This window comes from Gastrolobium bilobum, unplaced genomic scaffold, assembly GCF_033153095.1.
Source record: "Gastrolobium bilobum isolate Gb01-03AN ecotype WA unplaced genomic scaffold, APGP_CSIRO_Gbil_v1 utg2911, whole genome shotgun sequence".
NCBI classification, from domain to species: Eukaryota; Viridiplantae; Streptophyta; class Magnoliopsida; order Fabales; family Fabaceae; genus Gastrolobium; species Gastrolobium bilobum.
In genome coordinates, this window is record NW_026897397.1 from 683 (window position 1) to 72,771 (window position 72,089).

At 36.3% G+C, this 72,089-nt stretch overlaps 4 protein-coding genes and 1 non-coding gene across 5 annotated transcripts; 3 read left to right on the plus strand and 2 right to left on the minus strand.

Annotated features, from left to right (window-relative positions):
- Positions 1–1,855: 1,855 nt before the first annotated feature.
- Positions 1,856–2,278, plus strand: LOC133306591 (putative calcium-binding protein CML19). The gene has a single exon (XM_061506911.1). The coding sequence runs from the start codon at positions 1,856–1,858 to the stop codon at positions 2,276–2,278; it is 423 nt and encodes a 140-aa protein (XP_061362895.1).
- An 18,662-nt stretch (positions 2,279–20,940) lies between these two features.
- LOC133306574 (uncharacterized) lies at positions 20,941–21,564 on the minus strand. Its single transcript, XM_061506895.1, has 2 exons — positions 21,196–21,564; positions 20,941–21,084 (listed from the first exon to the last, which is right to left on the minus strand). The coding sequence occupies exons 1-2, from the start codon at positions 21,562–21,564 to the stop codon at positions 20,941–20,943; spliced, it is 513 nt and encodes a 170-aa protein (XP_061362879.1).
- Positions 21,565–24,033: 2,469 nt separating this feature from the next.
- Positions 24,034–24,492, minus strand: LOC133306579 (uncharacterized). The gene has a single exon (XM_061506899.1). It carries the CDS (start codon positions 24,490–24,492, stop codon positions 24,034–24,036), a length of 459 nt encoding a protein of 152 aa, XP_061362883.1.
- Positions 24,493–34,398: 9,906 nt separating this feature from the next.
- Positions 34,399–36,796, plus strand: LOC133306590 (putative disease resistance RPP13-like protein 1). Its single transcript, XM_061506910.1, has one exon. The coding sequence runs from the start codon at positions 34,480–34,482 to the stop codon at positions 35,488–35,490; it is 1,011 nt and encodes a 336-aa protein (XP_061362894.1). The 5' UTR covers positions 34,399–34,479; the 3' UTR covers positions 35,491–36,796.
- Positions 36,797–54,819: 18,023 nt separating this feature from the next.
- Positions 54,820–54,926, plus strand: LOC133306594 (small nucleolar RNA R71). The gene has a single exon (XR_009750925.1). It is a non-coding gene; the product is annotated as a small nucleolar RNA R71 (small nucleolar RNA).
- The last annotated feature ends 17,163 nt before the right edge of the window (positions 54,927–72,089 follow it).

The window sequence follows — 72,089 nt, forward strand, 5'->3', positions numbered from 1 at the left end:
ATCATATTTAGCTGTCAAATGAGTTGTGAATACGTCACACAACTAAATTTGTATGAATTTTTTAATATAAAGTATACATTTAACACTTGTTATATAAAATATACTATGATTTTCTTAACTAGGCCTAACCCCACTACTAGAATTATGCTTAAGGGAACCTCTATAGAGAGTCTAAGAGCCTGTTTGAATTATGTTTTGAAAAATGATTTTCAGAATAAAATAATAAAAAAATCCGTTTGATAAAACTTGTTTTTGTAAAAATAGTTATAAAAATTATAATTATTTTTTAATTTTTAGAATCAAATTTAAAGAATATATATTAGTTGTTTTTATTTTGTGTTTTGACTTTTAACTTTCAAAACAAAAAGAACACATAAAACACCTATTTCATTAACTAATCTACAAAACAGTTTTTTAAAAAAAGAAAATATAAACAATCAAACAAACCCTGAATTTCTCTCATAATCTGTTTAATCTCGTACGGAAATTTGTAAGCAAATATTTAAAGAACTATGTTACCATTACCCAAAACTTAACTAAAACAATTGCTACTTGCTTAAAAAAAAACCTCAATCTTAATATGGATAAATATTAGAGGATTATTTAGGAACTCATAGTTTTTTTTTGGGTGCTAGTGTCATTAATTTTGATAAATTATTAAACATCCATCGATTGTTGAGTTTTTTAATATTTACTCATTCCACCATCTAAAGAATTAAAATATCATCATATTATTAAACTTTTTAATTATAAATACATTAAAAGGGTTGTTGAATATCAACTTTTGACAACAAATTAGTCTTTTAATGTTGGATTAAATTTATAGGAGATAAAATTATTTCCTATGACTCCAAAATGATGATATTCTAGAGCTTGGGAATTTTTGTTTCGTTTTGATAATTTTGATTTATGTTGAAATTATATTAAATTTTATAATAATAAAATATTATACCAACCCCAAAATGAGTATCTCCCTTAACATGAAAAATGCTATACCATTTATTTTTTTGTGTGGATATTAATACCAGTCCTTCATAGATATTAAATGAATATTTTTATATATTTATTATCAAATAATGAAATTGATAATATTTAATTTTTTATGATAAAATCGAATTTCAGTTTAAATTAAGAGAAAGAGAACACTCTAATTAATATTATTGAACAAGTGCCAATTTAATATAGTAGACGAATTCTTTTTTCCAGCAGATAGAAATTCTTATATACACTTAATATGGATAAAATATTTTCACACGTCTATCCTTCTAATACCTAATATATATTAAAAATTATTCTTTTTACACGTCTGAAGCCTTTCACATCATTTATATTGAATACATCCATTAATCATGATAAAAGGAAAACTAGTAAATGTTTAAGAATTTATTAGGTAACCAGTCTATAAAAAAAATGTAGTTACGAAGCAATTCAATTCACCAAGTAAATTTGACTTCTTTATTTATATACGGTAAAGCGGTATCAACGCGCCTTTGATTTTATTGGTTACCAAGCATTCATTTATTTCATTATTCTCATTTCTGTCTTTTGATCCTTCGTAGCGCGTTTTGCCCTTTTCTTTTCACTTTCCTCTCTTGAATTTTCCGATGCCACTAACATAACGGAAATGGAATACTCCAACCCATTTACGCAGCTACCATATTGGGGACAACCTTAACGCGAAAACAATACCAACTTGACTTCACAACACAACATATATAATCACCATATCCCTCACAAGATGTTGCATACAATTAGCCCAATACTATTATTACACATATAAGTAATCTTGTGCTTAAAAACTTTACTAGTGTTAATTTTGTAGCAAGTTTATTACAATTATCTGTGTTGTGATAAAATGAGGAATGCAGGGTTTGAGCGTGTTATTAAGTATTTTGATGAAGATGGTGATGGTAAGATTTCTCCCTCTGAGCTTAGGAACCGGGTAGGCATGATGGGTGGTGAGTTATTGTTTAAAGAAGCTGAAATGGCTATTGAAGAATTGGATTCTGATTGTGATGGGTTACTGAGTTTGGATGATTTTGTTGTGTTGATGGAAGCAGCAGGGGAAGAGGAGAAGTTGAAGGACTTGAGAGAAGCTTTTGAGATGTATAATGATATTGAGATGTGTGGGTTTATAACACCCAAAAGCTTGAAAAGGATGCTTGGCAAGTTAGGAGAATCAAAATCCGTGGAGGAATGCAGAGTGATGATTGGTCACTTTGATTTGAATGGAGATGGGGTGCTTAGCTTTGAAGAATTCAGAATCATGATGCAGTGATGTTGTCTACATTTATAGTTCAAGGCTTCATTTATTTGTACATATTTTTAGTCTATAGATTCGTTGTTATGCTTTTGTAAAGATTCACACTGCATTGCTTAGCTTCATGTATTACTTTGCTCTGTGACTACGTTTTGTGATGCTGTTTCACTTTTTTTCCCATTCTCTTCACCTTCAAAATAAATAGCATTAGACGTCACTAGTAGTGGAATAATGAAAATCTGAAGATAAAAGCTCACCGTATTAAAAAAAAAAAATTATACATTACTTATTTTAAGAGGATTTTTTTTAAAGTGAAAACTATTTTGCATTTCAATGGAATATATAAAAAGAATTTTTTTAGTTAAAAAAATGTTTGAATATTAAAATTAACAAATATATTTTATTTATAAATTTACTATGAAAGATATGTATTGGTAATCATGATGGTGTAGTTGGGGCAAAATTGAATTTTGAAAAAAAAAATTAATTTTTCGCTTCAAACTTTTTCGTAAATAAGAAATCTTGGTTGTAACTGTGGAACCAATGCACTCAAAATGAAGATTTCAATAATGCAAGAGTTTTGATGATAACAAACCAGCTTGGTAGAAGACCTCAAGTGTGATACATCTTATAACAATAAAAAAAGAAGTCCAAGGAAGCAATTCAACAAGTTAACAAGGACAAAACCACCAAGTCCAAAGAGAGATCAAGAATCAAGCTTCAGTGGAAAAACCTAAGCCCAGGAACCTATAAGTAGTACATATATAAGACTTAGACTTAAATGTAAAGGTAATTGATCAATATTGCATGAATGAACTCAAAGAACACTTATTTTTATACATGCATTATCAATGTCTTTAAACACTTAAAAGAAATATGAAAATCTCATGAAAAACATCCTTGACATGCTTTATAACTTCAAAATATTTTCATTAAGTCAAGGATTTACATAAAAAGTGGTTGAAGGCAAGTTAGAATGCATTTGAACTCAAAAATGCTATATTAGTACTTGTTGTCGAGAAAGTAATACTTTCTTGACAAGTAATCAAATACTTTGCTGGAAACAAAGTAATTGATTACTTGATGCAAAGTAATCCAGTAATCGATTACCTTGCTTCTAATGTGAGAAAGATATTTATGATGTCTTTCATATTCATTTGAAGGTAACATGGTTTGTTGGTTCCTTGTTTTTTAGATGGAGCTAATATCTAAAGTTCAAAATCGATTTATTCCGCTTGCTGCAACGTTTTTCCCATATCCCAATCAGTAATCAAATTTCACAATTGAACGTTATGCTCTTCGTGTGTTTTTTTTCGCCTTTCTTTTCTCAATAGATGATGGCTTATATTATATAGTATGAGCAAAATTTATTGCAGCATCTCTTAATGAATGGTGTGGAATTTGAATGTGAAATACACACACAAACAAAAATAAATAAAAAACCTTTGGGAATTTGGATTTTTGTTGTTGTTGTTGATTTTCTGGCTTGGCTTCCATTGAGTTTAACTAAGATGAGTCCTCTTGGTTGCACAATACCAGAGAAATGAAAGAAATGCTCTATAAATTTTTATTTTATTTTTAAGCTTTCTCCTATAAGTTTAAGCATTTGTTGCACTTTTCCGTACACATATTTGTCTAGTCAGTGGAGCACTGGATTGTATTATGTGACGTTCTAACCAATTTGTGTTTAATACTGCTTGCAATAGAAGAAAAAAAAAGCAAAGGCCAACGATACAGAGGATAATAGTGCATATTTGAATTTAAAAAAGAAAGTACATATTTGAGTAATGGCTGTAAATGGAAGAGATAGTAGTATAACCCAGAAGAGGCATAATAAGAACTAGTAGCCAAACAATAGTAGCAACTCCGCGTGATACTTTTGTGTTCTTATGTATGCCCCATAGAATATTAGTCAACTCTGTCGTAAGAGGTTCTTCCGAATGGGACTGCTTGGATTCCTCATCTAGTCCAAACAATCACATAAATAGCAGTAAACAAAAGTGAGTCTATTTATGTTCACAAGAATTTGGGCCAAATCCAAATTAGAGAGGAAAATTATGGATTCCTCTTATATTTGCTTTCCAAGTAAGCTTGCGAACTTTAGGAAAACTATGTTTTTTTTTGTCTTATCATTAAGCTAATATTTTATATTTTCTATTTTCAATGCAGGTGTGATGGGGTAAATAACGCTTCAAAGGATTACGATTCATACAAAAACAAATTTAGGAAGGATGATATGGAAAAATTGTATTGTCATATTTTTTCAGTGGAACTAAGAAAATAATTTGTGTGTGGTTACGTGAAAGACGATATTTTGTATAGGAATTTTATTTAGCAATTATTTCCCTTATGCAATATTGGTAGAAAACTTGATTAGCTCATATGAATTGAAATCTTGATGTGTTGTGTAAATTCTTCAATGTATCAATAAAAAAAACTTACATATCCAAAATCAAATATAGGGTTTGGAGTTTGGTTCATATTTTACTGTGTTCACCATTTTGCTCTTGAGTTATTTTTAATATTATTTTCTTTATTATTGTAAGATTTATGAAATTTGAAATATTTTTAATTAAAAAAATTTCTTATATTTAGCCACATTCATTAATGTGGCTAAAAAATGTTTTCAGACATGATTAGCCACATTTTTTTATTGTGGCAGACTATACAGTTTAACCACATTTATAAAATAGCTAATTAACAATAATTGTGGCTAAATAAGTGCTACCACACTCAGTCAAAATGTGGCTAAATGAATAAAATAATGTGGCTAAATTATTGCAACGCCACTTTTAATCATATTTAATCAAAATGTGGTAAAGATTGTTAGCCACATTTTTTTATCAATGTTTGCCACATTTTTAAATTTGGCTAAATAACACTTTTTTGTAGTGGGTAAATTTAGGGACGACATTACACACCATTATGTATAATCTCCAAAACATGCCGACACAATCAAATTGCGCCACATAGCCCACATACACTAAACTAAAAGGCACTTGGTTATCCACTTAACATCGCCCAAAAGAAAATGTCAACTTTTTAAAAAAAGGCTTGGTACACATAAAAAGTCAGTTGCAATAAATATTATCAAAATCGAGTTGCTACATAAAAATGAAAGTTGGGTAGAAACGTAAATCGTAGAAACGTCACAAAACGTAAAATTTCTACTACTTAGGTCAAGATACAAAATTATATATATATATATATATATATATATATATATATATATATATATACAAATGTTAAAAAAATCATATAAATCACTACTTAAAATTTAATGAACATCTTCATATTTAAAAGTCACGTGATTATATAAGACATAAGTCTAAAAACACAAAAAAAAAAATTGAGTTTAAAAAAATAAAAATAGGGTTTAAAAAAAATAGAGTTTAAGTAAAAAACGAAAAAACTTACATTTATACCTTTTTTACGTTTTTATGCTGTATTTCTACCTTTTTTATTAAGAACCTTTTTACTTGTGTTTTAACACATTTTTACACTGCGTTTCTACAGTTTCTACGTTTTTAGACTAATTTTTGACAACAAAAATGAAGCGATATAACAAAATAAATTTAATTCCTCTCACACATAGGCTAGGGAATTAACTCTTATCTTTGAAGTCCAACTTCGTGTAGTACTAAGCTGAGGGAAAATCTATTACGGATTAGTCCATGAGCCCCGTTAAAGTCCATGGCACATTAAAACTAGAGAAAATAGTAACTCAAGTGTTACCTAGCATTATCCAATCCGCAAAATCCTCTCCCCGTCACCAATAATGGCATGGCCTAACTTGTCGCTGCCTCACCACACACAAGACCACCAATATAAGATAACTTACACACACAGAAAACATCAAAACCTATTCATAACACCTTCCTTAACTAAGAACACTTCTTTAATCACCAATTGTATCATGTACAAGGTACTGATCTTACCTTATCGGAATCCTTAAGCTGATTATACTTAGTGAGAGTCAACTAAATTACTAGTTGTACATGCCACTTATTGTAACGCCCGGCCGCTTCAAGAATCAATGATTATCCCCACATACTAACACGAGACTTTTCCATGTGCTTTTTCCTCACTCGCACATTTCCTGGGAAAACTTTCCAGGAGGTCACCCTTCCCAGAATTGCCCCAAGTCAAGCACGCTTAACTATGGAGTTCCCGTTCTAGGCTACCGAAAAGCAGATACATCTTGTCAGTATAGGTAGTACCAATTAATTCTTATAAGCTATCCCAAATTGTGCAGTCTCATACCTGCACAGTCTTTGGAATCTCTCTCTTTCGGGTGTCGATTCAATTCATTCATGCATGTAACCCCCCGCTGGAAGCTTGTCAGGAGCCGCTCCTTGTCCGTGCCTGTTTGCACCGGCGATCACTCCCCGCCCTTGTCAGCGCTCAGGATGTTACACTTATCATCTTACTCAAGGTCACTACTAAAATTAATAGCTTCCTATGTTCAGAACGACTATGTTTTTTTTACCTTATATCGAACGATTTGGACAATTTAGGAGCTTTCCTAAAAATTTATTTGAGGGTGATTGACCAAATAATTTAGTTTTAAATAAAAAAATTGAAATAATTAATTTTAAAATTATTTATCAATATGAAAGTATTTAATTTAACTATATTTTATCATGTTGACCTCATAAATGAGACTTGTCAGTCAAAAATAAGGGAAGAGAGTAATCTTATTAAGACCATCAAAAGGGCACATGTCCTCAACAATCTCTCAGCAACTGAACCCTAGCCTTCATCCTCATGCGTTCACAGTGATATTGACACAAAATCACAACCAAATCCACACGCTGCATCTAACCATCATCACATCTGACCTTGATCTCATTAAATTCCTTTGCCACTATGCCATCTTTCATACTTTTTTCTCCCAATCATTTTTCCTAACCCATAACTTAACCCAAACCGTTCACAAATTAGCAAAGCGCAAAATTCTATCTGCTACGTTGGGGTGAGGTTGTTACAAAAAGTGGTGCGCTAACGTTTTTTGACTGCAAACTGTGGGGGTGCTTGCGTAAAGAAGGATCACATGATTTGTAAAAAAGGAGCACACGAGGACGCTGCTGATAGAGTAGCCCAAGCCCATACATGTGTAAGAGAGCCGATATGAATAGGAGCTTGTGCAAAAATGTAGGCTCTCTCTGCTTCATCTTCAGCTTCTTCGTTTTCTGATTTTTTTTTTTTTTGCTTTTGCTGGACAATAATACTATTTTTATTTTGTTTTGTTCTGTAAATGTAGCATAGTGTAGAGGCTATCTTGGTGGATAGTACTTGAATTGTGGTTTTAGCTTTCTATTTATTTTATTTTTCTTTGTATTCCTTTCATTATTGTTGTTAAGCTCAATCCCTATGGATTTAAGCTAGATTTTCTAGGGGTTGGGTGACTGAGACCCCAACCACAGTGACTAGTGTTGATTGTTTTTCTGAAATGAATGTTTAATTTCTTTAGTTCAACTCTAGTTTACCTATTCATATTTTATTTCATTTCGGCCGTGTGAAATAGGTTTGTTTAGGGGGAATTTATTGGGAAATAAATTTCTCTGGAAAATGAGTTGAGCTCTTGGGCTCAAATAAGGGATTATTTGAGGGAGTAGTTCATATATGATTTTTACTCCTCCATGTGGCTAAAAGGAACTGAGCTTCAAACTTTTATTCTCACCTACCTAGGGATAATTGTGTGGGAACAAAAGGGACAAGGATTTTTAAGGGGTTAAAAATTCATAATAGTTTGCCAATTGAAAAAGGATTGTGAAAGAATTTTGTTAAGTAATCAAACACTAAGAGCTGTGGGGAAGGAATCATTCAACCCATTTTTTTATTAGACTTTTTAACACTTTGTAAATTCTAATTGTTTTTTAATTCACTTAAATTCTTAGTAATTCTTGCAAAATATAACCAATTTGAAAAATCCAAAAATAATATTCTCAGTTTGTTTTATTTCTTTAATTTTGCACATTAAGAAATTGATTCCAAATTTAAATCAGAAAACTCTAAGTGAACTTTTAATCTTCAGTTTGTTTATTTTCTATTTATGAACCTTAATTGTAATACCCCGTGTGAATCCAATGTATTAAACATACATGGCAGTAGCGCAGCTATATAAAGGCGAAAACTAACTTTTTCTTTCCAATTATGATGTCATTATTATTACCAAGTTGATTACTTAATTCTTTTACAAAATAATGCCTGTATGTAAATTGCAATAAATAACTAACTGAAATACCTCATAACATATATAGAACTAAGTCGACTACAACACGTGGACCGGACCAAATCCAACTACATTATTTCAACTCAAAATAACCAACAAGTCTGAAATCAATATGGTATGGACAATCCCATACTCACCAAATAAACAACATAATCATCAAGTCTCAATATAAAAGTCATAACAGGAAAATCAGGCATAATCATATAAAATAGCTAAATCATCAAGCATGCATAAGTCAGCTCAGCTCCGGTCTCCTGCCGCTCGAGGTATCAACCCCAAAGGTACCTGAACCTGAAAATGTGCCCCAACGTGGGGTGAGATCTCTAAAACAAAATCTCAGTAAGACAAGGGGTCCTCAAGAATCTTTCCACCCCAAGCTCACTTACATGTGCAATATAAGTTCTAAAACAGTAAGACAATACAAGTTCCAAAATTTGTGCAATGCAACATATAATCATGTCATGTGTGTCAGAATCCTACTGACCAGAGAATAAACATGTAGGAATTACATACGTCTGCAACCTACAGTACAAGGAACACCGCTTGTACCTCACCCACAGAATCACCATCTTGTATGACGCTACATACTCAGGCTTACCGTCTAAGTGGAACACCACATACATATCATAAGGCACTTGCACTTAACAGCTCAATAGCATTTCAATAAACATCATTTCATGAAAACACATCATGCATATAAACTATCCCTCCATGAGGTACGGTGGAACCAACAATGGGCAAAATCGAGGATGTAACACCTCGTTACCAGACCGGTGTGTTATTGTCAATTATGATAATAAGCACAGTCACAATCATAGCAGTTATTTGAATTTACAGAAAAAAAAAATTTATTTTTAATAGCGTTTGCACTTTTAAATAATCGTATCAAACAATATACGAACTGTGATCACAACTCAAAACTTATAGCGAAATTATGAATACACTAGCTTAATACCATATAGTTTACATTTGAAGGTGGCTAAGTGGTTCCCATAAACCAACAAAGCTAATAACTTATCCTATCCATGTTTAACACTAAATATCTTTTCCTTTTTATTTACTCTAACAATTTTTTTTATACCTCTCAGATTCTTCTCATTCATTAATATGTTATAGTTTTCTTCGTTAGCTACGCGTGGGTTCAAACCACGCTCAATTTGGAGCATCGTAGCTCAAGTTATGAATTTTCTAAGAATGTGATGCTGAACCCGCACATTCCGGTGCGAACAGCGCCAAACTGGCGCGAATAGCGCTACGAAACAGACAGTTTCCAGAATTCCAGTGCGATCAGCGCCAATCTAGAGCTAATAGCGCCAGGATTATGTCTCTTCTCTGTATTTTGGCACGATTAGCGCCACCACGGAGCTAATAGCGCCAGGGGTCTGGAGATAGACACCAAAATAGGACAGTTCAACCTACTTTCGTATTTTATCCATAACTTGAATTATACTAATCCAATTTACACAATCTTAGTATTGTTGGAAAGCTAAAAGGAAGATCTATAACTTCTAAGAAGGTCAACGGGTCCAATTCTATCATATATGAGGTGAAAATTGGGCAGCACTCTATTTATATTTTCAACAATTACCAATTCTCCAACTACGTACCTAATTAATTATCAACCCAATATTCACATGACTAATTTCACAGCTCAACACATTCATTATGTCATTGGTCCTTCCATCAATTATAAACCTCCATACAATATTCTTTACAACAACTAAATCTTTAAGCATAATCTAAGTGGCAATTACCATGATTCCCAATATCATAGCCATTTTAAACATCAAATGGTCTATTTACAACATAAGACTCCAAATGCCTCAAAACATAACATATTTGGCCATGGACACCAAAATACAAATATAAACCATATGAGGCATATACAATTTCATATACCAAAATACAACACCATGATCAAATGACTTAGAACCACATATGGACAACCAAAGCATGGCAACTATAATCTCATGCAATCCAATGTTCATACTCTAAGTCCAAGATACAAAATAAATGCTAGTATGTGCATCCTATGTAATCCTCCAAAATGATATGCTCTCCATATGCACATCATGATCCAACTCCTCAATGCTCGCTATAGCCTGAAATGATGTCCCTAAATGCAGGGTGATATATACAAATATATCTCAGTAAACCAAGGGTACTAGAGGATAACTACACCTCATGGCTCACTCAATGTGCAACAAATAACATCATGTAAAATGCATAACATACAAAATCACAAACAACTGGGCACAAATCCAAGAACATCCACATAAGGATTCCGTTCAAGGACCCCATCATATAACTCCCGGGAATTTTCCCGGTGCCTCTCCCATGGATGAGACGACGCCATGGCAAAACCCAACTGGAACTCCTCATAAGCCCTATCCAGCGGAAGTCCCTCGTTTGGATCATCCTATGACACCCTCCTCTGTATGCATCCAAGGGAGTTGTCTGCTAAGCGGATTAGAGTCGTAATATTAGCGGATAAGTTTGGAAAAAAAAATTTCGTCTCATTAAAATTTTGTTTTCAAATCTGGTCAAAGGGGATTAAACAGTGTGAAAACTTAGTGAAATATATGGCTTGCTGAAATAATCATTTTCCTGAAAAACCTGTCTTTGTGCAAAAATCATAATAAATCGTGCTTTCAGAATTTCATTGTAAAATTTATATAATCAGAAACTAGACACGTGGGGCTTCGCGCGCATATAAATTATAAGTAATTCGGAGGGCTGTAGCCCCACTAAATATAACTCGCAAAGTGCTCGCAAAACAGATTATAAAGCTGCATTCAAAACCTTAAGAAATAGTTTTCGCAAAACGTTTCTAGAATTTTTCTAAAGTGCAAACCGACTAAAAAAAATCTTAAAACAGAAGCTAAATCATGCTTCCAACAGTAATCCAAACTTCCCAAAATATTACGATAATACAGTCATCCAACAGACAAACAGGCAACAGCAGAAAAGTCCAAACAGCAGCAGTAAACAGCAAATATCCAATTTTTTTATCAACGTCATCATATAATTTTTCGTCCTCCTGCAATTTATAAAAATTGATCCCCAAAGAGGTGAGAAAAATCCCAGTAGTGTGATAGCAAAACCAATAATGCAACAATATTAAACTAGGCGCAGAATTCCAAAACAGTCGCATCATCAGTAAAATTCCGTACAGCTGTTAATCATCATCTTATTGCGTACATAACACCATGGTCATGTATGTTCATAATAGTCATAATAGTGCGTATATAACGCCATTTCCTTGTACGTTCATAGCACCGTCGTGCACGTACTAACATACACAGTGGATATTCCATGATGGCTCCCTTAAAGGTGAATTCCAACTGTGGCCTATGCGGACGGAAGCCAAGTGTCCCATACCCTGGTACCGAAGGGATGCTTATATGATGCGTGCTCAAACATATGCATATTTATATGACTATTCTAGTCCATGAGCAGCATGAAATTCGTGCATGTATACCATGATATGCTTTACATACAAACAAGAAACAAATGAATTATGAGGTGTATATGCATGACTAGATCATCATCATAATAGCATATATTTCATGTACTTTCCGTACCAAGCTGCCACATAACAATTACTTCTCATACAAAATTTTCCATCTTGTCACATTCATAGACAGCATACATATAGCATATGACAGCACATTAATCCAAGGCATGTGTGAGCAACAATTCACAATTCTATACACTAGCTAATAGTCACATTAGGTAATGCCACCAGACACTTACCTCACGTGCCACAATATTTACCAAACAGCAGGGAAATCAGTCCACACTCAAGGTTTAAGCGCACCTAAGCCAAAAATATATAAGTCAGAAACGTTCATCACATTATTCCCTTTACGCAGCATACATTTTCACTCTTCTCACCCTTAATTCCCAATCAGTTTTTAGGATTCCTTTCCTAATTTTTTTCTGACCTTAAATTAACTATCACAACTCGTTAACAGTGGACAAATCCAAGGTTTCTAAACCCAAATAGAATCGATTATTAAGCATTCATAGGGTGCTCATGATATTCATTCACATACATTTTCTACACGGCATAAGGCGATAATAAGGCTTTAACATGTTGTCCATAGGTTCTTAACATATGCAAGGCTTGTCAATTTTATTAGTCCAAAGAAACAGTCCCAAACTCTAAAATTATCCTCCGAGCTCCAAAATCGTTTTGTGATTGCATGCGTCATAAAGGTTATAAGGTTCTCAAACTAGGCAGCATAAAATAGGAGATGTAAAATATGTTCTCCTATCATACCTTAAAACCGAAACAGTGAGGGTGAGTAAGAGAGTTGATTTTTTTCAATTCACAACCTCTATTATGTACCCAACGATTCACTAATCGCTTAAAGAGAACAGCCGCCAAGGATCGAACAAGTAGCCTCTCTCTTACTATCAAGAACTTGAGCTACAATCTGCATGCAATGGGAGAGTTCTCAAAAAACCGAATGGATTACTAAGGAATGAGGACATGGAAAAAGGCACCTCACCTTCTCCTTCTTGATTGGGTTGTGCGCACAAAGGAAGAGGATAGGGGACTTTCTTGAGTCAAAACCTACATGCAATCAGACATCTCCATCAAACACACATGGTAGGAGATGACAAGGAAGAGGAACGTTTACTATACCTCCTTGAATGATGAGCCTCGGCTGAACAGGGAATATCATGTAACTCCTTACCTTCCTAAGGGTGAACTTCGGCTGAACAGTGGAAGAGAGGAAGGAATGTAAACTTATGTTTTGAATCTCCTTGCTTGTTGGTGCACGGTCGGACAGGGAAGAGAAGAAGAATGTGATTATGAGTTTTGTTGCCTTCCTATGAGGTTAACGGGTTCAAGGAAGAGAGGAAAGAAAGATGATGCAGTCTAGGTTCTTGATGTTCTTCTAGGGTGATTCACGGATGAGAGGGAGGTGAGGGCTGTGTTTGGTTCTGAATTGAGGACAAATGGTTCTGCCTTGTTGCTCCACTAATCAGCACCTAGGGAGAGGAAGGAAGACTGAAGTGTTGCTGAGTTATGCTCTTTCTTGTACCCTATCATGCGCACAAGGAGAGATAAGGTGATTGAGAGTTGAGCTTGGCCAATAGGGGGACATGCAAACGGATTCCCTTCTCCTCATTGGTTGCATGGGGCGGCTGGCTGGTGGAGTTTGGGCACACATACAAGCATTCAGCTTGCTTTCTCCTAATCTTAAGCGCACATGTAGTGAGGGAATGGGCTGATTCTGGACAAGGGATGAGTGGTCAATTCTGCCCACTACAATTGCATGCATTCTGACTTGTAGAGGCTAAAAAATCAGATCCCTTTATTCCATCATGCGCACAAGCAAGTAGTGAGGATAAGGAAGGGTGGTGATTTTCAACCAATAAGGTTACATGCATGCTGAATCTTTTCTCTTCATTAGTTGTGTACTTAACAAGGCTGACTTGAGGTTGTATAGTAATACAAGCAATCAGAATTTTGTACAACCTATGCGCATAGCAAGGTATAAGGATGACATGTAGTTGATTCTTGGTCAATGCAACTAACATGAAGATTTTCTAAGGACAACTTAAGGAAGGACTTTTGGGCTGAAATTAAGTCCCACAACAGCTCATGGGCCATCGACCATTGAAGGGGATTGGGTCCAAAATATAAACCCAATGGTTCTACTAAGTTATGAGTTTGCCCACTAATTTGCTAACTCCCTCATCCCTTAGGTATAAGTAGGCTCTCTATAGGTTACATTTAAATTGTTCCTATATATTAAACAAGAGTCTCGATGTCTGATTACATGCTCACTCCAATCGTAATTCAAATAATTCCTCAAATTAAATTAATTCCACTCTAGGGAAAATAGCTATGTACTTTCGGAGACAATCCATGTATTATCATATAGTTCGATTATAACACACGTTATCATATTTCTCATAGCAATATATGTATATTTCCAAATTATATGGGATGTTACAGCTCCCAGAGTCGACCCCACGGCAAAATCCGACCGGAATTCCCAAAGGATATCTCCAGCGGAAGTCCAAACCAACACACATCTACTAGCCAGAAATCAAACAATTCACACACAATATGCTCCAAGCATGTCACACAATCAAGCAATAATGCATGAACATACATATTCACACAATGTCCAAAGGCACAAAATCCAACCACAACCTTCCACTAGGTGTGGTGGAGCACACAAGGGATTACAACCCAAGTTCCAAAGGTTTGCCTCTAATCCGAGAGCAATGCTCCACACGTAAGCTCCAAGTTCAATCCTCCACTATTGCGTTCGTGAGAAGCAACCTATATGATCAACAACCATGACCATCAATCAATTGCAAACAATCCATCAATTTCACAATAATTATAACTAATTATAATCACTAAGTCCCAAAGACTATTTTTCATTTCTTCAACTATCTCAATTATTTCCATCATCAAACTAACTCACCCTTTATGCACCAAGGTATTAACCATTGATTATAAAACATTCATCACCTCATTTTTCCTTAAACCAACCTATAGGTCGAATTCTACATGGAATCATGCTTCAAGGTTTTCAATCCAATCTACCACTTCTACACATCATACAATCTTATAATTCATTCATACAATTACTCCACAACTCAATTACTCAATCCTATCATCATGCCATTTCACAAAGCATTGGAATTCAACTCCAATTTTCACTAAGTTACAACTTTACAAATAACCATAAATTTTATTGCATCAATCATCATCATTTGTCATTCTAAGCATTTAATTCCAAAGGAGAAACATTATTAAAAGCCCTTAACCACATCAACCAGTCAACACATAATCAAACACTCATCCACTTTATGATTTCAATAAAAACTCCATGAGAGTGTGAAAACTTACCACCAATCAACTCCTAGGCAACCCAAGAACAAGATTCAACACTTGAACGGTCCAAAACCGCCATCAACCACCACCAAAAAGCTCAAAACCGTCACCCACCATAGGAAAATGATCTCCTTGAACACTCAATTTCGTGGCTCACACAAGGAAGGTAAGATGTTCACAAGATGATTTGGAACAACTTTGATGTTTTACACTTTTGGATTTGAGATGATTTTGAGGGAGTTTTTGTGGTTTGAAAGTTGAAGCAAAGCTTCCCTTTCCCTTCCATGGAGGACGCGTGAGAGAGGAGGGAGGAGGAGAGAGAAATTTCAAAAATTGTGTTTCACTTTGTCCATTGGTCACTTAAGTGACTTGAAGTGGGTCCCACATGTCACTTAACTTTTTGAATCACCTAATTTAACCCACAAATTCATGACCTATGTATTTTTCTCGTCCATGTCATATTTTTGTTTCTTAAAAATACTGATAATATTTTTGCGCTTATCGGTACAATTATACCGCGGTATTTTACACTGGTAAAATCATTATTCATCAAATTTTTCGAAACTTGCCTGTCCACTCGATTTTTCGTTCTGAATCCATTTCCGGCATTATTTTTACCATTTGAGACCTTCTACTCAATTTTTCATGCTTAGAGATACGTGTTTTGGTAAATTACCGTTTTAGCCTTTTCACATATTTTGGCCTTAATTTCAGGATTTTCACTAATCCCACCCCTTTAATCAACATTATCACATATAAAAACAAATTTAAAAATATGAGGTGTTATAGAGGATACGAAAGCTTACCTCGCAAGCTAACAACCTCAAGTCAAAGGTCCACACCAGCCCAAGGTCCACAAATAGCGAAATCATAATCTGTTTAGACCAGCAATCATATCAACATTCATGATCTAAAAGTTCATGACACAACGATGTTTTCTTTTTCGTTTCAAGCCATTAGACTTCTCCCAAAGCCATAAACCCTTAATCCAATTGATTCTGACTTAGTTAAATTATTACAGAGGTTCAACTTAACCAATCATGGGTCCACAAACCCAATATACCATTCTGTATGAACAGAGCAGTCACCAACTTGACATTCCCAAAATATCCGGATACCTCACGGGGCCTTGTCCGGATATCCATACCGGGATATCATATCCGGATATTCATATCCGGATATCTCCAAACTAATATCCGGATATCATATTAGGATATTTCGTGACAGACTGCAGAATCTGCATTTCGCGAAGATATCCTCTAAGCCTCGATTTTTAACACTTATACATGTTAAAGCATGCATCTCTAAACCCATTTAGACCAGTGATCATGTTAGCTACTTAATCATCTCGTTATACATGCCAAGACTTGGCCTTTACATAGAAAACTCATGATCAGAGGTGAGGAACATACCTCAAAGGCTCAAAATAGAAACCACAAGTGCTCTTGGAGCTCTCAAACCAGCCACAAGGTTCTGACTTCAAAGGTCCACAAAAATGGCTATCAAGCAAGGTCCTTTCTCTCCAAAAATGGCTTCTTGCCACTGTAAGAACCCGCACTATTAATTTAGAAAATTAATTAATTAATTATGTGATTAATGAGATAATTCCATAATTGACCCTAATAATCATGAGGAGGCTTAAATAATTATGGTAAGTGATTAAGAATGTTGAAAGTCGCTTTTCTGACGAAAAGTGCAGATACTGGTTATGCCTCACAGTATAATTTTGTAAGATGACATGTTGTATTATATGTTATGTATCTGACCTTTCATGAAGGACGTGAACTCTTAGGTGGAGAATGCTCTATAAACTCAGAGCTTACTGAGATTATGAATCTCACCCCGTTTGGTGATATATATGTTTTACGTACTCTAGTAGTAAGAGAGACCTCTTAGGGCAAGAGGCATGTGCAGAGTGGTTAGATGATCCAGCTGGAGTAGATACTTAGATTGGTATTTCGAGGATGATTGTATATCATGTTTTGTGAAGCATGAGATGTTATGATCATGCATATTTACAGTTATTATCCATTTTGAGAGGCACGTGTTGCCTATGTGTATTTGTAAATTATGGAGACATGAGTTTTGTATTTATGTATTGTATTATGTTAGATGCTATCTGAAATGGCACAGAGCCGTATTTCAGTGTATGTGTATTTGGACAAGAGTTTTTTGGATTTCAAGTATCAAGTTTAATGTGGGATTTTATCCCTGGTTGTCCGAATTATAGCCGTCATGCAATCTGTAAGACTACATCAGAAGTGGTACATGTTATCATATTCAGATAGTTATTTGATCATTAGTTCTGAGCACGAGTTGTCAAGTTGTGATTCTGTGCAGTTATGGGATTGTACTGTAGCGCCCCTCTTGTATGCATCCAAGAGATGCGTTATTGCTAACTTGTATTAGAGTCGCAGCGGAAAAAAAAAGATTGGTTTAACGTTTGCAAAAGCTAAACATAAAGAATCTTTACTGAACCACTCAAGATTAGAAAACCTTGTACTTAAAATTGTTTCGTCATGAAAACAGCGAAAGTTTCAAAATAAGCGCTTGCTGAAATTTTCTCTTTTTACCAGAAAAACGTACTGTTCTCTAAAATTCATATAAAATCAATCTGATGTCGGGTAAAAATGATTCTTCACTACGGTGAAACTAGATACACGGGGCTTCGCGTCCATATAAAATATGTGCGATTCCGAGATGAATAGCCCCTTGAACTTGAACTCGCAAGTTGCTCGCGAATTCTGCGAATTTTCTTAAAAACCTGCTGTCTTGCGTTATTTTTCAGAATTCGTATAGTTACCATAAAATTTTGACTTCTGCAGATTCTTAAAGGTACTTTCAGGGGCTTCGCGTGCATATAAGTTATGCCGCATTTGGAGGTTCTTAGCCCCGGGACGCCAACTTTTAAGTTGCTCGCAAAATAACAGTTTTCAGAAAACAATCCATACTTCCAAAAACATAGTCATTAATCCAAAACAGCAATTAACCAAAAGTTCAAGATCAGTAACTGGACCAGAATTTTCCCAAACAAAATAAACAACTTTTGTAAAATCCAAAATAACAGAATAATGAAACTTCAAGTTATCCTTCTTGCAAACACAATCATCCAACTCAACAAACAGCCATGAGTCCAGTTACGGGTACACAAAACAGCCAAGCATCGCATAACAAAACATCAAATACTTTTGCGTCCTCCTGCCATTGTACATCAGAAAACAGCAGCCCCAAAGGGGTGAGAAACATTTCCCAGTAGTGTGAGACAATACCAAAATGCAAAGAGCATAAGCTAGAACCCGAAATAGTTGAAATAACAAGATTTATCATATATATATATACATGCTGCCATATGCTAAACAAGATGCGTAAAACACCAAGAGTACGTTATAGCACTAATGTGCCCGTACTATCAAGCACAGTGGATTACCCTTGATGGCTTCTCAAGAAGGGATCCAACCGTGGCCTAAGCGGACTGAAGCCAATTGTCCCAAGACCTTGGTACCGAAGGTAATGCCTATATGGTGCATGCTCATCCATATGCTTAGTTTTTAAAAATGATTGTTTTGTCGCAATAGGAAATTGATGCTCGAATGCTATGCTTTGTGACGCACACAGCATACAAAATAAAATGTCATGATGAACATGTATGTCAAGATCATATAATTTGTATCATAACAAGACTTTGCAGCATATATATATGTAGCAAGATTAACAAGATGTCAAAACGAGCAACATTAATACGTATAGATATATCAAGACATGGAGCCACGATCTCATCTCGTGCTCCTTCTAGCAAGTAGGAAGAGTAGTGCCTTCACACAATTACCTAAAACGTCACTGTACCGAATCCAAACAGCAGCGAAAATGTCCAATTCACGAATTAACAGCACCTAATTTTAAACAGAAAAAATCAGCATAGTGTTCAAGCTTCTCTAAACATTAAACCAAAGCTTCCCAAGCCTAAAATGTCCCTACATCCCGCGGCCAAGAAGGGTCCTATCCTAGGGATTTTGTGACTTCCAAATGGGATTTTTAACAACAAAAACAGAGGGAAATCCTAAGAGTTCTCGTCAGGCAGATTCAGAGAAGACATAACCGTACTGTTTTAAATTTAATTAATTTAAACCAGTAGCACTTTATTCACAACCGGTAAAAGTATTTTTAAATTTTAACAAAATACATTTTCTTCAAATCATCAGAGATTCGGTTTTTACAGCAAGGGGCAGATCAAAACAGAATAGAAAGTTAGAAGGTTCAGCCCTTGTTTTACCTTCAAGACCGAACAGAAAGGAAGAAAGAGATGGATTCAGATTTCTGCTTGTTGCTACACCAAGTCGCTCGCACGTTTGACCACTAGGCAGCCACCAACGCCTTAGCTGGACAAACCGAGAGGAGTCTTTAATAATTTTAACGAAGTCAGGGACAAAAATATATAGCAAGAAGATACCTTACCTTCTTGAGGAGGAAGGCACGGCTGAACAGAGGGAAAAGGTATAAAGACGTTGAATCTTTGTTTCTGCTTCAAAAGGGGTTACACGGTTTCTGCAACAGAAACCCAAGAAGAGGTGAAATCGTTCTTCCGTTTGAACTCCAATGATGTTGTGGTTTAGGTAAAATACAAGAAAACAGAATCAGAAGATAACTTTACAAGTTTATCTTGGTTGAGGAGAGGAAAAGAGGGAGGTTGGCTGTGAGTTGATCCACACAACCAGAGATCAAAATTTATGCCCATCACTCTGCTGATGAACGCGTGAGGGAAGAAGGAAGGGAGATAAAATTTTTATCCAATTAGAAAGCATGCATCCTGCTCTCTGTCAACCGATTGGCTACTCCTAGAGGTGGGCAGATTTTAGGGGTTTACGAAAAGAGTTAGGCAAGGTAGGCTGAAACCCTATTTCTGATCTTTCTCCACTGCACAAGGCAGAGACTTGACTCACTAGGTGATAAGGTTGCTTTGGCCAAGAGGATTTTCATCCAATCACGTTGAGAGGAGAGGGATTTCACGCTGATTAGGTAGGAGTGGAAGGCTGGATCAGATTGGGAAGTGAATTGGGTTGGGTTGCTGCTCCAAGGCTCTTGGGCCGCAGGTCAAAACAATTGTTGTGGCCCAACATACTAACTTATGAAATCAATTTGAGATTAGCCCATCAGCAATAAGCCCCAATGCTTTTAAATTAGGCTGACTAATACTCATCATCCTATGGGCCAGCGACCTTCTCCCCCAAACAAGGCCCAACATGCTAATTCCTCTTATATTATAATTCAGCCCATCACTAATTAAATTCATTTAATTAATTTATTGCCTCTTACTTTATTTTTAATAACTTATGGCTGCAATTGTAAATTAGCTTTCTCATGCCTAACATAATTTCTGTGACTAATTAATTTGTTTCAAGAAACTTCCTAACTCAAATTAATTTTCTCCTAATAATTATATACTCGAATCAAAGCACAAAGCACATACAAGAACATAATACCCAAAATTCTCATAGCAACATAATATATTTCCTATTTACGTGGAATGTTACACTCTCCCCACCAAAATGGAATTTTGTCTGCAAAATTCGAACTTACCTATTCATTAAATAATTCAGGATAGCGTTTCCGTATTTCATCTTCACGTTCCCATGTAGCTTCGGCTGCGGATTTGTTGTTCCACAACACCTTCACCAACGGAACCTCCTTAGAACGGAGTTGCTTAACAGATCTTTCCATAATCTGAAATGGCTGAACATGGTATGTCAGATTTTCTCTTAATTCGACCTCCTCCGGTTACAACACGTGCGACGGATCAGAGAGGTATCTCCTCAGTTGTGATACATGAAATACATCATGAATTCCTGACAGATTAGGTGGCAAAGCCAAACGATATGCTGACTCGCCAATCCGATCCAAGATAAGATACGGCCCCAAATATCGCGGACTTAATTTCTTGACTCTCATTCTCCTACCGAGACCCGATGTGGGCGTGATTCGCAAAAATACATGATCTCCCACTTCGAAAGATAAAGGCTTATGGCGCTTGTCATAGTAATTTTTCTGTCTGGCCTGCGCTCGCTGCATGTTTTCTCTTATCTTCTTTACTTGCTCATAAGTTTCCTGAATTACGTCAGGCCCCAAAATACTTCGCTCTCCTACTTCAGTCCAACACAGAGGTGATCTGCACTTTCTTCCATACAAAGCTTCATAAGGAGCCATCTAAATACTGGAATGATAACTGTTATTATACGCGAATTCGATCAAAGGAATATACTGATCCCAACTTCCTCCATGCTCTAAGAAACACGCTCGTAACATGTCCTCTAAAACCTGGATAGTTCGTTCAGATCGCCCATCGGTTTGCGGGTGGTAAGCAGTGCTCAACCTCAATTGCGTACCGAGAGCTCGCTGAAAGGACTCCCAGAATTTAGAGGTGAACTTAGGATCACGATCACTGACTATACTGGTAGGAACTCCATGCAGCTTCACGATCTCTTGCAGATAAATCCTTGCCAGTTTCTCTGTATTATACGTGGTTCGAACACACAGGAAATGAGCTGATTTCGTCAATCGATCAATAATTATCCAAATAGCATCATAACCATCTTTCAAACGAGGAAGTCCTACTACAAAATCCATAGCAATACTGTCCCATTTCCACTCGGGAATCTCCAGAGGTTGAAGTAATCCCGAAGGTCTCTGATGTTCGTACTTCACTTTCTGGCACGTCAGACACCGAGATACATACTCAGCAATGTCACACTTCATTCCCGGCCACCCGAACGAAGTCTTCAGGTCATGGTACATCTTCGTAGATCCAGGATGAACGACATAATTTCCTTTATGAGCTTCCTGCAAAACTTCTGACTTCAATTCAGCACTCGGCACAACTAACCGACCTTGGAATCTTAACATTTCGTTCTCATCCCATAACACATCTCGCATGCCGGCCAGATCATGGACTAACTCTTCATTTCTTTAGGCCTCCTTGATCCTACGGAGTAGCTCGTTTTCTATCTTAATATTGCCCAATCTTATACTACGCCTTCGCCTGACAACCGACAAGTTCATATCTCGAAAAGCTTCAAACAACTTCAGTTCTTCTATCATCAAGGTTGCGGCATGGAGAGTCTTCTGACTCAGGGCGTCCGCTACTACATTCGCTTTACCTGGGTGATACTTCTGATCGAACAGATATTTGAGACTCTTGTGATCGCTGAACACATCGAACTGAGAACCATACAAGTAATGTCTCCAGATTTTCAGCGCGAACACTATGGCTGCTAACTCCAGATCGTGCGTATGATAATTTTCTTCATGAGATTTCAGTTGCCGAGAGGCATAAGCCACTACCATCCGATCCTGCATCAGTACGCAGCCAAGTCCTTTCAAGGACGCATCACAATATACTTCGAACTTCCTTGTTGGGTCAGGAATAGTAAGTATCGGAGCACTTGTCAATCTATTCTTCAGCTCCAGGAAACATTCTTCACAATCTTCAGTCCAATCAAAAGGTACATCCTTTCGAGTTAGACGAGTAAGAGGCTGCACCAGACGTGAGAAATTCTGGATAAATCTTCGGTAATAACCTGCTAGACCTAAGAAACTACGTACTTCAGTGACGGTTCCGGGCCGATCCCAATTCATGACAGCTTCCACTTTGCTGGGGTCAACTGCAATACCTTCTGCTGAAATCACGTGTCCCAAGAACTGAACTTCACCGAGCCAGAATTCACACTTTGACCATTTTGCATACAGTTGCTTCTCTTTCAGAATTTGCAAAACTATCCTTAGATGTTCTGCATGTAGCTCTTCATTCGGAGAGTAAATCAGAATGTCATCAATGAATACGATAACAAACTGATCCAGAAATGGACGGAAGATGCGGTTCATGTAATCCATGAATACCGCCGGAGCATTTGTCAATCCAAACAGAATTACTTGATACTCGTAATGACCATAACGAGTACGGATATCTGTTTTCGGAATATCCTCCGGTCTGACCCGGATTTGGTGATATCCCGATCTCAGATCTATCTTAGAAAAGACTCTGGCACCTCTTAGCTGGTCCATCAAATCATCGATCCTTGGAAGTGGATACTTATTCTTCACAGTCACTTTATTCAGCTGACGATAATCTACACACAGACGTAGACTACCATCTTTCTTCTTAATCAAGATTGCTGGAGCACCCCATGGTGAGGTACTAGGTCGAATGAACTCCTTTGCCAGCAGCTCTTCTATCTGCTTCTTCAATTCTCTGAGTTCCAATGGTGCCATACGATACGGAGCAATGGATATAGGACCAATTCCGGGAATAAGTTCAATGGGGAATTCAATTTCCCGATGAGGGGGTAATCGAGGAATTTCATCAGGAAACACCTCCTCGAATTCATTAACAACAGGTACATCCAGAATTGATTTGCCGACTGAAGTCTCGGACTCAATTAACAGCAAATATCTGGCAGCTCCCCGAAGGAGCTCCTTCCTAACTTGTAATAATGAAATAGTAGAGAAGGAAGAAGAATTACCATCTCTCGGAGGAACAATGACCTTCCCTGTCTGACAATCTAGCGTCATTCCATTCTCCGACAACCAGTCCATTCCGATAATCACATCAAAGTTGAATACCGGTAGGACCACCAAACTCACGGTGTACGTGTTTCCTTCAAATTGTAGAATAACACCTCAGCAGATCTCTGAGGCTGTACAAGACCCTCCAGTAGGAGTACTGATGCTCAACTCGTAGGGCAATGGAGCCGGGGTAATGCCTATTCTTAGAGCGGTGTGCTTTGCAATAAAAGAGCCTGATGCTCCCGAATCAAAAATAACAGACATAGGATAACCATTTAAAATCACGTTACCTTTGATCAGGTTCAGATATTTCTGAGCTTCATTGGCGTCAAGGGTGAATACCCGAGCTTGAGTAGGGTTCTTGTTAGGATTCTGCGGGCAATCGAAAACAAAATGCCCTGACTGTCCACAAGCATTGCACAAGTTATTTGCTCGACGACACACTCCAGTGTGGTTCTTCCCGCAAGAAGGGCAAGCATAATTCTGTCTTCCAGTAGATGTCTGACCAGGAGCATTGTTCTTCTTGAAATTTCCGGCTCGAGCTTGCATCTGAGGATTCTTGCCTCTTCCCATTCCGGTAATCTTCTAGAGCTTGTGAAAAAATTTTGAGGCAATGATTTTTGTGTCTATATCGCAATATCTTGAAAATTGTTAGGTCTGTGGTCCATGATGGACCCGACTCATTTGATGGGGCCCCTGATCTCTTGTTTATATGAGATGCTTAGATGTTCGATCCCCATTACTAGTAGAGAGAAAAAAAAGGTAGATGCGAAGAAATAGATTCGCGCAAGAGAAAGTGCTAGTTAGAGATAAAGATCCTCTAAGGAAAAAATCCAGTGCCATTGCTGAATAAGAACAATACCCTGTAGAGTAGGATTCCTATCCCTTTTACAAAGAGAGACACTTGTTTGAGACATTTGTCAAATCCATTAGTTTAGGGGGTGAAGTCCTTTGGTTATTGAGCCATAGTGAATCTTTCGTAAATCTCATTATTCATAGTGAAAATTTTCTAAACTTGATCCCATAGTTTTTACTCTTCACATCAAAGAGGTTTTCCATGTTAAAATTTTTGGTGTTCTCTGATTTCTTTATCTCTATTTTTATTTTTGATTTACTGTTCATCAATACTTCTACAAGCTAACCTAGTGAAGGCCATGTTATTTGACATAGAGGTCAGGCTGGAAAGTGCCAGGCTTTGAGGTACAATAGTGGTATTATAGTTCTTTGATCAAAGACTTGATGAGGTAGAGATGGAGGGCGCCATAGGACATGATGGTGTTATGTTCAAACTCACTATAGAAAGCTACTCATACTGGAAACCCATGATAGAGGACTAGCTTTATTGCAAAGATCTATATGAGCTCATTTTGAGCGTGGACAAGGCAGAAGGGAAGAATGATAAAGAGTGAGATCTCCTCGATCGAAAGACGGTCGCTATGATCCGCAAGTACATTGACAAAAGCTTATTCAAGCATGTATCAATCTACACAAACGCTAATGAGCTGTGGATGAAGCTAGAATCCCTGATTCATAAAAAGAAGCCACGAAACAAAGCACACCTAGTGCGCTGACTTGCAAACCTGGACTACAAGGACAGACAAAGCATGATTGAACATCTGTATATATACAAAGGGATCGTCAATCAGCTGACAAAGATTGATATGAAGATTGATTATGAGTTATAAGCACTTTTGCTACTCAGCTCATTGCCTAAGAGCTGTGATACTTTGATGGTGACGCTCGGTAACTTAGCCCAAGAAGGAAAGATGACCTTGAACTCGGTTACAGACAACCTGCTAAATGAATAGGCTAGGAGGAAAGAATGGGCATAACCCAACAATATGAAGCGGATGTCATCGAAAGCCATGAAAGAACAGCATATCGAGGCAAAAGTAAAAGTTGAGGTCGAGGCAAGTCTAGAGGTCGGTCAAAGCTGAGGCTAGATCTCATATGCTTCTACTATGAAAAACCGGGTCACTGGAAGTCTGAATGCCAGACTCTGGAGAAGGATTAGAGGACGAGCAATGTTACACCAAAAGTGATAGATTAGAAGATAAAAGACGAGCAGATCACCATGGCCATAGGAGCCAGTGCCAATGACAACTATTTTACCATGTGTCATGCGTACAATAAACCACTTTCAGGAATGAAGAGTCCTGGATCCGCTTAGAGTGGGTCCTAAAATGAAACATTTTGACATTTTATTTCTGAACCATAATATTACAATAATTAATTTCAAAAATCGTGACTTATCCCAAATATATTTGTGTACCGTTATTGAATACAATGCATGCATTTGGATGTGGACAAATCAATAATGGGTGCTTTATGTTTACTTTGATAGAATTGTTAGTGTCTGTGAACACTCAATTTTGTCTCAAATATTTAAAAATGACCAAAAAATACAAAAACATAAAAAAGAAAAAGAAAAGAAAATATTTAAGTTATGAACACATATTTTTGTCCTTCAATAAGGAAAAAACGAAGAGAGCAACCAAAAAGATGGAAAAGGGAAGGAGGGCCATTTCATAAAAAATAACAGCTTTGAGTAGGATCTGTTCCAGCCACGATATATCCTTCATCCACTGTCCGATCGAGCTGAAATTTTTTTGGCAAGATCTTAACTCATCGTCCTTTATATAGACTAGTGGATTTCTTGATTGTATTTCTATATCATTTCCAGAAAATTAAAATCTGCAACAGTTTTTCTGGACATTTCTGCAGCGAGCAGCGATTTTGTTAGGGTTATTTCTCCTAAATGAACCGTTAGATTGTCCTCAAATTTTGTCAGCATGTTCCCCTCATGTAATACTACAATATGACTAGACGGAATTTCGAACTGAGCCTCCTAGCATCAGATATAAATTTCGAAAGATGGGCTGTTAGTTTTGTTAGAATAGATGCAATTTCGGGCAGCCATATTGCGAGGATCATTTCTCTCAAATAAACCGTCGATCTTCCTCAAATTTGGTCTGTATGTTCCTCGCATATGATACTTCAATATGGCCGGACCGATTTTCAAGCTAAGGCCTCTGGTGTGAGATATGGTTGTCGGAAAAAGGCTGTCCACATTGAAAAAAATTAATTTTCCTAAGAAGTCCCACATTTCCATTTCTCATTCCTTCCTCCTCCCTTCCCTCTATATAAAGAGCCTCTTCCCCTTCTTTCAAAAACACACAATTGGAGAAAACCAAACAAAAAACACAAAAAGACTCTTTCAAGAGTTAAAAAAAAAGACACTTGGGCTTTATATTAAAGCTAGAGTCATAGTAAAAAATTTGTTTTTGAGTAGAATTAGGAGGGTTTGTTAATTTGGCTGTGACGGCTTGTTAACTTATCTGTGAGGATTAATTTGGCAGTGATGGCTTGTTAACCTCATAGTACATTTTGGGGGCATCAAGCTTGTTGAGTTGAGGCAATTCTCTACAACATGGCTCCGTACACCAAGTTTTATCGTCTCTGAGGTAAGTCTGCTTACCTTTACCTTTAGTTAATAATCGTCTATTTTTGTATGCTTTTTCATGTTCTTTATTTGCTTTATTAGTTTATAATTGTCTATAATTTATGCTCTTTATTTGTTTTTTGTTTAATTTATAATTGCCTATTTTTTGCATGCTTTTTTATGCTCTTTATCTATTTTATTATAAATTTTCTTATAATTGTTTATTACTTTTATATGTTTTTAATCTCTTTATTGGTTTATTAGAATTTTTCTTATATAATTTAGAAACTTAATTAGGGATTAATTTGGCCGTGATGACTTGTTAATCTCATAGTTTCTTGGGTCATTTTGGCTGTGACAGCTTGATGAACCAAGCTAGTTTTATATTTATTTATTTATTTTTCCTAATTAAGGATTAATTTGGCCGCGACGGCTTGTTAATCTCGTAGTATTTTTCGGGTTATTTTAGTTGCGACAGCTTGATAATTCGAAGCATTTAAAATGAATTTCTTTAAAATTATTTTCAAAAATTAAAACCAACTAGTATACATATTTTTTAAGAACGACATAGCTTTGAATTCCTCACTGCACCTGAGGATACGTCGGAGCGGAACTCTTTCTGTAAAGCTAAAACAAAGTTTAATAAATTATTTCTCTCCTTAATCATATTTATATTTTATGGGAAAAAGAAAATATTTTTAAAAAGCTATTAATAATTCGCACAATTAATTTAAGGTAACCATTTTAAAACAGATGTGTCAGGGGTGCAGTGGGATTAAGTTTCCACCCTTCCCTGCGCATAATTAGACTCTCGAACCTTTGATCTTAATTTTAAAGACCAGTTTGCAATGAAAGATTTTCCAATTTTTCCAAAATAAATAAAATTGGTGGCGACTCTATTGTTTTTTTTTTTTTAATTTCGGGTCGTTACAGTGTCGATGAAACTTTATCGTTTAGTTCACCAATACTAGTAAAATTCAACGGCTAAATTGAATAAATTAAGCATAAAAATTGGGAAAAGTTCAAATATCTCCATGTGATTTGCCTTTGAATCTCTTACTCCTCTATGTTTCATTTTTTTGTCACTTCTATGCTTTTTTCCATCCAAGTCCCTCCTTAACAGTGTTAGAATTTCTAATTAATATGATTATGATATCATTCTTATAAAAATACACTTTAGTTACCATGTGTCATCTTCTTCCCCAAGCTTTGCAAGGGTATTTTACCAAACAAAATTTCTTTGTTTTAGACAAAAGTTATGAAATTCTTATAACAAGGTAATGAGAACAAAAAGCCAAACAAACCATTAAAAGTTAAACCTATATTGTTGAGTCATTATAAGTGTAGTTGAGCCATTATTTTTTGACACAAAATTTCACTTCAATAGCTTAGATTGACTTATAGTTTATAAATTCATTAACTGATAGTTTACTCTATAAAATACTTACCAATCACATAAAGAAATAATTGGCCGTATAACTCCTGCTAGGGGTGTAAATGGGCCAGGCTGGGCCGGACTTTGGCCTTCCTGGCCTAAGCCTACGTAAAAAAATATTCAGCCTATCTGACCTATTGGCCTACTAAAGGCTTATTTAAAGGCCAAGTCTGGCCTATTTTTAAAAAACTAGAGAGCCTTATATGGCCTACAGGCCTTGTAGGCCTTCCTAGTGATATATTTTTAAATACTTTTAAAAAAAATTAAGAATATTTTTAACAATTTTTAAAATATTCGCTTGACATTACAAGTCATAAACGTGTTCATAAATTGCTGCATTTTTTTACACGAGATATAAATTTCACTAGTGAGCATTAAAAATTTTACAATAGTAAAAAAAAATAACTAATCCAAAATATACTGAGCAAAGTTCCATTCAAGCATGCACTAGTACTGATTGCCACCTAAAATAAATATATTATATTATTTTATTTTAAAAAATTAAATAGGCCAGCCTACAAAGTTTTAAGCCAGGCTTGATGAAATTGGCCTATGGCCTACTTGTTAAAAAAGCTTTCTTATTAGCCTAAGCCTACTCTACTTTTCAACGTAGGTCAGGCTCAACGTAAACCGGGTTGTAGGTTAGGCCAGACCAGCCTGACCCATTTACACCCCTAACTCCTGCACTCTACAACATGTAACTATAAATTTTATTTTATTTTTTGGATAATGCAACTATAAATTTCTAATTTTTTAAGATACAGTACATATTTAAATTTCTTTATTCCTTCTTATTCGATGATTAAAAATATTTCTTTTCACTTTTTAATTTTTTTATTCCGCACGTATTCGCTTTTCTTGGAAATATTAAAATCTATGGCAGATTTTTCTTTTGGCAAAATCTTTCATAAGCTCTAATGAATAAAATCAAATCCATCAATCTGAAAGCTTCAATCTTTACCTTGAACCATTATAGGTGCAGTTGAGCCATTATTTTTTGGGACAAAATTTTTCTTTAATAGCTTGAAATTTTATGTATGAAATATTTGCATCAAAAGGGAAAAGAAAATTTATTACCTTATTAATGGAACTTCACAAATTCTATTTGAAATTGGAGAAATTTTGTATGGTAATACTTTCTTGCAAAGCTTAGGGAAGAAGATGACACAAGTTACTTGAAATGTATTATTGTAAGAAGGGTAAAATAATTATATTAATTAGAAAAGCTAACACTATTAAAAGAGCTTGGATGAAAAATCCACACAAAGATAAATAATAAAAATAAGGGAAAACTTCATTTTCACCTACCGTGATTTTGTGTTTTATCATTTGACCCCATGTGATTTTAAACTTATCAGTTAGACCCACTGTGCTGAGATATTTTGTTATTCAACCCCCTATGGTTTCAAATTTTCACTTAGACCCCTTGTGGTTACAAAAAATTTCACTTAGACACCTTGTCGCAATAAAAATAAATATTTAAAATAAATGTTCTCTTTTTTTTTATATCCTCACCTAATGCATTTAGGGTTTAAGAAATAATTTTTCTTTTTAAATTCACTTATTTTTATCAAGAAAATAAATTCAAATCAAGTATTATTTTATTTTATCTATTTTTTATCCGATATCGTTATAAAATTATCTAAAGAATGTAAATATCTTATTTTGATATTGTATATTTAGTTTATCTTAAATAATATTTTTTGATTTCAAATATATTTTAAGAAATTAAGATAATTTATAAATTAATTTCAGAATAAATAACTTGAAATATTTTTTAAACCATAAATGCATTCATTACATGAGGATATAACATAAAAAAGAGAGAAAATCTATTTTAAATATTTATTTTTTAAACCACAAGGTGTCTAAGTAAAAAAATTTGTAACCACAAGGGATCTAAGTGAAAATTTAAAATCATAGAGAGTTGAATGACAAAATATCTCAGTACAGCGAGTCTAACTGATAAGTTTAAAATCATAGGAGATCAAATGATAAATCACAAAACTATAGTGGAAGAAAATGAAGTTTTCCCTAAAAATAATAATATAGAAAAATAAATGATTCAAAAGCAAATAATAGAAGGTATTTGAACTTTCTCTGTAAGTTTATCTTGCGCTTACAGGAAAAAAAATTAAAATAATGTTTTTTAATTAAATAATTACGTATTTATTGCAGTTTTGGAAAAAATTACGGATCTATTGCACACTACAAGTGACGCCCCATTGAGGCGTCTCACCCTAAGGGAAAGACGCCCAAATGTGGCGTCTCTCATTAGGTGTTGGCACGTGTCACTTTTTTTCTAAAAAAAAATTAATTTAATCTTAAAACTTCTAAAGGTCATAACTTTTGACTCGAGTATCCAAATCAGGTAATACTTTTTTTGATTCCACATAACTTTTCGAGATCTACGCAATGACATTTCATTTGACATATTTTATTTCTCACAAACACAATTTTAATTTGAAAGAATGATATTATAAGAGCAGTTAAACTCAGAAGCCTCTTAGTTCTGGATTAGTGATTTAATATAAAAAAATAAATAAAATTTTGATTTGTAATTTAAATTTTTTTTATAATAATGTTGTTTATTATAACAAAAATTTGGTTTGTGATTTAAATTCAAAATAAAAATAAAAATTATTATTAATAAGGAAAACAAAATAAATATTTGATTTGTGATTTAAACTAAAAATTCAATTTGAAAAATCTGTAGAAATAATTAAATAAATATTCTAAATTTCTAAGGAATAAAGATATTATTTTTAAAATTAATGATTAATGCTATAAGCTTCTGGGTTATTATTCGTGGTCTGAAATTAATGATGGCTTATGAATGTTTTTCAAAAATAAAATTACCTAAATTAGGCGTGATTGCCTCTTGATTGAAGCCCAATTTAGACGTGATTGATGATGTGTTAAGTTTTGACACGTGTTGACACGTGTCACATTTTTAAACTCAGAAGCCTCTGAGTTTGCGTTTGTGATTTAATACAAAAAATAAATCAAGATTTGATGTGTGATTTAAATTAAAAAATAAATTTTTTTATTTTTATTATAAAAAAATTTGGTTTGTGATTTAAATAAAAAGTAACAATTATTATTAATAAGGAAAATAAAATAAAGAATTGATTTGTGATTATTAATTTGAAAAATATGTATTAATAAAGAAAATAATTAAATAAATATTCTAAATTTCTAAGGAAGAAGGATTACCTGATTTAAATTTAAATTATGTTGGTGAGAAATAAAATATATCAAATGACATGTCATTGTGTAGATCTCGAAAAGTTATGTGGAATAAAAAAAATTACCTGATTTGGATACTCGAGTCAAAAGTTATGGCCTTTAGAAGTTTTATGATTAAATTAATTTTTTTTTTGGAAAAAAAAAGTGACACTTGTCAACACCTCATGAGAGACGCTCCATTTGGGCGTCTTTCCCTTAGGGTGAGACGCCTCAATGGGAGGTCACATGTGACGTCCAAAAGAGACGTCACAGTGTGCAATAGATTCGTAATTATTCTCAAAACTGTAATAAATACGTAATTATTTTATTAAAAAACATTAATTAAACTTTTTTCCTGCGCTTACATATATATAGGCCATTGCACAAATTTAAATGGTAGATGGAAAATTAAATACAGGAGTTGGATGTTGCAGCCATTTATTATGTTTAAATAAAGATAAGATAAGATAACAACAATTGTCCTCGATTTGCTGCCATTTATTTTTAGGAAAATAATTTTTTTATATTGTAAGAAAATAATTATCTTATATTGTAAAATTAAGATTGCAAATGAGATGCAGAGGTAAAAGAAAAGAGAAAAAAAAGTGAGATCTACTCATCTTTTGTATATATAAAAAATTTAATTATGTGATGCAAAATGAGATAAATATAACTCTTGTTTTTATTAGCCATATGCAATTGTCAAATCAGCATTACATCGTGTGAATAAGAAAAGACACAATAATAGACATAGACTATTGTATATAAGGAGGGGAAAATGATACAATTGATGCAAATTCAAAAATAAATTATTTAATTGATGCAGAAATGAAACATTTAAAAAACATAACGCAAGTAGGTAAATTATTTACTAATAGAAGGAAAGCACAATTAGTTGCGCATAGTGAGAATATGCAACAGCCACTTAACGCAAGTAGGTAAATTGTGTCACCCCATGGGTTACAATGTTTAATATTTAATTTTATGTTATCCTATAGATCCTAGGATATTGTATACAAATATTTCAATATATGAAACTTAAAATAAATTAAACTCAACTATACGAGCCTTCAATTAATAAGAATGTATAAGCTATAATAGATATTTGGATGTAAATATTAATTTAATCAAAGTAAGTTACAAATCAGAAATTAAAAATGAAAAATTCAGGCTAAAGCACCATTTTAAAGTTTTTGGACAAAAGAATTGTCCGGTTAAAGCTGATTGTATAAGTTTTTCTAAAGTAATGCAGTCAAACATGTCACCTATGCTGACGGGACTCGTGTCACGTCAGCGTCACGTAAGCAGTCCAATTACCGTAAATTTTCGGAAGACCATAACTTGTGACTCGGGTATCCAAATCAGATGATTTTTTTTTTTGATTTCACATAACTTTTCAAGATCTACGCAATGAAACCTCATTTGATATATTTTATCTCCCACAAACATAGTCTTATGGATAAACACTCTTGTGATTGTGATATAATTGTTACAAATTCAAACTATGTTTGTGGTAGATAAAATATGTCAAACGAGGTATCATTGCGTAGATCTCGAAAAGTTATGTGAAATAAAAAAAATATCTGATTTGGATACCCGAGTCACAAGTTATGGTCTTCCGAAGATTTACGGTAATTGGATTGCCTACGTGGCGCTGACGTGGCACGAGTCCCGTCAGTATCAGTGACGGGTCCCGTCAGCATAGACGACATATTTGACTGCATTACTTTGAAAAAACTTATCCAATCAGCTTTAACCGGATAATTCTTTTGTCCAAAAACTTCAAAATGGTGTTTTTCCCAAAAATTCATAAAGATTTAATGTAAATATTTTCCATGATATAGGTGGGGAATTAAATAGAGCAGCTGGATGGTGCAACTTCATATTAGCCACACAATAACTAGAAGACTTTTCATTTGACTCAAATCACGTAAACCTGTATTTTATATTAAGTGCTGTCTGAATATAAATTTATCTGACGTCGTACATAGAGTCGCTCATATTTATATTAATTGAAGTTAAAAAAGAAATAAAAAAAAAAAAAAACAGACTTTAGCCCAAATCTTCATTTTTATTTTATTTTATTGGAGAACACTAAATCTGTTTCCCACAGTAGAGGGTTGAATTTTTCTCTTTTGTAACTTTTATTTTCCTTTCAAATTTATTTCGTTACGTCACATCAAGTAAAGCTCCAACGAAATTTCTGACTGGCCTCTTTTAATGATATCTGACCCCACAGCAAAAGTAGAAGAAATTATTATGTCAATGTGATAATTGCAAAGAAATCAAACTTGTGGTTTCGTCAATATTGGCTTACCATCTTCACAAACACAACATTGCATAATTATTGTTCCATTTTACGATAGAACAATACACTACCATCTTATCCTATTGAGAGCATCTCAGATCCTTGTTTGTGCTCAATATTCCATCTCAAATTGGGTTACAGAAAGCCATGGCAGAGCTAGTCGCTGGGGCATTTCTTTCGTCTCTCTTTCAAGTGACTTTGGAGAGCTTGGCTTGCCGTGATTTCTACCGTAGAAGCAAACGTAAGGCTGTGCTGATGGAAAAACTTGAGTTTACACTTAACTCTATCAACCATGTGCTGGATGATGCAGAGAAAAAGCAGTACCAAAGCGATTCCGTGAAAAAGTGGCTTGATAAACTTAAACATGTTGCTTATGAGACAGACCAACTGTTAGATGAGATTGCTACTGATGCTGCACTCAAGAAGCTCAAGGCTACATCTCATCCAGCTACATGCAAGGTACGAGGCTTCTTTTCAGCCTTTACTAGTAATCCATTTGAATCCAGGATCAGAGAGTTGCTAGAGAACTTAGAATTTCTTGCAAAGCAAAAGGAAACGCTAGGATTGAGAGAAGTCACTCTTGCTAGCAATGAAGGTGACTTTCGTGGGAATCTCTCAAAAAGAATGCCCACCACATCTTTGTTGGATCTATCAAGCATCATATATGGTAGAGACGGGGATAAAGAGCAAATAATCAAATTTTTACTTTCAGACAATGTAAGTGGCAATCAGATTCCCATGATTAGTATAGTGGGCATCGGTGGAATGGGTAAGACCACCCTTGCTCAGCTTGTGTACAATGACCAAAGGTTGCAGGAGCAGTTTGAACTTAAAGCTTGGGTCTATGTTTCAGAACATTTTGATGTTGTTGGAGTCACAAAGGCAATTCTCAAATCATTTCATTGTTCAGCAGATGTTGAAGACTTGAATAGACTCCAACTCGAATTGCAAAAGAAATTAATCGGCAAGAAGTATTTGATTGTTCTTGACGATCTTTGGAATGAGGATTGGGCAAGTTGGGAGGTCTTAAAAGTTCCCCTTAACTATGGATCTTTCGGAAGTCGGATCATTGTCACAACACGTAATAAGAAGGTAGCAACAGTCATGAAATCCACCCAACTGCTTCCTTTGAAGGAATTGGAGGAAAATGATTGTTGAAGTTTATTTGTGAGACATGCTTTTCAGGACAAGGATGTAAGTGAATATCCAAATCTTGAATCAATTGGCATAAAAGTTGTAGAGAAGTGTGGAGGGTTGCCTTTAGCTATAAAAGTATTGGGAAATCTCTTGCACATAAAATTCTCTGAACGTGAATGGGTTAAGATATTGGAGACTGATATGTGGCGTTTATCAATTGACAGTAACATCAACCTAACACTGAGATTGAGTTATCATATTCTTCCTTCCAATTTGAAGCGTTGTTTTGCTTATTGTTCCATGTTTCCCAAAGGTTATTGGTTTAAAAAGGATGAAATAATAGAGGTTTGGATGGCAGAAGGATTGTTGAAATGTTGCAGAATAGATAAAAGTGAAGAAGAGTTAGGTGATGAATTCTTCAATCATCTTGAGTATATTTCATTTTTCCAACACTCAGGCAATATCTTCGTCATGCATGATCTTGTCAATGACTTAGCAAAATCTGTGTCAAAAGAATTTTGTTGGCGAATAGAGGGTGATAAAGTGCAAGATATCCCGGATAAGACACGTCACATTTGGTGCTCTAATGATGATAAAATATTAGAGCAGATTTACAAGTGTAATGGATTGCGCAGTTTGATATGGAAACAAGGTTATCGAGGCTTCAATATATGCAACAATGTACAACTTGCTCTGTTTTCAAGAATAAAATATTTGCGGGTGTTATCATGCACATATCAAAATCTCTCAGAGCTAGATGATAAGATAAGCAATTTAAAGGTTTTGCGCTATCTAGACCTTTCTGGCACTCAGATTAAAAAGATACCTGATTCCATTTGTATGCTGCATAATTTGCAAACACTGAAATTAGAAGATTGTTCGAATTAGAGAGAGCTCCCTTCAAATTTTTACAAACTCGTCAATTTATGTCATCTTCACCTCATTGGAACTCCAATAAAGAAGATGCCAAAGTATATAGGGATGCTAATCCATCTACATACGTTTACAGATTTTATTGTGGGAGAGCTCAATGGATCTGATATTAAGGAGTTGGCCAAACTCAACCATCTTCAAGGAAGACTCAAGATTTCAGGGTTGGGAAATATCACTGATCCTGCATATGTTGCAGAAGCTAATTTGAAAGATAAGAAACATTTAGAACAATTATTGTTGATTTTTGATGGTAGTAGAGAAAGACCATCAATGAGTGGAAGAGACTATGACTCAATAATTGAAAGGCGTGTCTTAGAGGCACTTCAACCCGATTGCAACCTAAATAGGCTCACTATTAGCAATTATCGTGGCAATAGCTTTCCAGATTGGCTTATGGGTTGTCATTATTATGTACATTTTGTAAACATGTAATATTTTGTATGTTTTAAATCTATTGTTGGGCTTATTCTCATGGTAACTGGTTTTAATATTTATTTGTGGGCCAATGACTTCAGCATTATTTGTTTCTAAGGCCAAGTTGTTATCCCATTCAGCAGGTATAGATGCAACACAGCCAAAACGATGGCATTTTGTGTTTTGATGGCATTATACCTAATGGTTGCTTAGCTTATGTGATTATGTGGCATTTACTCTAGATTCTTCAATTGTCTCTTTCTTCTGGTTCTCTGAAAAATAGAAAACCTAGGATTTCATCAAGTGCTTTGTGAGGGATTTTGAGTGAGAAATACTGAGAATCTCACCTCGGTGTTTAGAGAGATTTGTTCCTTGTGTTGAGGCTCTCAGTTGCATCAGTTTACATTTGGGAGATTCGATCTGCAGAGGATTCAAGTCGAAATGCTCCATGCTATAGATAAAAGACCAAGTTAGGACATGTGACTATTGCCTTTACCTCGGATATAATCGGGTTACGAAACCTGGACCATGATTGAAGGAAGCAATGCTTACCCTTCATCAATAGTAACTTAACAAAACATTAAGTTAAGATAAAAAGCATCATGGAAAATGACAAAGAAAAATGCGGAATCGGTACGATATCTTTTGACCCCGGCCAAGTCAATGAATAACACTCAGGATGTATATCCGGGTTGACAATATGATCCATCTCTGGTGGAAGGAATATCTTGATAAGGTTTGAAATACATAGAAGTATGTCTAAGTTACAAACCTAAGCAATAAACATTACTCGCGATGTATATCCGGGTTGACAATATGATCCATCTTAGATGGAAGGAAAATCTTGATAAGGTTTGAAATACTTAGAAGTATATCTAAGATACAAACCTGAACAATAAATGTTACTCGGAACGTAAATCCGGGTTAACAATATAATCCATCTCGGATGGAAGGAAATTCTTGATAAGGTTTGAAATACTTAGAAAAATATCTAAGTTATAAACTCAAACAATAGATACGCAAAGCCTGCTTATCAAATCAAGAAAGCACCAAATTGCTTAGGCAAAGATGTGCTGATAAATGTTAAAAATGAAAAATCAGGTGAAATATATTAGATAACCCAGCGATAGACGACAATTGAAAATAGTCTGAAATACTTAGAAATATATATCTAAGTCATCAGGCAGGCATGAAATATAAAAATGCAAGACATCAGTATAAAAATGAAATTATCCAAAGGCATGAAGCTGATGAAAATACGTCAGAAATATCAAATGAAAAGGATCGAGTAGAAACCCGGCAATATTCGCTACAAATTAAAATGGGACTCAAAAGCCCCAAGAAAAAAAAAGTTACAAACAAAACCAGCATCCCGACCCTTCATTCTACAGGTGTCTCAACCTGTTCCATCTGAACATCACCCACTTCGGCAACATCTTGATTAGTAACATCCTCATCTCCTTCAACTCGCGCCCTCAATCTGGATCGCCGAATCACAGCGGGGGACTCTGGAGGGGGAGGAACAATTTGGCCATTGCTGACGTAAGATTTATGATGCAAGCCGGTGGTATTGAACTCGAGGCCAAGATTTAGAACCTTAATCTGATTGAGAGCATTGTTAAACGAACCCAATACCGACTTCTCCAACTCTCCTCGGTAGAACTAGGCATCGTTCTCGGCTTCCTTTATCTTACTCTCAACAGGTTCATGAATAATTTTAAAATCCTTTAAGGATTGAACGTTGCCAACATGCAAACGTTGAAGGGCATTATGTGGCTGCTGAAGGGTTTCGAGGTCCTCTTTCACCATCAACAGCTCGGCAACAGTCTTACCCTTCTCCTCCCGTGCTGCGCTCATCTCATTCAAAGTGCGAACATACTTATTCTTCAGAGAAAGTAGAGGCCTTGCCAACGAAGCCATTTTCATGCAGTTCACTTCAATTTTTTTCTAACTTCCTCACCTCAGAAGCAGTAAAGGGAATAGAATTGAAGAAATGGTCTGGTGGACAAATAACATCACAGAATTCGCCACTAACCCCGGATTTCCATAAAGCATTCTTCACGAGGCCTATCGTAGGAGGAGGAAGAGTTTTGGCTAAAATTCGAGTAGAGGCAGGGGCACCCTTATCAGCCGGGATCCCTTTGCCTTTTTCCCCTGCAGTTGGTATAACACCTCGCAATTCTAAATAAAATATTAAAATATTAAATGAGAATTAAAGGGAAGGATTAGTTAATATCTTGAAAATTAGGCCAAAATATAAAGAAAGGGCAAAACGATAATTAGCCAACACGCAACCCTAGGAAGATAAAAATTGAGTAGAAGGTCTCAGATGATTAAAATAACCCTGGAAATGGATTCAGAATGAAAAATTGAGTGATTAGGCAAGTTTCAGAAAATTCAGTGAATAGTGGTTTTACCGGGTAAAAATATCGCAGTACAGTTGCACCGTAAAACGTGCCGATTGAGTTTTGAGCTCTAGGTTTTGAATACAAGTTATAAATGGTTTATAAAACTAGGAAATATGATTTCTGATGAAAATTGATGGAAATAAGTAAGTTTGGGGAAGCGTGCCTACTACGCACGCAACAGCTTAAAACTGCGATTTCTCCGAACGACCGAAAAACTCCAGATCCATTTGATCAAGGACAACTAAAAGACAATGGTTAATGTTAAAAATTAGAGTTTCTAAATAGTTTATGAAATTATGGACGTTTAGTTGAATAGGCGGGAGATTTGAATTAATTTGAATCGCGTGAGGTGGTGGTGGGACCCACCCCACTTAAGTGACCTTTAAACACATGGCATGGGTCACTATTCATCATCTTTTTCTCCTTTCTCTCTTATCAAAACCGTGCTCCCTCCCTCCTCCATGAAAATTTGCTTTCAAATCTTCTTCCTCCCTTAACTTCATCGATTCTTAACCGAATCGAATGATTCTTGTAACACCCCGTATATATCTGGTAATGTTATCATATCATCGTATTAAGCTGCGCTTAATTAAAAATGCGGAATATCTTTTTCTTTTCAATTATGACGTCATTATCATTACCAAATTGCTTAATTAATCAATTAAATAAAATCATGCCTGTATGTAAATTGCAAAAGACAGCTAACTGAAATACCTCATTAATTAAAATAACAGATATAAGTCTCTAGTCACGGAACTACAACACGTAGACCGGACAACCTACTAAGTTATACAACTCAACTCAAGGTACTAACATAAAGTGGCATGGACAAACCTCATGCTCACCCAAATAAGGCGCAAGCCCAACATAAGTCTCAACATCAACAGCATAATAAAAGCAACTAAAAACATAACATCAACAGAATATCCAGCATCCAACATGTCAACATAATAAACAACAATATCATCAACTAAGCTCTGGCTTCCTGCCGCTAGAGGCATCAACCCCTATACTACCTGAACCTGAAATAAGCGCCCCAAACGTGGGGTGAGATCTCTAACAAGAAATCTCAGTAAGTCAAGGGGTCCTCAAGGATCTTCCACCCCAAGCTACTTACATGTGCAATATAAGTTCCAAAACAGTTTAACAACATCATTTCCAAAATAGTGCAATGCAGCAGATAATCATGTCATGTGTGTCAATACAATAATCTACTGGCCAGAGAAATGTAGGAATACGTCTATTACTCACACAGTACGCGCCCTGCCGTACCTACCCTTAGGATACTATCACATCGGGTGAACACCACATACATATCATAAGCCATTGCACATATCATCTCAAAAGCATTTCAAATATATCAAAGCATGTAACACAGCAGGCATATAAACCATTCCCCCATGGGGTATGGTGAAACCACAACATGGCTAAACCGAGGATACGAAAGCTTACCTCTTAAGCTAACTATCCAATCCAAGAGTCCACACAAGCTCAAAGCCCAAACACCGCAGTATCACAATCTGTTATGGACCAATAATATATCAATAATCATGCTCTACAAGCATACAACATAAAGACCACGCCTTTCCTTTACGTTTTACGTCTTAAGGCTTCACACAAAGCCACAAGCCCTTAATCACTTGATTCTGACTTAGTTCAATTATTAAAGAAGTTCAACTTCATCAATCTAGGGTCCACAAACCCCAAACATCAGTTCTGGATGAACAGTAAGCTACTGTTCCTCGAAAATCCAGAATATCCGGATATTTGTCGGGGGCATATCCGGATATCAATATCCGGATATCACATAAACCTATATCCGGATATCACTGAACTACATATCCGGATATCAATATCTGGATATTTCGTGACAGAATGCAGTTCTGCATTTTCGCGAAGATATCATCCAAAGGTTCCTCTTTTACCAATTACAGAAGCTTAAACATGCATTTCTAGGTGTGTTTGACATTACCCAACGTTAAGTTATCAACTTTAACTCATTACATGCATCAAGGTTCCATTTTTAAGCATTAAACTCAAGTACAAGAGTGATGATCATACCACAAGCTCAAAACAGAGCAAGGAGGTGCTCTTGGAGCTCACATAACCGCTCTAAAGTTCTGACTTCGAAGAGGAACAAAAATGGTGAACAAGAGTGGTTCTTTCCTTCACAAGATAGCTTCTTGAAGTATCAAAACACCATAACCATGGTTCCCTCAACCCTCACCATGAAGTCAGCCCCTAGACCACCACTAAACAGAGCCCAAAAACTCAGAAGATGGCACATTTCTCCCTCACCATGCTCACACCCAAGTGTTTGACACACAAAGAGGAAGATTCAAAGAGAAAAGGTGATTCCTTGAAGGGTTTTCATGAAGAAAACACGGTGGCAGCTTGAAGACTCAAAGTTCAGAGAAAAACCCACGTAGGAGGCTGAAGATCAGCCTAGGGTTTAGTGCCAAGCACTATATATAGGCGGTTTAAGTCATAACACACAGTATTAAGATAAATAGCTACGCTTAGCATTTTAATCCCGAACTCAGGATTCTGAACCTACTCAATTTTACAAGAATTATCATATTTTTCTTATATTTTTCGCAGCACCTTTCCGTTATGCGCTTTTCCCATAGCAAGTATCAGTTCTGGCACCAGTTCTCATTATTTTAACTTGAAATTCGTTTTACAAGTCTTATATATTATTCTAGTAATATTCATGCACTTATTATAATTTTCCAGGATACTTTATCAGTTTTCATTTATACCGACTAGTAGAACCCATATCTGCACTTTTCGTCAGAAAAGCGACTTTCAGCATTCTTAATCACTTACTACATTTTTTTAAGCCTCAAGATAATTATTAGAGTCAATTATGGAATTATTTCTTAATTTCAAATAATTAATTAATTAACTTCCTTAATTAACGGTGCAGGTTCTTACAATTCTTGTCTTGAATTTCGGTGGAAATCACCACCCGAACTCGTTCCACCGATTAGTTTTTCTTGAAACCTTCTCATTTGAGAGATAATGGGCAAAACCAGCCACGAAATTATTAGAGGATTTGTGATTTTGGGTTTGATTCCTTAAGCCATTGCTTGTGGGGTGCTTGGAGGAGCCTTGTGACGTAATTGTGAGTAAGTTTCTTCACCTTTTGATGGTTCATTCATGGATTTGAATTTATGAACCCTAAGCCTGTATTTGAGGGTAAGTAATTGGAACCATGTTTGTGTAATTGATGACTTGCATGTGTTGTATGAATTTCAAGTAACTGGGAATATCCTCAGTGTAAGCATTTCTGTTGTATAAAGAGCTCGGAAAATATATTATTGGGAGCTAAGTGAAGAGGACTAAACATGTAACCTCTTGGTACTGGGGCTTGATTCCTTTGTCTGTTCCACCATGCCCATTGAGGGTGATGGTAGGAAGTGTATGTAAGTAATGTAGAATAACATGATCATGCATTTATTATGTATGTTAGTGGTACACTGGATGTACCGAGTCTCTGGCCAGTAGACAGTTTGCCTTCGGGCGTTGCAGACTTCCACTGGATAGGTCTCCGAGAGGGAGTTCCAGTTGACCTAGGGTCGTGGTGTGTGATCCGGATAGGAGCATATTAGGAAGTCTCGGGTGTATATGGATGGGAGGGGTGCCTCGGTTGGATGTTCTAGGAACACGCCTTGGTTGAGACCTATAGGCTTATATGCCGAGCCATTAAGCAGGACTTTGCGTGGTATTGGTAGCGACTATTCCAGCTTCGTCGTATTTTTTATCCCTATGTTCCCCAGTTTCTCTAAATCCCTTGCTATATCCCATTTTTCAAGAAGTTATTTTATATTATCTATATGCATCGAAGTGAGCCATTGGACGGAGTTTTCTCCGGAACCTCTGGGTTACTGAGATATATTCGTATATCTCACCCCGTCTTGGGGGCTTTATTTCAGGAGGTAGCAGTGGTGCAGGAGCGGCGGACAAGAAGCCCGTAGGATGATTAGCCAGAGTATCATTAGTATTTTTCATTTTGATGGCCATTGGGCCTAGGCTAGACTTAAGACATGAACATTGTATATGTTGTTAGGATGAGATTTATGTCATATTTGTTCATGCTATTTTTGCCTAAGTCTAGATACATGTAGTTTATGACATTTGGAGACTTATGAATTATGTTGTAATTTGGATAATTGTAAATATTGTATTTGGATCTTGTGTAATGTGAAGCATATGTAATATGATGAAAGGGCAATAGGCCTATTTTAGGATTATGATTATGGGTATGATTAGCAAATGCATGCAATTAGACTTTGATGATTGAGACGTATTAAGTATTAATAAAGGAAGCAATGTGATACGTATTGTATAAGTAAAATAAACTGCGATGGGTTGTAAGTGCCCCATGGCATTGTTGGTCCTTGTGTGTGCCACCCAATGATTATTAGGTACATTTGAGGTCCTAGATCACAATAGCAAATTTGGGGATTTTTGTAAAAACAAAGGAAACTTTGACAAAATTTCTAGAAATTGGCATAATTTAGGCGAACTTCGGGAGAGCATATCTCCTTTCGCAGAGGTCCGATAGGGACGTGCCATACGCCATTTTGAATCTTGGGATGTCCTCTATATTGTGGTAAAATTTGGTAAAAATTTGGGTTGGACGTCGGCCTGTAGAAGGCAGAGAGTCCAGACTTCACATTTGCTTACTGCACGTGTGGCAGTTCTGGACCGGTTTTGGGAAATTTATTTCCGCTTCGTTCCTTGGTCAAATTAGGTGTATGATATATCAAATTGAAGATTGAGGTGTCTAGTTTTCTGTATAAAAGTTTGAGAGCAATTGGTAGAGTGGAGTAATTCGTGGAGTGAGGAATGTTCAGAGCTGTTTTGGGGTTGGTTGGCAGTTTTGCTTGTCCAACTTCAAACGGCGATATTTGGGGCAAACGAGTTCTAAATAACTCGTGTGATAGCTTCCTAGAAATGTAATTGAGTGTATAATAACATATCAAAAGATGAGAGGCTTTTAGAATGCAGTTTATCCGTAGAAAATTAAAGACCGAACCATGTTCGGAAGAGTAGAAAACGTAAAAGTTAAAATTATGCTAAGTGGGTTTATGGGAACCCCTTAGTGACTTATGGGAACTAAAATAAGTAATAAAAGTATTTTAAATAATTATTCTGCAAATATTTTACAGTTACGGTCACAGCTTTTAATTATTACGCTTTTTATTGGTTTCAATGCTCGCGTAATAAACGGAAAAAGTTTACTCGCATTTTTATAAATAAATTGTTGGATTGTAACTACGCTTAATATCATAATTAATGTTAACAATACCGATGTACAACAGGCTGTTACATTTTATGGTTTCAGAGCAGTTTTGTTAGGGAACTCTGATAATGTATAGTTGTGTTATGTGCTGCATGGTTGTATATAGATTCTTATCGATTACTGCATATGTGATTCCTTAGTGTGGGTCTAATCAACCCATTCCTTTATGTTACATGTGTGGTCATCGTAAAAAGCCTGCATGGCAACCCTAGAGCATCGAATGTAAGTCCTTAGCATGATGTTGTGGCTGCAGTGTTAACTGCTCCATGGACATGAGATGTCGGTAAGTAAAAATATAAGTATTAGAAGACTTAAGGAAAACAGACTTAAATGTTTTGTCTGACCTTTTTGTTGAAATTTATAAAGTTGTATCATAAGTAAAAATTGTAAACAAACCTATAATGTGTACAGTATTAGCATAGGAGAAATTTGTAGTATTGTGGATAATAAATATATAATTGACATGGGTTTATAGTACGAAGACAGTATTGGTAAAATTCCTATGTATATGTGTAGTGTAGTAAAACAATTATGTACAGGAGGACTTGGTGAATGGACTTCATTAAGGTGAGTGACTGAGAACCTGATGGATTATTGAAAAAAATGTGAACAGGTATGCTTAGGTATGAGTTTGAATAAATTATGTTTGATTAGAAGTTATAAGTCCCTGATAGATGGTGTACGCTTGAATGAATTGGGGTGGTTAATGTAGAGAAACAAATAGAAGATATGATGTCTAATCCTAAGGGATTGGACCACTTGAAATTATTATGCTAGTGAAGTGTTAATTTGAGAGATCTTGAATTATGGGATTTAAATCCATAAAGAGGTAGTGTTGATTAAACATAGGTGAGACGAATTAATTATGTATTATTGTATAGGGAAGAAGTTGAGAGAATCGCCATGGATATCATAAGATAAAGGTACAATGAAGGCACTACTGTAGTTATTGGATGTCGATTCAAATTGGCAAACTAGTCAATGATAAAATGGATAAGATGGTTGAATGGTATAATCATATGTAAGATAGTAATGAGAATTGTAAAGAAATCATGATCTAGTGATCTGTATATATATACTACTAATAGTAGTGTGCTTGTGAAATCATTTGGTATTTGATATGGATGGATAGACGGAGTGGAGGTATTTTCAATGTAAGGAATATTCTACAACCACCAAGGGTGGAAGTGAGCAGGAAAATTGATGGGCTGCTCTACAATATTGAGTATAGGTTTATGTGAGCCGTAGCAGACAATGGATTAGAACGGTGACAGGATTTTGTGAGTTATTGTTGTACAACAACAAGGTGAGATTGTATGATTAGTGAATGAGCTAATGTACAACTTAATGTGAAATCATGTGATTAGTGTATGAACTAAGGTGCATAGAGTGTGGAATTATGTAGTTAGAAAAAGAGCTAATGTATAATATCAAAATGAAAAATGATAAAATTAACTAAGGAGCTGACATATAATTGTCAGTGCAAGGACTAACAGGTAATTGTCGGTACAAGGACTGAGGTGTAACTAGTTCTCTGTGATTGGATAGTTGTGTTTAGAAAATCCCTGTGTGATGGGAATTATATGTGGGAAATGTGATATAATATATTAAGAGATATGGGATGTGTACCGAACCTTGAGAAAATTCTGAATTCATGGAATATAGATTATGATATGAACCATGTCAGGTGACTAGTCAAAATAAAAGAGTAAACGACCTGTGAGAAGAATAATCAAGGAAGAATTAAGGGACTATACGTATATGTGATATGAGTATAATACTACTACTACTATGATTATGGGGGCAGCCCCATGTGGATATACAAAACATTTTTGTCGTTATATACAGGTATGATATAGACACCAAATTGACTGGGTTTATGTGTGATCTGGTGTGTACTGGGTACACGTTGGCTGTTATATACAGATATGTTATAAAATATAAATTCCTCTGTGCACTGGGTGCATGTTCTACTACTGGATAGTATGGATATCTCTGAGCGGCTTATGTGCCCGAAGTGTATAGCTATCTCCGTGCGGATTATGTTCCCGGAGACTATTATTATCTTATATGAGTAATATGAGACGAGGAAGTATCCCACATTGATCGGACTGCTAGTATAGTTGAGGTGTTTTATATAAATGCACAAATAAGAAACATTTGGGGATGCTCCTAACACAGGGGCAGCTGGTGGTAGGTTACCTATTACTGCATGGATCATAAGGGTAGATTCTCTGATCGGTGGGTCATTTACATCTGCGGCCCTTAGGACAGCAAAAGCTCAAGGGGTTTAACCTGGAGATGTTTTTACCCACTGTATTGGGAGGATTATGTCGTGTAAAGAACGCAAGATATGATATCAGGTAAATTTAAGTGAACAGTAATATATCAAATGGGATATAATATGTGAGGCGTCATGAGAAGGTATTTTGAGGTATGGTTCTGAGCACTAGGGGATCTGTATATGAGTGTACCAAGTGTGGGACATGGATTTTGGATTTCACGGAAATTGTGAAGTGATCAAGGGGTCCGTACCCTATGAGAAAGGATAGCAATTTGTTAATACTGATAATTGAGTAAATGTTTTGCTAGGAGGACTAGTGAGGAAAAAACGTGCAGTTAAGATGGTGGACTGATGGCCTTTCATAAGAAGTTAGTTGTGATGAATTAAGTGGAGATATCTAATAAGGATCAGTAACTTAAATTGTGGTGATTAAAGAAAGGTTGATAACTCGATGGAGTGCTTTGGAGTGCGGTAGTGTTACATGCTAAGTGTGAGAGATAGGTCCTTTGTGATACAAATTATTGATAAAATTTTGAAAATTGTTAAGAATGAAAGTAGTTCCATGTGATAGAACAAATATGTTTGGAAATTGCCAATGTGATGAGACTTTTAAAGGAGGATTATGATATAGTGTTTTGAGTTGGACATCCATGATTAAATGTCGATGATTATGAAATTGAGGTACCAATAAGGGGAACACATGTTTGAATTACAACATTGACATCGAATGAAAAGATAAAAATGGTTAGTTAGTGAAAGTATTAGGAATGAGACCTTTAATGCGGAAGCCATTGATAGATGTTGTGTTTAGGCTCTGAGAGGGCTAAATTGATAGAGTTTAGATGGTTAAATGACAAATAGATTAACAAGGAGTGTAAATTATAAATATGATGTTGTAGATGGAAAGATTCATGAATGGAATTGTGGGTGAAGGCCTTGAAATGACTGACCGGGAGTATGAGCTGTTGTGAGGATTGTTAGCTTCGTATCCCAAAGGGAAAAATATAGTTGTGATTATCTAAGAGATGTGGAGACATGTGACAAAGTAAAGTAAAGTATGCAAATATGAAATTTAATGTGAGTTGAGATTATTGGGTAATGTAGAGTGCCATTGAGACTAGAAGGTATGTGCTCATGTGAAAGCTAAGGCAACAGCAAAATGGTAAGATTGTAACATTAATGGAAAGGACCAGTATATTGGCGTAGTGTTGAAACAGTAGGGACAACAAAAAGAGTAAGAACTAAAGAAAGTGTGAGTTGGAAATATTCTAGGAATAATCAATAAATATACATGAGAACGATTAGAGTCTATTATGAATACAGTTAGAGGCTTTTGGGAACGACATTGGGTCAGAAGGATAGATAAAGATGAAAATGAGGTGAAATTAGACAGACAAGTTTGTAAAATGGGTATATTATGACCTACAAATTAACGAAAATGCAACCGTAGTCTATGGAAACAGTGAAAATATAGTGAATTAAGAGGCTAGATCCCCGAACTTGTCAAGTTTTGTGAAGGATTGGGTAACGAAAGATACCAAAAAAATGAGGTTATGCCTGTGACGAAAGTAAAATTGTAAATATGCACACATAAGGATGCTAGTTGAGAGTGGAAGGACGAGATTCCCTGGTTATATCCCGAGTCAGTGGACCGGTACGAGGTTAATTTTGAGGACAAAATTCTAAAAGGAGGGGTGATTATAACACCTCGCAATTCTAAATTATGTATTAAAATATTAAACATGGATTAAAGGGAAGGATTAGTGCAAATCCTGAAAATTAGGTCAAAATACAAAGGAAGGGTAAAACGGTAATTAGCCAACACGCAACCCTAAGAAGATAAAAATTGAGTAGAAGGTCTCAGATGATAAAAATAACCCTGGAAATGGATTTCGAACGAAAAATTGAGTGGTTAGGCAAGTTTCAAAAAATTCAGTGAATAGTGTTTTTACCGGGTAAAAATACCGCAGTACGATTGCACCGTAAAATGTGCCGATTGAGTTTTGAGCTCTAAGTTTTGAATACAAGTTATAAATGGTTTATAGAACTAGGGAATATGATTTCTAATAACATTTGATAGAAATAAGTAAGTTTGGGGAAGCGTGCCAACGACGCGCGCAACAACTTAAAACAACATTTTCTCCGAACGACCGGAAAACTCCGGATTCATCTGATCAAGTGTAATTAAAGGAAAATGGTTAATGTTAAGAATTAGAGTTTCTAAATAGGTTGTGAATTTATTAACGTTTAGTGGAATCGGAGGGAAATTCAAGTTAGTTTGAAATCGCGTATGGTGGCGGTGGGACCCACCCACTTAAAATCATTTAAGCCACATGTGCTCAAGCACTATTCATCATCTCCCACACCCTCCCTCTCTCTAAAAACCGTGAACCCCCCTCCTCTTTTCCATTTTCACTTCAAAATTTCATTTCACCATAACTTAGTCATTTTGGCACCAAATCCATTGATTCTTTTGGAAATCACCTTCCAAACACATTGGTGGTATCCATTAGCCTTGAAACCCTCTCATTGGTGAGATATAAACAAAAGTCAGCCATGAATTTCTTGAGAACTTTGCTGTTCATGGAGTTATTTGGAGCTTCAATGGTTTAGGGTGTCTTGGAGGAGCCTTGTGCCTAGCTTTTGAGTAAGTTTCTTCACCATTTTCACGGTTTAACATTTGGATTGAATTCATGAACCCTAAAGGGGAATTTGGTTGATTTGTGTTGTTAGAGAGCTCAAATGGAAAATGTTTGTACATGAATGTGTCTTAGAATGATGTGTAGTAGCCATAAATGCAATAAAAATTATTGGTGAAAAATATGATTTTTTAACTTAGAAAAATTTGATGGTGTCATGACTTTGGATTTGAGATTATTGTTAGGATTGTATAATGAGATTGTGGTATGGTTTTATGATGATACAATGGGATTGTATGAGGTGTGGAGTAGTTAAAATTGATTGAAATTCCTTGGTGTGGCATTGGGGTGCAATTCGGCTATTTAGGGAGAATTTGGGATTTGATGTTGTTGACATTGCTTGGATGATGTATTATGTGTTAAATGATAATTAGATGGGTTGTGTGTGAAAGAAAATGGCCTCGAAGGCCGTAGGCATGTGAGGATGAAAACAAATTTTTTCAAAAGCGGAAACACACATGCCAATCAAGATATGTACTTTAGGACGTAATGATATACCTTGTTCGTGATTAAAACTCCAAGGTGATCAATGTAAGGTTTGAAAGGGTTCAAACCCTCTAATGTTGATCCACACCACCCTACGTCAAAATGCAAGAACCCTTCTTGAAAAGCCACCAATTAAACACCACAAAGAAGGCTGGCTAGGCGTTCACTAGATGAAGGAGGAGGCAAGGTTAATGTGTTTAGATGAGTGAAATTTTCAGCTTAAAACTTCACAAAAGTGGCGCATGGAATTGATGAGAAGTGGCTAGGATATTCTTCAAAACTCTCTTAAGAAAAACCTAACAAAAGGATGACCAAAGGAGATGAGAGAGTCTAAGCATTCAAGTCAGATTTTTCACTTAAAAATCTGATCAAAGTGGCGCACACTAAGGGAGAAATAGGTGGAGTTGTTGCAATTCAAATTTTCTCAACAACCTATCTTTTAATCCTCATGAGACTAGGTCTAAACCTTGCCAAAATTCTGACCTAATGACCATCATATGGCCAGCCATATGGTGCGCCCCTTTGGTCCACAATGCAGTCCAAATACATTGAGTAGTTGCATTCAAATTTGAACCAACTTACTCACTTATTCTCTCAACCAACCAAATCTGTTTTGGAGATTATTTGGTTGACTAAATGACACTCATAACAACCCAAATCAGCGCCCCAAACAACCTTGGATGATGCTCAAATATCTCCTCTTGATACTAGGGATTTGTTCCAACAAGATCTTATCTTATCCTTTTGTTATGAAACAACTTTTCATAGCCAATTCAAATTTGAATTCAAACATTTAAATTCAAAATTCAAATTCAAATTCAAAATTTAAATATTAGATAATTAATTTAACTAATTAAATTAATTAATAATGTCTTGGACCATCCAAGCCCATTACAATTACCATGCGCCCTTTCCCTCTTAGGTGGGCTTCCAAACTTCTTCTTGGGCTAACAACCTTTATTAGGCCCAATACCTTTAATGCTATATCATCAAGACAATAAGGTGTTAGTATTTGACCCATTAGGCCCAACATAGCCACTGACATAAATGGGCTTGGACCCAACAAGCCCACAACCCTTTTAATGATAACACAGAGCACTAGCAATGCTTTGTTGCCCCAGAGCTAGTTAGGTTAATGACATGATCATCCTATTACATATATTTGGTTACTGTATGTATTTCCTTTCGTCTAGGTTAACTTCCCTTTACACCTAGGGTGAGGAAATGTATCAACCCTTGAGGTTTAGGGTAAGCTTTATTTAAAATAGGGAATCTTCAATTTACTGACTCTAAAGGCAGATCATCTCATGATCTCTTTTACTATTCATAGATTCCTGAGTCCGAGTAAATGTCATCCCGATTTCTCCGATTTACAGATAACCTAATCCCTTACAGAGATTTGACAAATTCCTTCAGCTTATCACCCTAAGCCTGTGCTCTTTCAGGACATGCCCAAAAGTATACCTATGAGTCTCCATGTTTAAGGCAGACGAGATATACAATCAAAACATGCCTTCTAGAAAACAGTCTAGGTGACAACTTATGGTCTAAGGAAAGACATACCCAAATATTAAGAGACTACTCTAATGATACTTTTGTAAGATTTCCTCATAGAGTCTCTTTGTGGGTCTGTTCAGTGCGAGCTATACCATTATAGGTCCACCCACGACTTTAGCTAAGACATCTCCATACCTGTAGCTCATGAGGTCTTTACCTTGTATCTGAATACAAGTAGATAAGTCGTGCTAGTCTTACCCGAGATTACTGATCCCCATTCTCAGTGTCTCTAGACTAGGAACATAAAATTAGGAATAAACATCTGGTATCCTTAAATCCTCATTATCGTGATCTCATCACAGATACTCAAGATATACTTATTTTATTCCAAGGGGTTTATCCAGTTAATCATATAATATATTAACAATAATATTGAGACAAAACATGAAACAGGATAAAGAGTGCTTATTATTTATATGCGACAATATAAAAAGGTCCACATATGTCCTAATCTAATCAAAAGATTGTCTCTAGGACATCCATATACTAACAGTGTGGTAGTTGGAAGGTTAGAAAACCAATGGAAAAATATTTGGTAATATTGAGTGGTTAATTGGGCCTAGAGGAAAATATTAGGCAAAGCGACGTTCTAATGACGAAAAATAAAAAGAGGCACTTGATATAGCCATTTGGTGACCTAAGGATGCCTAAGAAAATGAGAAAGAAAATTTAGAAAAATAAATTGTTAAATAAGCCTATCTTGGCCGAACCTACAAGGTGTAGGGGAGGTTTTTGACGTTTTTTGTATTTTGATAGAATTGTCGTGTATTGATGATTCGTACATGGTTGTTGTAGGTTGTCGTACGTTGATTTGAACCCCAAACCGTGAGTTCGGTGGATTGCCCTTGGTACCGGACCAAGTGGGATTGAGGTGAGTGGTTGGAACCATGCTTGTGTAATTGATAACTTGCATGTGTTGTATGAATTTTAAGTAATTGGGAATGTCTTCTGTGTAGGCATTTCTGTTATATAAAGAGCTCGGAGAATATATATTACTGGAAGCTAAGTGAAGAGAACTATACAGGTAACCTCTTGGTATTGGGGTTTGATCCCCTTGTGTGTTCCACCATACCCATCGAGGGTGATGGTAGAAAGGGTATGTAAGTAATGTAGAATAACATGATCATGCATTTATTATGTATGTTAGTGGTATACTGGATGTACCGAGTCTCTGGCCAGTAGACAGTTTTGCCTTCGGACGTTTCAGACTTCAACTAGATAGGTCTACGAGAGGGAGTTCCAGTTGACCTAGGGTCGTGGTGTGTGATCCGGATGGGATCACACTAGGAAGTCTCGGGTGTATATGGATGGGAGGGGTGCCTTGGTTGGATGTTCTAGGAACACGCCTTGGCTGCGACCTGTAGGCTTATATGCCGAGCCATTAGGCAGGACGTTGCGTGGTATTGTTATATTTGTTCATGCTATTTTGCCTAAGTCTAGATACATGTAGTTTATGACATTTGGAGACTTATGAATTATGTTGTAATTTGGAGAATTGTAATTATTGTATTTGGATCATGTGTAATGTGAAGCATATGTAATATGATGAAAGGGCAATAGGCCTATTTTAGGATTATGATTATGTGTATGATTAGCAAATGTATGCAATTGGACTTTGATGATTGAAATGTATTAAGTATTAATAAAGGAAGCAATGTGATACGTATTGTATAAGTAAGATAAATTGTGATGGGTTGTAATTGCCCCAAGGCATTGTTGGTCCTTGTGTGTGCCACCCAATAATTATTAGGTACATTTGAGGTCTAGATCACATTAGCAAATTTGGGGATTTTTGTAAAAACAAAGGAAACTCTGGCGAAATTTCTAGAAATTGGCATAATTTAGGCGAACTTCGGGAGATCATATGTCCCTCCACAGAGCTCCGACAGGGACGTTCCATACGCTATCTGGGTTGTCCTCTATTTTGTGGTAAAATTTGGTAAAAATCTGGGTTGGTAGTGGGCCTGTAGAAGGCAGGGAACGCAGACTGCCCATTTGCTCACTGCACAGGTGGCAGTTCTGGACCGGTTTTGGGAAATTAATTCCCTCTTATTTCCTTGGTCAAATTAGGTTTATGATATATAAAATTGAAGCTTGAAGTGTCTAGTTTGTTGTATAAAAATTTGAGTGTAATTAGTACAGTGGATTTTCTGCAGTAATTCGTAGAGTGAAGGATGTTTGGAGCTGTTTTGGGGTTGGCTGGCAGCTTTGTTTGTCCAACTTCAAACTGCGATATCCGGAGAAAACGAGCTCTAAATAACTCGTGTGATAGATTCCTAGAAAGGTAATTGAGTCTAGAATAACATACTAAAATATGAGGAGCGCGCATCATGCGGTTTGTCCGCAGAAAAATAAAGACTGAACCATGTTCGGATAGGTAGAAAATGTAAAAGTGAGATCTTGGCTAATGGGTTTATGGGAACCCCATAGTGACTTGTAGTAAGTAAAATAAGTTTAAAAGTAGTCTAAATAAGTATTCCACAAAGAGTTTACAGTTTCGGTCACAGCTTTTAATTATTACGCTTTTATTGTTTTAAATACTCGCGTAATAACGGAAAAAGTTTACTTGCATTTTTATAAATGAATTGCTGTGAAGCTCTTGTTTCATCTCTGAAGGCATCGGAATTTTGAATGTAGTCGAATGTTGTCTTGGATAGTTGTGCAAAAGCTTTTTCCCATTCTGAAGTGGTTCCTTGAGGTTGTTGTTGCAACGACATAGGAGGATTCAGCTGGTAATTTGATTTGTAACTCAATACAGGGTGTTGGTTAGGATTCTTCCACCCTTGATTACCATATTGATTCCTTCCTGGATTTTTCTGATTCTTTTGATCATACCAGATTCCATTGACCTCCGCTGGTGGCTTTTCAGTTGTTCTGATGTAGTCACAATCCTCAGTTGCTTGAGCTTCTTCACAATTATCACATTTAATGTTAGAATTAGAAACAGAAGAAACTTGAGAAAGATTAAATTTCTTATTAAGAGCATCTAATTTTTCTTGTTGTTTCTTGTGCATTTGTAGCATTTGTTCATTCTGGGCTAAGAATGCATCATAGCCTTCAAGCTTCATGATTCCTGATCTTCTTGGTGCAACTGGGGCTGTGGCATTGTCAAATTCTTGAGAAGCTAAGGATTCCAGCAATTCTAGCGCTTCCTCTGGAGTTTTTGTTTTCAGGGAGCCTCCTGCAGCAGCATTTACTAGTGTTCTTGTGGTGGATGTCATTCCTTAGAAAAAGAATTTTGCTTTCTCCCATGCTTCAATTCCATGTTGAGGACACTTCTTGAGTGTTCCTTTGAATCGTTCCCAAGCCTCGTACAAAGATTCACTTTCTTTTTGTTCAAAAGCAGTGATCTCCGACTTAAGCCTTGCCATCTTTGAAGCTGAGAAAAATCTAGCCAAGAATTTTCTTGCTAAGTCATCCCAATTGGTTATGCTTCCTTCAGGTAGAGACTGCAGCCAATCTCTTCCTTCATCCTTCAGTGAGTATGGAAATAGCCTGAATAAGATAGCATCACGAGGAACTCCATTTACTTTTAATGTATCATAGTAAAGTAAGAAGTTATCGAGATGACTATAGGGGTTCTCTGTGCTTCCTCCAGCGAACTATTCTTTTTGAATCAGTTGCAGCAGTGCCGGCTTCTGTTCAAAGTTGTTAGCCTCTATGTTTTGTCTAACAATGCTTGCCGTCTGTGGGACTCGAGCTGAGGTCATGTAATCCCCCAACGTCCTTGGAACGAGTTGATTATTTTCTGCCATAGGTTCCTCCTTAGGTTCCGTCGAAGTTGATGCCTTTGTTTCCTTCGCTTTCTTTGCTTTTGCTTCTTTCCTAAGTTTTCTTTCTGTCTTTTCTATCTCAGGATCAAACTGCAAGATTCGCGGGTTAAGAGTACTTCGCATAAATTAAGATTGAAAAGATGTGCAGAAAAATAGAAAAAAAGACAAAACAGAAAAACAGAAAATTTAAAGAAACGAATGCAGAAAATTTAAAGAAAAGAATGCAGAAAATTAAATATGTAGAAAAATATGCAGATTTTTTGTATGCAGAAAATGTTTTGATAGTATGCTTAAAGTGCAGAAAAATAAACGTCCAATCTAAAAGTTAATTAGTTACTTCTAATGTTGAAGAATTCGATCCCCGACAACAGCGCCAAAAACTTGTTGCGACTCGGAAAGTGCACCGATCGTGAAAGTAATAAAGTGTACCGGAGTACGAGATCGTTCCCACGAGGATCAAAATTTTCAAGCACTAGTTCGCTAATCGCGTCTTAGTTGGACAATCAAGAGTTTAGATGAAGAGAGTTGTGATTCAAAGAACTTAAAATTAAAAACAATTAAAATCATGCAATTAAGGAAATTCAGAATTAAAAGAATGAATGAAGATGTTGTTTGATTAAGAATTTAAAACAAGCGTAGTTAAGGTTTCGACTTCTCCCAATATCCTCAATATGTTATGAATTAAATAGCCAAGAATCTGTTTCTTAATATATTTCCAATCAATTCTATCTGAGTTAATTACGGCTCAATTTCTTGTTACCATAAATCTATGTAATCTTGAAAGAACTCTAGTTCCCCCGATTATTCCCCAAGAAAACATGCATTAAGATCAAGAATTATAAGATTGCATAATTACCCTATGCCTATTCCTAGATCACAAGGATTATGATAAATTATCAAGTCAGGGTTCATGCACTAACATCCCTATTGTCATACAATTCCCCAAAATCATTCTATAAGGAACAAACTCATAGAAAGCATTAAAAACAGATAATTTATTCAATTATAAAAAGAACAGGATTCAGAGACAATTTAATTCATAAACACAAAGATTCAATTGGGTTTCATCTACCCTTAACTACATAAAAGACTACTCTAGCATACTGAATTGAAAAGAAATAATAAAAAAAAAAGAACCCCAAGCCTCCACTGGTGTGATGTTGACTTGGTTCCTCAGTGTTCCAGCGCTTCGCAACAGGATTCCTCCTTGGGGTATGAATGGGGATGAATGAATTTCTGAATTGGTGTCTTGGTTCTGACCCCAAGCTTTTTATTTATAGCCATTGGAGGTTGTATCCTTCATTGGATCTCTTGTCGTATCCATATTAAATTTGTAATTGATTCTCCAATTGTTTCCTTTTTGCAATTAATATCTTGTGGATTGGTTGAGAGATTTGAGCTTTGAATCTTGTTATAATCTTCCTTCAATCTTCTCAGGAATCAGCTTTGATATATTCCCGTTTTAGTTCCATATCATAATTGGACAAATCTTCTTTAATCTCGGCAAATCTTGGTGAATCTTTGTTGTCTGGGACGTGTTTGGGCGCTCAAGCGTGTTGTTGTGCGCTTGAGCATACCAAATTGCTGAAATTGCTATTGCTATCTGCCTTGGAGAGCTCGAGTGTGCTACTGGGCGCTCGAGCATGCTCCTCGAGGTCTGAATTTGTGTATTCTTGGGCGCTTGAGCGTGCATGTGTGCGCTTGAGCGTCCTGATGTGCCCAGTTTGGCTATTTTTCCTGCTTCCAAACACTCGAGCGTCCTCTTGTGCGCTTGAGCGTGCTTTCCTGGACCTTGAATTGTAATATTTTGGTTTCCTTTTATCCATATTGAGCCGCTACTTCTTCGTCATGATTTCTTTAGCACTTTTAGCACCATTTCTTGTGGTTTTACCTTCAAAATGCAAATATTATCAAAACGTCAGCTCAATTTCCTATCTTATGACTTAAATGTATTAAAACCTTGAATTCCATGCATTCTACTATATAATTCTTGTACAATTTAGCCTAAAAACATGGTAAACCAAAGGTTTATCAAACATTCCCAGTTTTGAATATTGTTGTCCTCAATAATCAATCAGAATAAAACTAAGGGATTAGGGAGTAGGAATCTCAGAAGCATGGAATTTGGAAGGAAGGAATTTAGATTATCAGAGCATTCAGACTATAAAAATTGCTGCATCAATCATAAGATTCATAATTCATCAGAAAAAATTGCAACAAAATTATTAAGATCAGTTAGAAGAGAAATTTTACTGAAACATTCCCTCACTAGGATTTCAATTCACTCATGCTCAATTGTCTGAAAGGTTAGTGTTTCACTCGTTTCCCACTGAATCAACACTACCATAGGCTTGCTTATATTCTCGCTTTCCAAAGTATTGTGACATATCTCAAAGATCAAGAGGTATTTCTTGGGTTATAACTTGGCATGGCTAAAGCAAGGAAAATTTTGAGAAGGAGCTGCAAGATTAAAATTCAGATTTCGAAGAGGAACTTATGCACTTGTTTACTTTTTGTAAACACTTTCTTTCTTCTTTTCGGTCCATTCTTTTTCTTTTTCTTTTGAATTTTCTCTTGTTTGTCGTTATCTTCCTCAGAACAATTTTTCTTTCTTTCTTTCTTTTCACTTTGCTTCCTGAGGATTTTTCCTTTTCTTTATTTCTTTCTTACTCATTCCACTCAACCTTACTTCCTTGGCTTTTGCCTTTTTTCCTGTACTTCCACAATTTATATCATTAACAATTAACACATTTTTCTCAATTTAATATGAAATTTCAATCTCAATTAAGGTGAGGATAGTATGTGGAAAGTGGCTTATGTTAGTATATGGATGTCCTAGAGACAATCTTTTGATTAGATTAGGACATATGTGGACCTTTTATATTGTCGCAAATAAATAAAAAACACTCTTTAACCTGTTTCATATTTTGTCTCAAGATTATAGTTAATATTTTATATGAGTAACTGGATGAACCCCTTGGAATAAAATAGGTATCTCTTGAGTATCTGTGATGAGATCTCGGGTAAGACTAGCACGACTTATCTACTTGTATTTGGATGCAAGGTAAAGACCTCATGAGCTACAGATATGGAGATGTCTTAGCTAAAGTCGTGGGTGGACCTATAAGGGTATAGCTCGCACTGAATAGACCCACAAAGAGACTCTATGAGGAAATCTTACAAAAGTATCATTAGAGCAGTCTCTTAATATTTGGGTATGTTTTTCCTTAGACCCTAAGTTGTCACCTAGACTGTGTTCTAGAAGGCATGTTTTGATTGTATACCTCGTCTGCCTGAAACATGGAGACTCATAGGTATACTTTTGGGCATGTCCTGAAAGAGCACAGGCCTAGGGTGATAAGCTGAAGGAATTCGTCAAATCTGTGTAAGGGATTAGGTTATCTGTAAACCGGAGAAATCGAGATGACATTTACAGGACTCGGGAATCTATGCATAGTAAAAGAGATCATGAGATGATCTGCCTTTAGAGTTAGTAAATTGAAGATTCCCTATTTCGAATAAAGCTTACCCTAAACCGCAAGGGTTGATACGTTTCCTTGCCCTAGGCTTAATGGGAAGGTAACCGAGACGAAAGGAAATACATACGGTAACCAAATATGTATAATAGGATGATTATGTCATTAACCTAACTAGCTCTGGGGCAACAAAGCATTGCTAGTGTTCTGTGTTGTCATTAAATGGGTTGGGGGCTTGTTGGGCCCAAGCCCATGTATGTCAGTGGCTATGTTGGGCCTAATGGGTCACACACTAACACCTTATTGTCATGATGATATAGCATTAGAGGTATTGGGCCTAATAATGGTTGTTAGCCCAAAAAGAAGTTTGGAAGCTCACTTAAAAGGGAAAAAGGCGCATGGATCATGTAATGGGCTTGGATGGTCCAAGACATTACTAATTAATTTAATTAGTTAAATTAATTATCAAATATTTAAATTTTGAATTTTGAATTTGAAATTTGAATTTTGAAATTTGAATTTTGAATTTGAATTTTGAAATTCGAATTTTGAATTTGAAATTTGAATTTTGAATTTTGAAATTTGAATTTTGAATTTGAATTTTGAAATTAAAATTTTGAATTTAGAATTTAAATTGTGAATTTGAATTTTGAATTCGAATTTGAATTGGCTATGAAAAGTTGTTTTCATAACAAAAGGATAAGATAAGATCTTGTTGGAACAAATCCCTAGTATCAAGAGGAGATCTTTGATCACATCCAAGGCTGAATTTGGGGTGCCACTTTGGTTGTTGTGAGTGTAATCTTGTCAACCAAATAAGCTCCAAATCAGATTTGGTTTGTTAAGAGAATCAGTGAGCTAGTTGGTTTAAATTTGAATGCAACTACACAACGTATCTGGACTGTTTTTAGGGCTGAATTGGGCGCACCATATGGCTTGCCATATGATGTTTGTTAAGTCAGATTTTTGTTAAGATATTGACTTGATATCATGAGGTATGATAGGAGGTTGTTGGCAAGATTTGATTTTGTAACAACTCTATTTTTCCTCTCTATTGTGCGCTACTTATGGTCAGATTTTTAGAGAAAAATCTAATCCAATTTTGATAGTTCTCTCATCTCCTTTGGTCATCCTTTTGTTAGGTTTTTCTTAAGAGGTTTTGAAAAATAACCTAACCATATATCATCAAATCCATGCACCACTTTTGTTGAGTTTTAAGCTGAAAATTTCACTCTTCTAAACACCTTAACCTAGCCTCCTCCTTCACACATTGGACGCCTAGCAAGCTTTTGTGGTGATCAATTGGTGGCTTTTCAAGAAAAGTTCTTGCATCTTGACGTGGGTGGTGTGGATCAACGTTAGAGGGTTTGAACCCTTCAAACCTTACACTGATCTCCTTGGTGTTTGAATCACAAACAAAGGTAACATCATGCTATCTTAAAGCATGAGTCTTGATTGCATGTGTGATTCCGCATGAAAAAAATTTGTTTTTCCCTCTCACATGCTTCGACCTTCAAGGTCATTTTTCTTTTAAGTGGTATCAGAGCTCGATTGCTTTACCATCGGCGGGTGATGGTACTTGTTTGTGAAAATTGTTTTTCACGGTCAAAAATATTTAAAGGGTTAAAGCTTGAATTTTTGTTTTTATGAACATGTTAATGTGATTGCTATGTTCATATATCTATATGTAGTCATGGTTTTGTTTCTTTTTCTTTGTGAAAGTTTTAAAAGGAAACACTTTTTTGAAAGGGATGATTTGGCCATGAAGGGTACTTAGAGTACCTTGATTGTTTTCTTATTTTTCTCCATGAATTGTTTCATGAGCATAGCATGAATTTTTGTGACAAAATTTATCATATACATGCATATATGATTCAGCCATTAAAGGGTTTATGGATGCATGTGTGGTTTAATTTTGTTTTCTTTAAGAAAGAGTTAACAAAATTTGAATTATAAAGGTTGTGATATAATTCGGCCATTGAGAAAATTAAGAAAATTTGAATCGTGATTCTTGTAATTATATTTTAATTGTTAAAATGTTAAGACGTGTGAATGAACATGTTTTATGATATTTGATATCTTGTGCTTGCAGAGTTGTCTAACCTTTCAGGTGCAAAAAGGAAGGGGATGGTCATGGTGCCCAAAATTTGAATTTCAAAATTTTAAATTAAAGGTGTAATTTTGCTCTATTTAAATTAGAGGTGTAATTTGAATTTTGAATTTTGTAATTTTTCATTTGTCCCTCCAAAGATGTTTTGGAGTTTCTTTAATTATTTGTAATTAGAGAATTAGGCTAGTGGCGTTTAGACGACAAGCAGCCGTGGCTTGAGAAGCAAGATGGACGAATGCGCGAGCACCATGACTGTCTCAAATAAAAGTGTTTTATATGCTTGTATGCTTTGTACGACTAGTATGCATGAGATAGTGTATCGCGAATGTATGCTTTTATGACTTAAGATGTCTAGTATGCATGGATTGGGCAAATCGCGTTTGTATGCCTTATTATGCACGTCCAATTGCGACTAGTGTAAACTGATAGATGTTTGACATAGGTTACGACTAGCATGATAACATACATATGCGGTTGATGAGACTTAGTAAACCCTAAATAAAAGGAACCCTTAAAAGGAATAAATTATTAAGCGCATGATTACCTCCCACCACCAATATTACTCAAACCTCCTCTAAATAGTGGTGCTCCACAACTCAGTTGGGACCCACTGTTTCGTTGAGCAAGAGTAGTGTTAGAAGTGTGAGACACACATAGGGTGCTGGTTAATGCTTAACTGAGGCATAAGTTGTAGGCTCAGCCGGGCTTATGTGCTTAGGGTAATAGTGCTAGGTTGGTTGCATGAGATGCACCACTAAGTGACAAGGAGTTGTCAATCTAATGTTAAGAGAGGGTATGAGATATTGTTGATAAGGATCAACCCATTATTTAAATTAATCTTGCGGTCACAGACGGGGGTTAAAATAAATAATCGCACTCTTAATCTCACTAAGGCAAAATCTAAAAGTAGATTAACCCTAAGTCAAATGGTAAGGGTCATTGACTTAGATAAAATAGTGGGAGGGGCAAATTATTTAAAGTCTTTAACAATTTGTTTTTATGATGTCTATATATTAATTAAATTATCTTTACATCTTTTTTAGTATAACTAATCCACTGTCACTGCGCTCAATACTCGATACGAACAAACTGACCGGTTCAAACTTTATGGACTAGTATCGGAACTTGAGAATGTAGGTATATGGATGTCCTAGAGACAATCTTTTGATTAGATTAGGACATATGTAGACCTTTTATATTGTCACAAATAAAAGCACTATTTATCCTGTTTCATATTTTGTCTCGATATTACTATTAATATTTCTCTTGAGTATCTGTGATGAGATCACGATCATGAGGATTCAAGGATACTGCATGTTTATTCCTAATTTTAAGTTCCTAGTCTAGAGACACTGAGAATGGGGATCAGTGATCTCGGGTATGACTAGCACGACTTATCTACTTGTATTTGGATGCAAGGTAAAGACCTCATGAGCTACAGATATGGAGATGTCTTAGCTAAAGTCGTGGGTGGACCTATAAGGGTATAACTCGCACTGAACAGACCCACAAAGAGACTCTATGAGGAACTCTCACAGAGAGTATCATTAGAGTAGTCTTTTTATATTTGGGTATGTCTTTCCTAAGACCAGAAGTTATTACCTAGACTGTGTTCTAGAAGGCATGCTTTGATTGTGCACCTCGTCTGCCTGAAACATGGAGACTCATAGGTATACTATTGGGCTTGTCCTGAACGAACACAGGGCTAGGGTGATAAGCTGAAGGAATTCGTCAAATCTCTGTGAGAGATTAGGTTATCTGTAAACCGAAGAAATCGGGATGACATTTACAGGGACTCGGGAATCTATGCATAGTAAAAGAGATCATGAGATGATCTGCCTTTAGAGTCTGTAAATTGAAGATTCCCTATTTCGAATAAAGCTTACCCTAAACCGCAGGGGTTGATACGCTTCCTTACCCTAGGTTTTACGGGAAGGTAACCGAGACGAAAGGAAATATATATACGGCAACCAAATATGTGTAATAGGATGATCAAGTCATTAATCTAACTAGTTCTGGGGCAACAAGGCATTGCTAGTGCTCTGTGTTGTCATTAGATGGGTTGTGGGCTTATTGGGCCCAAGCCCATTTATGTCAGTGGCTATGTTGGACCTAATGGGTCACACACTAACACCTAATTGTCTAGATGCTATAGCATTAAAGGTATTGGGCCTAACAGTTGTTATTAGCCCAAGTAGTTTGGAACTCCACAGATAGGGTGGAGGGCGCATGGATCAAAGTAATAGGCTTGGATAGTCCAAGACATTACTAATTAATTTAATTAGTTAAATTAATTATCAAATGTTTAAATTTTGAATTTTGAATTTTGAAATTTGAAATTTGAATTTTGAATTTTGAATTTTGAATTTGAATTTTGAAATTTGAATTTTGAATTTTGGATTTGAAATTTGAATTTTGAATTTTGAATTTTGAATTTGAATTTTGAATTTTGAAATTTGAATTTTGAATTTTGAAATTTGAATTTGAATTTAAAATTTAAGTGTTTGAAAGTTTGAATTCAAATGTTTGAAATTCGAATTTGAATTGGCTATGAAAAGTTGTTTCATAACAAAAGGATAAGATGAGATCTTGTTGGAATATATCAGGAGGAGATCTTTTGGACATAATCCAAGGATAATGGGGTGCTGATTTTGGCTAGATTTGATCATCAAAATCAGCTCCAGAAGATACGGTCTGTTGGGAGAATATTTGAGTGAGTTAATGCAACTAACTCAAATGTATCTGGTCACCTTTTAGGCTATATAGGGCGCACCATATAGCTGATTATATGATGATTCATGATCAGATTTCTGACTAGGTTTTGAACTTAGTCTCATGAGAATATTCTGGGATGTTGTTGGCAATTTTTGAAATGCAACAACTCCACTTATTCTCTCCCCAAGGGCGCCACTTTGATCAGATTTTTGGGAGAAAAATCTGATTTGTTTTTTAAACTTAAAAGGCTCCTCTTGTGTGCTTAAGTAGTAGTCAGTTCCTCCTTAGGTTTGTGGGAAAAAGCCAAGCCTTTCTCTACTCATCTATGCGCCCCTTGTGAGGTTTTCTCTTAGAACACTTCACTCTTCTAATCACTTTTACCTAGCCTCCTGCATCACACACTGAGCGCATAGCAAGCCTTATTGTGGTGATCAATCGGCGGTCTTACTGGAAGGAGTTCCTGTATCTAGACGCGGGTGGTGTGGATCAACGTTAGAGGGTCTGAACCCTTCAGTCCTACCTTGATCATCTTGAGTTTTCACGAACAAGGTATGACATACGTCTTAAAGTATGTATCTTGATATGCATGTGTGTTCCGCTTGCGAAAAATTTTGTTTTTCCCTCACGCATGTTTCGGCCTTCAAGGCCAATTCTACTTTCAGAGAATTGTTCTTAGGGCCGTAAAGATAGCTTACGTTCTAGATGCTGCATTACCCATGGCTCCTAGGGAAGGGGAAGATGGGTTCGCGGAATTTGATTTTGAGGCCCACAAACAGTACATGGATGATAATGTGATGGCAGTCTGCATTATGTTGGCATCCATGTCGCCTGAACTGCAAAAGCAGCATGAGCATATGGATGCTCCCTCTATTATCCTGCATCTCAAGGAGTTGTATGATATTAAAGGAAGGCATGAAAGGTATGAGGCCTCTAGAGAATTGTTCTCTTGTAGGATGTCTGAGAGCATGTCTGTGAGAAGTCATGTTCTTAAGATGATCGGACTCATTGAGAAGCTAGGAAATCTAGGCTTCATCATGGATGCCGAGCTAAGTAATGACTTAGTCCTCACCTCACTTCCACCTTTTTTTAGTCAATTCATTATGAATTACAACATGCATGGGATGCTTGTGAGCTTGCCTGAATTGTTAAGTATGTTAACAACTGTTGAAGTTTCTATCAAGAAGGATAAGACACAAGCTCTTCTGATTGGTGGGCCTAGCAAGGCCAAGGGTAAGGGCAAGGAGCCTGCGAAAGGCGACTCCCTTAAGCCCAAAAGAAAACCCAAGAAGAAGAAAGGCAAAAAGAAGGGTAAGAATGCATCCCAGGACAAAAGCGATGTTGTGTGCTTCCATTGTGGCAAGAATGGCCATTGGAAGAGGAATTGTCCAGACTACCTGAAGAGTGTGAAGGAGAAGAAGTGTAACTCCCCGTATATATCCGGTAGTGTTATCATTACATCGTATTAAGCTACGCTTAATTAAAAATACGGAATATTCTTTTTCTTTTCAATTATGACGTCATTATCAATTACCAACTTGATTACTTAATCAATTTCATAAAATAGCGCCTGAATGTAAATTGCAATAAGACATCTACTGAAATAACTCAATATAACATATAAAGTGAGTATCTAAGTCACGGCATTACATCACGTAATCCGGACAATATCCTGATACATTAATACAACTCTAAATAAACAAGACATAACAAGTCTACGTGGCATGGACAATCCCCATGCTCACTAAATCAACAGTGTCTCAGCAAGATAATCATAAACATAAAATGAAGCTCAAATCATAAAAGCAGCATGCATATCCAGCATCCAACAAGGCAGCATATAATATCATCAATGTCTAACTCAGCTCCGGCCTCCTGCCGCCTGAGGTCTCAACATTACCTGACCCTGAAATAAGCATTCTCCAAACGTGGGGTGAGATCTCTAAACAAGAAATCTCAGTAAGACAAGGGGTCCTCAAGGATCTTCCACCCCAAGCTCACTTACATGTGCAAATATAAGTTCTAAAAGCATTTATATCAATATCAGTTCCAAAACTATGCAGTGCAACAGATATTCATGCCATGTGTGTTTATCACTATTCTACTGGCCAGAGAAATACAGGAATACGTCTATACCTACATGTAGTACAAGAAACACCGCTTGCACCTCACCCACAACCTCACCATCTTGTATGTACCACATACTCAGGCTTACCGTATAGGTGGAACACCACATGCATATCATAAAGGCACTTGTATATAACAGCTCAACAGCATTTAACAAATCAATATATCATGAAAACAACATCATGCATATAACCATACCCCCAAGGGACATGGTGGAACCAACAATGGCTAAACCGAGGACACGAAAGCTTACCTTGCAAGCTCACTATCCAATGCCAAGAGTCCTCACAGCTCAAGTCCAACACACAGCAAATCACAATCTGATTTAGGACCAGCAAGTGTATCAACATACATAGCTCAAAAGCATTAACATAAAGACTACGTTCTCCTTTAACGATTTACGTCTTAAGGCTTCCAACAAAGCCACAAGCCCTTAATCACATGATTCTGACTTAGTTCATTAATTACAGAAGTTCAACTTCATCAATCTAGGGTCCACAAACCCCCAATAGCCTACTGTTCTTCGAAATCCCAGAATATTCGGATATTCCTTAGGGCATATATGGATATCCAATATCCGGATATCTCACTATACAAATCCGGATATCAATATCCGGATATACAAATTCCCATATCCGGATATCCAATATCCGAATATCCCGATCCCCATATCCGGATATCCAATATCCAGATATTTCACAGGAAGATATCTGGATATTTCACGACAGAATGCAGTTTCTGCATTTCGTGAAGATATCCTTCCAAGGTTGGGTTTTTACTGATTTTAGACACTTAAGCATGCATTTCTAAATGTGTTAAGCATTTCCCAACATTAAGTTATCATCTTTTAACCTTTACATGCATCAAGGTTCCATTTTTAAGCAAAAGAACTCAAGTTAAAGGGTGATGATCATACCACAAGCTCAAAACAAAGAATGGAGATGCTCTTGGAGCTCTAACACAACCCTTCAAGTCTGACTCAGAGATGTTCACGAAAATAGCACCACAAAGGTTGGTTCTTTAACACAAAAGGTCACCACTTAGACCTCCAAAAGCCAAAATAAAGCTCATCCCAACCTAGAACTCCCAAGTCAGCTCCGAAACAGCCAAGAACAGTGGCTGGACACCCTTCAAGAGCTACTCCTCACCCTTACCAAACCCAAGCACACTCACTCAAGGTGTTTAAGAAGAAGAAACCATGAAGAACAAGGGAGAAATGGCTCCAAGACTCTCAAAGAAGGAGAAGTCAGCAACGAAACAGTGCCAAGGTGCACTCAGCCGCTCAAGTCACGTAGGAGTAGTGGTTCTAGGGTTTTGTGCCTAATGATTAGAGTATATATAGGCACTTTAAAATAAAACAGACAGTGTTAACTTTAATTGCTACGCTTAGCATTTTAATCCCAAACTTTGGATTCTTAACCTACTCAATTTTACAAGAATTAGCATATTTTTATTATATTTTTCGGAGCACCTTTCCGGTACGCGCTTTTCATAGCCAGTATCAGTTTCTGGCACCAGTTCTCATTATTTGGACTTGAAACTCGTTTTACAAGTCCTATATATTATTCTAGTAATTATCATGCACTTATAATAATTTTTTGGGATACTTTTTCGGTACGGATTTATACCGACTAGCAGAACCGGTATCTGCATTTTTCTTCCGAAAAGCGACTTTCAGCATTCTTAATCACTTACCATAATTATAAGAGTCTCATAATAATTATTAGGGTCAATTATCGAATCATTTCCTATTTTTGCATAATTAATTAATTAAATTCCTTATTTAACGGTGCAGGTTCTTACAAGAAGCATGGTGATGCTTCTACCTCAGGTATTTACATGATTGAGATAAATTATTCTTGTGCTAATCCGACTTCATGGGTATTGGATACTGGTTGTGGTTCTCATATCTGCAATGTGTTGCAGGTGCTTAGGAGCCTTAGAAGATTGGAGAACAACGAGGTGGACCTCTGCGTTGGTAATGGAGCAAGAGTTGATGCTTATGCTATTGGAGATACCGACCTCATTTTGCCTACGGGCCCTTTATTGCATTTGAATAATTGTCTTTATGTTTCTAGCATTTCTAGAAACATTATTTCTATTTCTTGTTTAGAACAAGATGGTTTTGCTTTCACTATTAGGGATGGTACATTTTCTATCATTTCGAATGATATTGTTTTTGGTACTGCTTCTTTAATAAATGGCTTATATGTTTTGGAAATGGGAACTGAAGTGCTTAATGTAGATGTGAAACGACCTAGGACAGATAATCAATCTTATCTTTGGCAATGTAGACTAAGGCACATAAACGAAACAAGATTGTCTAGGATGCATGCAAATGGATACCTAGATTCCATAGATTTGGAATCCTATGGACAATGTGAATCTTGTCTAGATGGGAAAATGACTCGTTACAAGCCCAAAGGGCTTGAGAGTCATAGGGCTAGTGAGTTAATAGAACTCATTCACTCTGATGTATGTGGCCCAATGTCTATAGAGGCTAGAGGAGGATACTCCTATTTCATTACCTTTACAGATGATAAATAAAGATTTGGGTATGTGTACCTAATGAGATATAAATCCGAAGCCTTTGAAAAATTCAAAGAGTTTAGGAATGAAATAGAGAAACAGCGTGGCAAGATGATTAAGACATTGCGATCAGATCGTAGTGGTGAATATCTGAGCCATGAGTTATAGGATTATCTGAGAGAAAATGGAATTCTCTCGCAGTTTACTGCACCTTACACACCACACCAAAATGGTGTCTCCGAAAGGAGAAATATGACCTTGTTAGACATGGTCAGGTCTATGATGAGTGAGACTCAACTTCCAAAATCGTTTTAGGGATATTCCTTTGACACAGCAGCAAAACTTCTAAATTGGGTACCGTCTAAATCTGTTCAGACCACACCATATGAGATATGGAATGGTAAGAGACCCAACCTGAGTTACCTCAGGGTATGGGGATCGCCAGTATATGTCAAAGCGTTTGCATCAGACAAGCTTAGTGCTGAGAATACTAAATGTGTATTTGTGGGGTATCCCAAAGGTACTAAGGGATACTACTTTTGCTCTATAGATGAACACAAGGTGTTTGTGTCCAAGAATGCTGAGTTCCTTGAGAAGGATTTGATCTCTCAAGGAGCCAGTGGGAGTAAGATTGATCTTGAAGAAGTTCAAGGACCACAAGAACAGATTGAGGAACCCGAGACTGCTCCGCAGGAGACTTTCTCCAATGGAGAAGTAAACACACAACTCCGTAGGTCTACTAGGGCCATCCATCTACCTGAGAGGTATGGGTTTGTGATTGAGAATCAACAAACCGTCGAGGATGATGAACCTAGTAACTATGAGGAGGCGGTCAAGGATGTTGACTCCTCTAAATGGCTTGAAGCCATGGAATCTGAAATAGATTCGATGCATCAAAACAAGGTATGGACCTTGGTTCCTAAATCGCAAGGAATAATTCTTATCGATAATAAATGGGTCTTTAAAAGAAAGACTGATGCAAATGGCAACGTTCAAACCTACAGAGCTAGGTTGGCTGCGAAAGGATATCGTCAAAGACAAGGAGTTGACTATGATGAGACTTTCTCACCAGTTGCCATGATCAAATCTATTAGGATCGTGATATGCTGCTATTGCAAGCATCAAGGAGTTGGAATATTCGTTTTGATGAAGTCGTTAAGAGTAACGGTTTCATCAAGAACGAGGATGAACCTTGTGTTTACAAGAAGGTTAGTGGGACTAATGTCATTTTCTTGGTACTTTATGTAGATGACATATTACTTATAGGAAATGACATCCCCACATTACAAACAACGAAAGACTGGCTTTCAAAAAGCTTCACCACGAAGGATTTGGGAGAAACGGCGTTTATACTTGGTATAAAGATCTATAGAGATAGATCCAAGAGGCTGCTGGGTTTATCTCAATCCACGTATGTTGACAAGATGCTAAAGAGGTTTAGCATGGAAGGGTCGAAAAGGGGTTTTCTTCCCGTCAGTCATGGGGTACATCTTTCCAAGGCTATGTGTCCTAAGTCACAGCCTGAGAAGGATCGCATGAGTGGAATACCATACGCTTCAGCTATTAGATCCATCATGTATGCCACGATATGTACGAGACCAGATGTCTCATATGCTTTAAGCATTATGAGCAGATACCAGTATGACCCTAGAGAGGGTCACTGGACAGCATTCAAGACCATCCTTAAGTACTTGAGAAGAACTAAGGATGCGTTTCTGGTCTATGGTGGGGTTGATGAGCTTTCAGGGAAAAGATTCACTGATGCCAGCTTTCAAAGTGACAAAGATGACTGCAAGTCACAATCAGGGTTCGTATTCACCTTAAATGGTGTGGCAGTATCTTGGAAGAGTTCTAAGCAGGAGACAACAGCAGATTCAACGACAGAAGCTGAATACAAAGCTGCTTCAGAAGCGGCTAAGGAGGTCGTGTGGATCAAGGAGTTCATATCTGAACTAAGGGTGGTTCCAAGCATGGATGAGCCCATACAGTTGTTTTACGACAACACTGGAGCCATTGCGCAGTCAAAGGAACCTAGGTCTCATCAAAGATCTAAACATGTGCTCCGCAGATATCACCTGATTAGAGTAATCATTGATAGGATAGATGTAAAGATGGATTATGTTCCCACAGATAAAAACCTAGCTGATTCTCTGACAAAGGCTGTTTCTCAGAGAAAACATGATAGTCATTATGAGGCTTTAGGTATACGACTTAGGTCATATTGGCTCTAGGCCAAATTGGAGCTTGTTAGTATATGGATGTCCTAGAGACAATCTTTTGATTAGATTAGGACATATGTGGACCTTTTATATTGTCGCAAATAAATAAAAAGCACTCTTTATCCTGTTTCATATTTTGTCTTAATATTATAGTTAATATTTTATATGAGTAACTAGATGAACCCCTTGGAATAAAATAGGTATCTCTTGAGTATCTGTGATGAGATCACGATCATGAGGATTCAAGGATACTGGATGTTTATTCCTAATTTTATGTTCCTAGTCTAGAGACACTGAGAATGGGGATCAGTGATCTCGGGTAAAACTAGCACGACTTATCTACTTGTATTCGGATGCAAGGTAAAGACCTCATGAGCTACAAATAGGGAGATGTCTTAGCTAAAGTCGTGGGTGGACCTATAAGGGTATAGCTCACACTGAACAGACCCACAAAGAGACTCTATGAGGAAATCTCACAAAAGTATCATTAGAGCAGTCTCTTAATATTTGGGTATGTCTTTCCTTAAACCATAAGTTGTCACCTAGATTGTGTTCTAGAAGGCATGTTTTGATTGTATATCTCGTATGCCTGAAACATGGAGACTCATAGGTATACTTTTGGGCATGTCTTGAAAGAGCACAGGCCTAGGGTGATAAGCTGAAGGAATTCGTCAAATCTCTGTAAGGGATTAGGTTATCTGTAAACTGGAGAAATCAGGATGACATTTACAGGACTCAGGAATCTATGCATAGTAAAAGAGATCATGAGATGATCTGCCTTTAGAGTCAGTAAATTAAATATTCCCTATTTCGAATAAAGCTTACCCTAAACCGCAAGGGTTGATATGTTTCCTTGCCCTAGGTTTAATGGGAAGGTAACCGAGACGAAAGGAAATACATACGGTAACCAAATATGTATAATAGGATGTTTATGTCATTAACCTAACTAGCTCTGGTGCAACAAAGCATTGCTAGTGCTCTGTGTTGTCATTAGATGGGTTGTGGGCTTGTTGGGCCCAAACCCATTTATGTCAGTGGCTATGTTGGGCCTAATGGGTCACACACTAACACCTTATTGTCATGTGATAGGACGTAAATTCGTTCCCATCTATGCCCATTTTGATGGCAAAATACCATACATTCCCTCATCTTATGATCAACTTCAGCATGAAAATCACTTGTTTTACACATTTGTGACAAAAACACAGTGGGGGAACGGATAGTAACGTATTCCTTTAAAATATATTAAAAGAGGAACGGACTGAGACGCATTTAATGCACCTGCTCCATTCATTTAATGCTTTTGTACACTTTGGAGGTAACGTAGAGTTAAAGACTTCTAAAAAGGAAGGCGGAGCACCAACTGAGCAGCTGGAAACGTGAAGAGAAGAGAATTAAGAGTTCTCATTGGCTGAAAACAAATGCAAAGCATGGGAAGGTCTGCAAACAACGGCTAATCATCACCAAACCCTGTTTCATCCAGCAATTCACGCAAGCTTCACACTCTGCTGCCACAGTCTCGTCCCCTCATTCAAGCAACTAGCTCCAAAGGAATTACAGTCTTGCCACTCCTCTTACAGCT

What these genes read in the sequence shown, in the direction of transcription:
- LOC133306591 (XM_061506911.1), top strand. Translation starts at nt 1,856, where the DNA reads ATGAGGAATGCAGGGTTTGAGCGTGTTATTAAGTATTTTGATGAAGAT.
- LOC133306574 (XM_061506895.1), bottom strand. Translation starts at nt 21,564, where the DNA reads ATGGCTCCTTATGAAGCTTTGTATGGAAGAAAGTGCAGATCACCTCTG. An exon ending in ATCTGTCAGGAATTCATGAT is followed by an intron (nt 21,085 to 21,195) that starts GTATTTCATGTA and finishes CAGCCATTTCAG; the next exon opens with ATTATGGAAAGATCTGTTAA.
- LOC133306579 (XM_061506899.1), bottom strand. Translation starts at nt 24,492, where the DNA reads ATGGGAAGAGGCAAGAATCCTCAGATGCAAGCTCGAGCCGGAAATTTC.
- LOC133306590 (XM_061506910.1), top strand. Translation starts at nt 34,480, where the DNA reads ATGGCAGAGCTAGTCGCTGGGGCATTTCTTTCGTCTCTCTTTCAAGTG.